Source organism: Haliotis rubra, unplaced genomic scaffold, assembly GCF_003918875.1.
Source record: "Haliotis rubra isolate DU_JTF1 unplaced genomic scaffold, ASM391887v1 Scf1187, whole genome shotgun sequence".
Taxonomy (NCBI): domain Eukaryota; kingdom Metazoa; phylum Mollusca; class Gastropoda; order Lepetellida; family Haliotidae; genus Haliotis; species Haliotis rubra.
Genome location: NW_025765100.1, coordinates 149,739 through 221,827, shown reverse-complemented (window position 1 = coordinate 221,827; position 72,089 = coordinate 149,739). Strand labels below are relative to the sequence as shown.

Below are 72,089 nucleotides of genomic sequence, written 5' to 3'. Positions count from 1 at the left end.
TAATGTCTTCGTACGGGGGGTGGGGTAGCCTAATGGTTAAAGCATTCGCTCTTCTTGCCATAGACCCAGGTTCGATTCCCCCGCCGTGATGTTGCTGGAATATTGCTAAAAGCGGCGTAAATCAATGCTCACTCACTATGTATTTGCCGACAAAGTGTGTTTTGTAAGGAATCCTGGAAGGGACATTGTCACGTTGTCGCCCCTCTCAAAAACAAGCAAAATGAGGAAAATTTAACCAAAGCGCGACAACGCGAAATTTCGGCCATTTGTCGCATTGTCGCATGTCGCGTTTTAGTCAAGTTTTAGGCTTTTTTTACACATCTTAGATAGGGCGACAATGCAACAACGCGACATATTTTGACCTTGAACAATATTTTTCTATTCCTCCAAAGGGCGACAATGCGAAATAGCGACAATTTTCAAGGTCAAAATATGTCGCGTTGTCGCATTGTCGCCCTATCTAACATGTGTGAAAAAGCCTAAACATTGACTAAAGCGCGACATGCGACATCGCGACAATGCGACAAATGGCCGAAATGTCGCGTTGTCGCGCTTTGGTTAATTTTGCCTCATTTTGCTTGTTTTTGAGAGGGCGACAATGTCCCTTCCAGGATTCCATAGTTTTCAGTGAAAATTATATAGCATGATGTAGCGACTTCAAAATTATCAATTTCACCATCAGTAAGCCAGTATGCTGTCGACCCTTCTGATACGTGCGTTTATTGTATAAAGTTTAGGGTGAGTGGACGAGAAGGCTCTTTACTCCGCATCCATCTATTGAATGGACCTGATATTTTCACTGAAACTTAATGACTCGGGAACTGAGCGCAACAATAGGAAGAGATAAATAAATGTTGTGTAACATGTTTACGCATTCCCGTACATACAATTTCCATCCTGTAATGCTGTTTCTTGGTATTCACTACACATCCCAGAGTGATGTACTGATGTAATTGTGGTCGTTAATATCAGCACAATAGTTGAGTGTGAGCCCCATCATTGGCGTCTCATACCACTGCAGCCTTCTTTGGTAATTCAAAAAACATGCAGCAACACGTTTACCGATGTCAATTAGCTTTCCTCTTCAAACTTTGTCATATTGCACTGCAATACGCAGTGTCGTTGAAACCTTGTTGACTGAGATACAGCAGGATTGTGACCAATCAATCAACTGTACAAAAAACGAACAGTTTATTCCTGTTTTCTTATCAGAATACGGTGTGTCAGCTGATGATTCATTTTTCAGAGACATGTCATAAGAATGTAAAACCATGGGACGAAGTCAGTTTTGGACAAGTTGATTAGAAAAAAGACAGTTGATACGATCAGCGGCTGCAGTTATTTATCTCACCGCCTTCTTGGGCTTGTAAAGGTGTTGTCCGTCATCTACATCCTCCTTGTCGGTAGAAGTATCTAAGTGTTTAACCGACACAATGCGAAATAAGTTTTCAGTCATTTTGTTGTGATGGGTTTGCTTTCCATTCACAGATACGTCTTTGGGACATCGACATCGCCTGCCTGGGATTGTGAAGGTGTTGTCGTCATCTACATCTTCCTGGGTCTGAACGCTACAGCACTCGGAGGAGCACTGGTTCCACTGGATTGGACAGACCACGATTTACATTCTCTTCGATGCTGCCTCTTGTGACTGGATTAATGGTTTGTGAAAAACTCATTCTGAGATGCAATAAAAGTCAATTCAGCGATACCACCATGAGTCCGTCTCACAATGAACCCGTGAAGATCCGGGTTAGAATTGATCTTCAGCAACCCATGCTTGTCATAAGAGGCGACTTACGGGATTAGGTGGTCAGGCTCGCTGATTTGGTTGACACATGTCATCGTATCCCCATTGGGTAGATCGATGCTTATAATGCTGATCACTGGATTGTCTGGTCCAGACCCGATTATTTACAAACCGCCGTCTTAGAGCTGGAATATTGCTGAATGCGGCATTGAACAACAAACCAACCAACAAATCTTCATGTGTCAATTGATCGATGACAGTAGATGTACATTTCAGTTGTATTCAATACTTATCAATGCCAAAGAGCCATACAAAATATACCCAGGTTTTCCCTATAGAATGTACATGTGTCTAGCTCACGATATAGTGGTAGATGATTCTACATCAGGGGCATACCATAAGGTGAGTGAGAGAGTGAATATTCGCAATATTCCAGCAATATCACGGTGGGGGACACCAAAAATGGGCTTCACACATTGTACCCATGTGGGGAATCGAACCTGTGTCTTCGACGTCACTAGGCTTCCCCACCGCCCCACATACTATTGGAAAATGTATGGCATAATTACTCACTACAAAGTGTCCTTTTTAGTTTTTTGTCAGAAATGGTCCCAGTCGTGGTAACTATTTTGGGCTGTCAAACCAACAATCCACAAAAAAAATCACCCAACTGTTTCTGTAAAGGCATGAGAGCAGATTCCAGCGATGAATCTATACAGTATACAATATTGTATCGTTCACTGGCCAGTTAATAAAGCAAACGAAGTTGTGGTAACATATGCAAAAAATAAACTTATTTAATAGGTATGATGTATGATTTGTGAAAACAGTAACGAATCAACTTCCTTTCCTACTCTTAACTACACAGTCTATATCTAAATGCTGTGACAAGCTTGGCTCTAAAGCACGGGGCAAAGGGAACCACATTATATCCTCACAGGTTTGCCGGCGAACAGATTCTAGTAAAACAAGTATGCTTGTAGTTAAAACAATCGATGTTTCAACGAGATACGTCTCGGGATGCTCGTCTTTAAATATTCACTGAACACGAGAGGTTTCAATTTTATTGTTTACTCAAATCCTCCCCAGAGCATCTCCTTCTTAAAGAAGGAAGTATGGTTGATTTCTGTAGTTACAGACCGACACGGAAACGGCATAACTTCCTTCAGTTCAGGACCGCCTCCGTGGTGTAGTGGTTAGAGCGTCCGCCCTGGAGAGCGGAAGGTCGCGGGTTCGATCCCCGACCGCGTCATACCAAAAGATGGTCCCTGCCTGGCGCTCGGCATTAATGGGTACAACAAGGACTGGTCGGCTCGGAGACAGTATAATGTGTCTGAGTGGGGTATTCATGCTTCACTGCGGCATGGTATCTCAGTGGGTTAGCACTATAAAACCAGCTTCAGTCCGGGCTAGTTCAAGCAGCCGCACATACACATACACACGCATGCACGTCGTCATATGAGCGAAATATTCTCAACTACGACGTTCAACCCAATTTCACCTCACCTCGCCTCACCTCACCTCACCTCACCTTCAGTTCAGCAGGGGCTACAGTGAAACATATCCTGTCTTCCTAGGGACGTTGTTATTCTGGCTGCTGCTTCACAGCAATACGTCGATATGCTCATATCACCAGATGTGGTTATAGTAGCCTTGCTTTGACGCAACTTCAATGTTATGACTAGAAATTATATGAAATACACAATGCCATTTTAAAAAGTGGTCAAATGTAACATATGACTTTGCGTGCTGGCGATTAGGTGACTGACTCCGAGGGTGTGGATTCGAATCCCGGATGGGACTCAACCCAAAAAGTACTAGAATCTGTATTTTACTAAGAAAGTGTAATCCCAAATATAACATATGTTAGAAATTATATGTATTTTTAATGTCACTAATCCAGTTATATGACTGTAATAGAATGTGAACAATTCTGACAGGGTTTACATTAAGATTGTCCTGAATATAAACAGGAATTCAGGATTAATGTAGTTTCACATCTATGTCTGTGATATTCTAGTTGTTTTTACTTTCCTTTATTGGCAGGTTTTATTATCTATCTTTTCGTATCATGACTGGGACTTTCTTCATGACGATATGGGTGAAATACGGAAGATGTGACCATAAATTTTAACTCTCGCGTTAACGAAAATGTCGTGCAAACATGCCTTGAGATGATGAAATGAGAGTGAAGGTGCATGTCAAATTGATTAAAATGTTATGTAATTAATATAAAATTGGTTTCGAGCGTGTAGTTCACTGTCTGGTGTGTCCACCATTATGGGTGATGCACCGTCATCATATGCCGTTTAATAACTTGTGTGGTGTTGTCCTTGATATTGCTTGTCTCTCATTCCAGCTGAGTGAGTGAGTGAGTGAGTGAGTATAGTTTTACGCCGCACTCAACAATATATTCCAGCTATATGGCAGCGGTCTATAAATAATCGAGTCCAGACAACCCAGTGATCAACAGCATGAGCATCGATCTACGCAATGGGGATACGATGACATGTGTCAACCAAGTCAGTTAGCCTGACCACCGATCCCGTTAGTCGCCTCTTACGACAAGCTTGGGTTACTGAAGATCAATTCTAAATCGGATCTTTACGGGTCATTCTACCTGAACAGTGTGTCGACATGCTTTGATCATGGAACCCTGTGATTCTCTCCGTTCGTTGGCATTCACACAACCGCAATCGATTTCACAGATATTACCAACAAATATACTTAATGATTGCCCTCAGACATGAGTTTGGACAGTCTGCAAATGATCGAATCTGGACCCGCCAAACCTGTGTTTGACATTTTGAGCATCAATCTGAGAAAATTATAAACACATTTATCAACATTTTATACTATATTCATATATATATATATAAATTAATTAATCAACACCAAGAACATTTCGTTTGTCTGAGATGATTCTGTTATTCTTCTTGTCTACGTTCCCAACGTGTCCGGAAGGGCAGAGCATATTCACGAAAAGACTATTTGAAAAAATCTGTGCCTTTTTCGATGATAAAAGGGCGTGGGACGTTGTTAATAATAATAATGATCCTGGCTCAATTATTCATAGTGAAACAGCTGGTGGAAAACAAAGAACAAACACAATGATCATACAATCGAAACTTGCTGATGGTGATGAACTCGTTGAAAGGTCCCTTTCTTGTCCTCATGATGGTGATGAACTCGATTAAAGGTCCCTTTCATGTCCCCATGATGGTGATGAGTTCGATAAAAGGTCCCTTTCATGTCCTCATGATGGTGATGAACTCGATGAAAGGTCCCTTTCTTGTCCCCATGATGGTGATGAACTCAATGAAAGGTCCCTTTCATGTCCTCATGATGGCGATGAGCTCGATGAAAGGTCCCTTTCATGACCTCATGATGGTGATGAACTCGATGAAAGGTCCCTTTCATGTCCTCATGATGGCGATGAACTCAATGAAAGGTCCCTTTCATGTCCTCATGATGGTGATGAACTCGATGAAAGGCCCCTTTCGTGTCCCCATGATGGTGATGAGCTCGATTAAAGGCCCCTTTCATGTCCTCATGATGGTGATGAACTCGATGAAAGGTCCCTTTCATGCCCACATGGTGATCTCATGTTTCACCTTCAAGAGTAATAGTTTCAATATAACAGACCACCAACTATTTTTTAAACAAGAATTAATCATACTTTAAAGATTCAATTTGTTAACAAAAGGCAGAGGGTGTGTTACAAAAGCAAGTGACCATGGCCACCAGTTACTGTTTTATCAATCCAGGGTTGGAAGGACATCCCACACATAGTATCCTTTTTGGTCCACGTGTGTTTGTGTATTCTGTTTGTGCACCGCAGATGACGTCACGCCACCATGTGGCGCTAAGTGCCCCGCTGAATACTTTGGTAACATTTTCCTTAGCATCATCAACCGGTAATTCACTTCCTTTTCGATGTGTTCGTTGTGCTGAATCGAGGGATTATACTTAGCATGAAACCCAGGTTCACCTTGATGTTTGTATAAACAGAATATCACCATGCAGACAATGCCTCCGAGAAGGTCTACTGCAATGAGAGCTGCTGAGGCTATACCCATTGGGAACATAGGTACACGGCTATGATCCTGGATTAAAGACAGCTGTATGTCCGTTTCACTGAAGGTCAATACCACGTTCAAGGTTCCAAGAACGAGGACGCCGGCGTAGCAGAAATACAGCATAGCACACTGGAAGACAAAAATAGAAGGATTTGACACAATACAATGCAAGACATTACAGCGAAGTAAGAATATTGTTTGATCATAATCTAGCATTTTCTACATATAGAGGCAAACACGAATGTGTTTTTATTCATTCTTACTGTAATATTTAATGTTTGAAATTGACAGGATGGTGAGTTTTGAGGGTGTTTTATGGAACTAGACTTCTATAAGAGAAGTAGAGGGAAAGAACTTATTAGAGTAATGGAATGTTTTACTATGAAAAAGTAACACTACAGATGTATATTTTCACAATTACGAATTATCCCAGTGGATTCATGGGGATCTGTGGGCTTCATATATCCAGGTCTTTGTTTTGTAATGTGAGGTTTAAACAGATAATACCATCTTGCTAGATACGTACATAATACCAAAGGAAATACAGGAACAGATGAAACAACAATAATTAACAGGCAACGGATCAGAAGTGGACCTGAACTTAGTAAGGTGCTGCAAAGGACTCTTTGCGCAACAAAGTCCTAACAATTAATCACTGTGAACAGTCACCCAGGATGGGACGTGGTTCCACATCAGAACTAACAGTGGAATACATAGGATCTCATCCTCTACAAAACAGGTGAAATCATGCAGCTTCCATAGGCAAGGTCATTTATTTTTATTTGTGGGGAAATAACTTTCTGCAAATAAGAAAAGGTGATTTCCTCTTGTTAGACTCCTTTCAGGTGTGCATTGGCTTCACCATAATGTGATGTGCTCATAAGTGGGAGTAAATGCAACTGCAGATTGAGGCTTAAGATAGCATCCGCGCGTCTCTTGCTGTCCTGAGCCCTGACCCAGCAGCCTCAGACACCTTTCTCTAATCAGTCAAATCAGACTTGCATTTTATAGCCAGTTACGACGTCACGCTATTTGTTATGGTGTGGACGGTTTGGGCTTAGTTGATCGTTGTTTAACACTGCACAACAATATCCCAGCTATATGGCGACGGTCTGTAAATAATCAAGTCTGGATCAGACATTACAGTGATCAACAGCATGAGCATCGATCTACGCAATTGGGATACGATGACATGTGTCAACCAAGTCAGCGAGCCTGACCACCCGACCCATTAGTCGACTCTTACGACAAGCATGGGTTGCTGAAGACCAATTCTAACCCGGATCTTCACGGGCTGGTGTGGACGGAACAAGAAGTGTCCTGACATAAATTGAACACCCCTATCTGAGTCTACTCACATGGAAGAAGGTTCATTTCAAACTATAAATTTGTGTTGATGAACAGTTTACTGTGTGCAGTATGGTGCCTGGCTCCGCTCGAATTCCACTCGAGGTCTCAAATCACAGACCCAATGATCTGTTCGCACAGTAACATCGCTGGTGAATGCCGTCAGTGTGGTAAATCTATACCACAGGCGTCACTTTAGCCTTGCTCCCGCATTCATCCCACGTGTCATGGTGTACATAAACATTAAGCCACGTTAAGCCCAAACTGAAGTCAGAGTCAAATAACCCAAGTTGATTGCCATGACATGATGACAGGCAGATGCATTAACGTCTTGTCACACTTTGTCATTATATCAAGTTCAGGGAAATGATCAGCGTTGAGATTCATGTCAGTAAACTGTAGATAAGAGTGCCATTGATCTTTCCTTATCAACTTTTCAATAGATAGAAACGACAAAACCACATCAATAAGAAGTGTCTGCTAAAAGCAGAGTCGATTTACAATTCTGACTATATCATGAGTATGTGTTCGTTTGACGCCGCATTCAGCAGTTCCTATAACAGCTGTGCGACGCGATCTGTGAACAGTCGACTCTGAACTAGACAATCCAGTGATTGACACTTGAATACATAGCGTGTGTTTATGAATCGCCAGGAAATAGTGATGATACCATGTGTTCGCGAAAAGTTGAGCTTATCCTGCCCCACCAGTGGCACCTGTCATACACATACATGCAAAGGCTTGTCAATTCTTTGCCTGAAAAAATCAAAATGGGGATTTGCTTGATTTTAGTCACAGATGCCTCAAATTTTGAAATATCCTCCACAGCTTTATTGAGTTGTGAAATCTAAGCCCCAAAGGCTGGCTATGTTGGACTGGTGTTGAAAGAAACACATCCACAATTAGGGGAACACATCTGGTGCCTATCCTACTTCTTATCTTAATGTGTTCCCCCTAAGTTCAGTGAAATGACCAGCAATGAAAGACATGTTAGCAAACAGAAGATGAGGGTGTCAGTTTTCTTTTCTTGTTCCACTGCCTACAGTCCTGCTCAAGGTACACAATAAGTTGTATCCGACTTTCGAAAACGTATTTGTTTTGCTCCAGCTCTATGAAATAATTAGCGAATTTTCTGACAATACAAAAACAAAGGAGGTAATTTCTCAGAATGATATTCACAGAAAGGAAATAACTATTTTATTTTATATCCTGTTGAGTTCTCATTATGTACGTCCAAGATCGACCCAAAGCCAATTTCTCCTATAAACCTTTTTGAGGTCAAAGCTTTCCGGTAGGTGTTACTCTCCGAGGACAGTAGAATAACAATGTTGTGTTGATTTTAAAACCGTTCAAACTTAAAGGCACAATGTCACACATTTTCGACAATATTTTGACCTATATTTTATATATTGGGGACATATGCACTCACGTTAACTTCCTATTGATGCAATAACAGACTTATTATCCCTTACGAATTGCCTAAAATCGGTAATTGAAACTTCGAGGCGAACAGCTTCCAAACAGATACCACTTGCCATATATGGAATGTAAACAATTGGTCCGTACAACGAAGACTGTCGCACGCGGTGTTGTCGGTGTTTGCCGAACTGGTTTCAATCACAAGTTGTGTGTAGGATATGTCTAAAGAGCGCTCCAAGGGACATAACACTATGGGGTTCGCTTGAAACAATATACGGCCGGTAGAGGGCTCGAGAGTCGATTTAATGCAACGTTGCATTAATTCATTCGAACTTTTTAATTTCATATTGTAATCTAAATACGTTATTATTTTTGTGGGGGTGGGGGTGGGGATAAATTATAATGATAGCGTCCCTGAAGGCTGATAGTAATTATTATTAAGAGAAATGCGTTATGTGTTCTTAGGGACGTGTGGTGTGACATTGTGCCTTTAATTATCGTACGTCCTCCTTACCTGCCACTTGCATAGCTGTGGTGAGGTGTATTTTCTGAACTTTGAAGCTCTCACGGAGATAAAGCACAGAATGATGGACCCGAATAACTTCTGCAAAAAATATAGACAACACAAGCATGTAAATGTCTAGATGCATAATGACGACAACACAAGATATAATATATGACACTACACATCCAGTAAGTATCTATGTGCAATCCCGAAAAAGCAGATGTCCAGCTTCCTATGGTTGGATAAAGAGTATGAACACGATAAGGACAAGCGTTATGGATAAACAACTTCTTTATTCAGGTGGTGACCCGTGAAGATCCAGGTTAGAATTGGTCTTCAGTAACCCATGATTGTCGTAAGAGGCGACTAACGGGATCGGGTGGTCAGGCTCGCTGACTTGGTGAACACACGTCATCGTATCCCAATTGTGTAGATCGATGCTCATGCTGTTGATCACTGGATTGTCTGATCCCGACTCGATTATTTACAGACCTTCGCCATATAGCTGGAATATTGCTGAGTGCGGCGTAAAACTAAACACATTCACTTATTCAGGTGGTGCGACATTTCGATAAAGATTCTTGTATCGTTGTCAGGTTTGTCCTTATCTGACTCTCCAACTTTTAAAAATGCCTCTCAAAGGAGTATGAACAAGTCCTACAATATAAAGGTCATATGCGCTATACGTGTACATCCATCTCAGTTAAGTATTCCAGTCTTCTTTAACGTCTCTTAAATGCCAGCAGACAGAAACGGCTTCTTCGTTGTCTGGTCACGTAACAAACGGTCCTCAGGAAAGCTTGGTCAGCTAGGGGTGAATAGTATCCTGCAGCAATAGACCCTGTGAGTCGTTAACGATGTAGGGCAATCGGGTCTGAGATTAGTCTTAAGGACGGTGTCCGGCACTATGGTATCTTGCCCGACATTTCTACGGTCAAAGAGCGTGCTGATGCTGTTGCATCTGTTTAAGAAGGTTGGAAACAATTACATTATCTAACTACCACCAGTGGATTTTGGCTGACACATTGGACTTGACTGAATCAGTTGTTTTCTCAACATACATACAAGTGGCGATAATAATTGTATTGAATAACGGTATCCAATACTCCCACGGAGACGGGCACGTTGTGATTGCCCTTGGGGGCAGCTCTGTTAAATGTCACCCTTGTCTGCATTGTAAACTGTTCACGGAAAAACGGAATTTTATTGCCAGTTCAAACTAAAACACACACACACACACACACACACATTACTTCATACATGTAATGCCATTACTTTTTTACATCACTCTCGATGTTTATAGAAGTTGACCTATTTCAACACGCTCTGAAAGGAAACAAGCTAATAGGATTGTGGATCAAGAAAACACATTTTAAATGTGTTAAACAATTTCTCTGTATTCAAGGTTTTAACCGCATCTGAAAACATGAAAACATTACAAAAGTATTGATTTTCCTCAAGGAATTTATAATATTGTTTGATGTCTAAACTAACAGAAGTCGATTTCTCTGTGTGTACGTACATTTCGCCCCACTGATAACGTTAACCCATTGAAAATTAACTATTTTTTTATAATAAAAAAAACCAAAACATCGACTCCAAATGGATCCCCAAACAATACTTAATCTTGAGGTTATGAGGCAATCTGGACTTGCAACATCAATCTTGAATTCACTTTTTAATGTATTCGCCGGAATATTGGCGATAAACAGCATGTAGGATAGAGCAGTGAAATAATTCACAAATTGTTACGGCTTCTACATCTGGAACAACATTATGAGATAAAGAGATGCATTTAAACAAAAGTGAAGACGACAATTGTATGGGTATTCAATACCAGATATGTCGAGTGCAAGAATGTTATGTCATATGAGACTTTTGGAACAATTCTCGCACAGCAATATCTCGGCTTTATTGATGTAAGTTGTTAAGAGTAAACCGGGATCAACTTAACATACCAACTAGAAGGACGCACTTGAACCATAATGTGATCACTTCTCACATCGGTAACTTAACGTGTTGTAAGCCTCCCTAAAGGTGTTACCAGAACATGGATTGCGGATCAATGTCAGTTCGCGAGAAACTTTCAACGTTCCCTGCTGGTCATTGGAAGAAATATTTCAAATCAATTCCTTCCTCATTCACTGTTGTAAAATTACATATCATGATATATCGACGAATTGTCACTTTCACCATCAATAAAGCAGTATGCTATCAACTGGTACATGTGCTATTGTATGAGGTTTAGGGTGAGTGGAAGAGAAGGCTTTACACACCGTATCCATGTATGGAATCGACCGGATAAGACCATATATAAAAATAGTCCTGTTTCTCATCACCGCCTGACCAAAAATTTGACCCGACCCTAAGATTTGTTTGAGATTTTACACTAGAGAAAATGCAACTTTGACACTCAAAATGAGCATGAAATTTTCACACGACTAGGTTTTGATTTTCTATCGGAGAAAAATGTGTAAGTTTCCTCAGAAATCAAGGGTTTTTGGACATTAAAATGTGAAAATAAAATCCACCCGCCCGACGCATATTTTTCGAAAAAGTGACGAGAAACAAGAAGATTTTTTATGTGGTCTAACCACTGAACTATTTACCGACTTTGGAACTGAGCGAGGACATTAGGAAGAGATAGGTAAGAACATTGATAATTAGAGATCCATTGCAGAATTCTGACACTATCATAAGTATATGTTTATGAAATATATCTGCATCCGCAACAGTAATAATTTCATTGAAATTATCATACTGGTTGGAACTAGTTGAACTATCGAATAAAAAACATATCATATAAAATATCATATAAAAAATTAAATGAGACGACAAAATACTCACTCTTCAGTTAGTATATATCTACTCATTTTCTCACAAACGTCGGCACATTTAATGTTATTTGTGAATTGATTTAATTCTACTAAAACATCTTGTTCATATATTTGCTGGTGGAGCTTTTCTTTTAATCCACATTATCAGTTTCATACCCTATCATGAACTAACATTAGATGAAATATGCATGTCTAGAGACCTATGTGCAATTGATCAATACACCCCAAGAAGTGATATGACCTCTTTATAAGAATACTACCACTTCAGGGAAGATTTACAATCACAGGAAAAACAACGTGCATACAAGTGGCGATAATAGTTGTATTGAATAACAGTATCAGTCTAGAAACCTATGTGCAATTGATCAATACACCCCAAGAAGTGATATGACCTCTTTATAAGAATACTACCACTTCAGGGAAGATTTACAATCACAGGAAAAACAACGTGCACGTAACGTTGCTTCAGCAGAACATTTTTGTGGATCTAATTTATATTCCACTCCATGGCGTGGTGTCTGTCATGGTTGGGATAGTTTTGGGAGACAGTTCATGCAGCCATTCATGTGTTGAAAAGTCACTGAAACATCTGATGGTGCTTTTCTTTTAGCCAACATTACCAATGTCATACCCTATCATTAACTAACATTAGTTGAAATGAACAATTATAGTAATGGACTCCAGTGACGACCGTGGCGGATGTGAATCGAACTTCTTCATTTGACAAATTGACAACAACACCCCAGGGGTTCACTCGTCAACCATTGTTGTTTGAAGTCCGGGTAACATTTCTGAGATGGAATATCGCGGTGAAATAATGTTTCACAGCTGGTTAGTGAAGATGAAACGGTCGATGATACAGACAAATGTGTGGAGCTGCTCTTCTTAAGAGGCAGGGTGAAAGGGTAAACGTTATCAGATGAAAAAATATGAATCGGCATTGTGAGATTTGCTTGGGCTATATTCTACCCTACGTCCTCACAATTCATTGACAATGGCCGCACCATTCATGGTGATAAGTTATTTTTACTTGTTTATGCATTTGTAAACATATTTCTGCGGACTTAAAATGGCATCAATGTATCCAATGAAAATGTACAAATCAGCATTGTGGGGTTTCTTGGGATATATTCTGGTGTACGTCTGCACAATTCATGATGAAGTTATTTTTTACTGTTTACGCATTTGTTGACTTAAACGCTTCGAAGGAGACAACTTTCACCAACTGCTTACTCTGGATGTGGTTATTGTGAGAGACAACTTTCACCAACTGCTGTAATCAACAGGGGAAATGTGGCACTTTTGACAAAACAAATACACGTCATTGTGAGATAGTTGGTTTGCCGGTTTTACGTTTACAATATGGCGGCGGTCTGTAAATAATGGAGTCTCGACCAGACAACGCAGTGATCGACAGCATGAGCATCAATCTACGCAATGGGGATATGATGAAATGTCTCAACCAAGCCAGCGAGCCCGACCACCCGATCCCGTTAGTCGCTTCTTATGACAAGCATGTGTTGCTGAAAACCACTGTGAGACAGACTCCTGGTGATCGCACTTAACTGATTTATCATTTAAACGTTGAACACTTTTTTCATCTCAGAATGAATTTTGTACAAACCATTACTCCAGTCATAAGAGGCAGCCCCGTAGAAAATGTAAATCGTGGTCTGTCCAAAGCCAGGGCAACAAGTGTTCCTCCCAGTGCTGTAGTGATCAGCCCCAGGAGGATGTAGATGACAGACAACACCTTCATAATCCCAAGAAGGCGATGTCGATGTCCCAAAGACGTATCTGTGAATGGAAAGAAGAACACCCCATCACAACGATGGTGCAGCCGGAAAAACGTATTTCGCATTATTTCGGTAAAACACTTATATACATCCAGGGGCAGTGGGGTAGCCTTGGTGGGTAAAGCATTCGCGTGTCACGCTATCGACCCAGGTTAGATTCTCCGCATGGGTACAATTTAATGTGTGAAGCCCATTTCTGGTGTTCACCACCGTGGTATTGCTGGAATATTGTTAAAGCAGTTTAAAACCATACTCAGTCACCCACTCACTTCCAGTTATATGAGGGCACAGAGACTAGAGAGATTTGTGAGCAAATTATTGTCACCAGATCTTTATGAGTTTGTTCTGAGTGAGTATGAACTTTCGCTGCAGAATCCGATGGGGGTAACATGTTCCAGCAACTATAAAATCATGACATCGCTGGACTCTAGAAAACTGACGTGGTTGTTAATACTTTAAAGGCGCTAGTTCAGGTACTCTACAGTTTGTTTGTTTAGGGGGTTTTTTTTGTTAATAATCCAGACTGGACCAGACAATCCAGTGATCAACATCATGAGCATCGATCTACGCAACGAGATAGGATGTCATGTGTCAACCACATCAGCGAGAGTACTAGTGACCGCCCTATTAGTCGCCTCTCACGACAACCATGAGTTGCTTAAGATCAGTTCTAACCCGGCCCTTCACGGGTACATTGTAGGTACTCCACTGAGGCCAGTGAGAATTGTTTTCGATGACCTGAGTGAGTGAGTTTAGGTTTACGCCAATTTTAGCAACATTCCAGCAATATCACGTCGGGGAGACCAGAAATGGACTTCACATATTGTACACATGAGGGGAATCGAACCCAAGTCTTCGACGTGACGAGCGAACGCTTGAACCACTAGGCTAGGCTACCGGACTAATGGGTCCTGACACTGCTGTAGATACACGCTGCATGTCAAATTGACATTCCTTGACCACCAGGTCACATTGGTACAGTGAGTGAGTGAGTTTAGTTTAACGCCGCACTCAGCAATAGTCCAGCTATATGGCGGCGGTCTGTAAATATTCGAGTCTGGACCAGACAATCCAGTGATCAACAGCATGAGCATTGATATGCGCAATTGGGAACCGATAACATGTGTCAACCAAGTTAGCGAGCTTGACAACCCGATTTCGTTAGTCGCCTCTTACGACAATCATGGGTTACTGAAGACCAATTCTAAGCCGGATCTTGGTACAGACAATATCAGTCAACAAAAACATCAAACTGACATCATCAGACAAAATATATAGTAGCATTTGAGGCTGGATAATAACCAGCGTACGTCGAAGGAGAAAACGTTAAAAGAAATGATATTTTTGTGTTGGGAATATATATACAATTCATAGCAGTGCTTTTGGATACTTTCAGGACGTTGAGATTCATCACCAGCAGACATAGATAATGAAAAACCTTCCACATTTCGAGAAAGAAATATCAGCCTGATATTACCTCAGATGAAATATGCATGTCTAGAGACCTATGTGCAATTGATCAATACACCCCTGGAAGTGAAATGACCTCTTGTGATACCGACACTATAGGGAAGATTTACAATCATAGGAAAAACAACGTGCATGTAACGTTTCTTCAGCAGAACATTTTTGTGGATCTATATTCCACTGCAGCGAGTTGTGTCTTTCATGATTGACTCGGATAGTTTTCGGACATAGTATGTAAAGCTACGTATGCGTTTAAGAGATACAAGTGTTCACTGAAACATCATGACCGTTTCGCATATGGATATTTTTGTATTCCTATTCTCATAAGTGAGTGAGTGAGTTATTATTTAACGTCGCATATTCTCATAAGGCTCACATGATGTGTTGAGAGGGAGTGAGCGAGTGAATCGGGCTACATCACGACGGGGGACACCAGAAATGGGCTTCACATGTTGCACACATGTGCGGAATCGAACCAAGGCCATATCTACTGCTGTTTTATAAACATAATTTGTATGTCATTTCTATTTTGGCTACCATTGCTAACTCCAGCGACTGAAGGGATGATGCAAATCAAGCTACAGGGTCCATGCAGATAGCAAAAGTATCGTAATTCCCCATGGTCCCTGGTATGGTGATGCACCTTCAGATCTATAGCCCGTTTATATACGGTATTGTCTTGAAGAGTGATACCATTGTCGACAGGTGTTATAATCGTACCTTAGTTAAAATGTGTGTGTGTGTGTGTCTCTGTGTGTGTGTGTGTGTGTGTCTGTGTGTGTGTGTGTGTGTGTGTGTGTGTGTGTGTGTGTGTGTGTGTGTGTGTGTGTGTGTGTGTGTGTGTGTGTGCGATTTACTAACAGTATGGCTGAAATATTTATGGCTATAAATCTCCACTTCTTCACTGACACCTTTGACGTGACGAGCGAACGCTTTAACCACGAGGCCACCCACACCACCCCTGACATGTCAAGGTACGGTATCAAGATCCCAAATTGTTTGTATAACATTGTTATGCATTGTCGTCGATAAAATATACACCCTGTAAGCATGTTTCTTGGTATTCATAACACTGTATTTGATTCCTGTTTTGAAGTCACTGTGCTCGTTCATATCAACACGGGGCGGTGGGATAGCCTAGTGGTTAAGGCGTTCGCTCGTCACGCCAAAGACCGGGTTCGATTCTCCGCATGGGTACAATGTGTGAAGCCCATTTATGGCGTCCTCCGCAGTGATATTGCTGGAATATTGCTAAAAGCGGCATAAAGTCAAAACTCACTCACTCACTCGTGGCATTCAAAACACAGTCCTGTTTTGAAGTCACGGTAGTCGTTCATATCAACACAATAGTTGAGTATAACCCCCTCCCTGGCGTCAAGTACGACTACAGCCTTCGTACTGCCTGGTAATTACAGAAGCATGCAGTATCATGTTTACCCATGCTAATTTGATTCCTACTTTTAACCTTGTCATATTGCACTGCATGTTATAATGGAACCGTCTACTGTAAACCTAGTTGCCTGAGATTCTGCATGATCGTAATCCATCAATGTCCCTTAAACTGTGCAATAAATACGAATATTTTATAGATAAGGTGGGTCATGTGAAGTATTGTGTTTCAAATAATGCAATGTAAAACCATGCTGCGACGTCGTCATGGGTAATTAATAGATTCCGATTTAAAAAGACAGTTTCATCATCGATGAAGTATTTGGATCAATAACAGTTGCAACCAATATTGATTAACACATATATAGCTGTACATAAAAGACCCGGGGCGGTGAGGTAGCCTAGTGGTTAAAGCGTTGGCTCGTCACGCGGAAGGCCCGGGTTCGATTAACCACATGGGTACATTGTGTGAAGCCCATTTCTGGTATCCCCCGCCGTGATGTTGCCGGAATATTGCTAAAAGCGGCGTAAAACCAAACTCACTCCCTCACTCACTCACATAACAAACCCATGTTGGATTTTCGGTACAGAACATTTGAGAGGCATGTTAGAAGTTAGGACGTACAATATTGAACACTGTTTATGAGTAGCAACATATTTATTTAAATAAAAGAAGTTGTTATCCATAAAGTTTGTTCAATATTGTACGCACATACTTAATACATACTCCTGGGATCAAATACCCCAGCACCTTGATGTTTTATATGTCCATTTATATTAATATCATTATTGTGTTTGCATGATTATTTTGACTCACGTGGCGCACCATACATTGATTTTAGATATGCAGGTGCTACGATCAAGGACGAGCATCACGTGTAATATGCAAACCCGTCATTAAGCAAATATTCAATTTCAGTAAACTGTTCTTACTATTCCATATATGTAATTTTGTTTGAATCCGCATCGTTGACAAACCATCAACTAAAGTATGACATAACTTCACATAATAAAGTGGTCTTAGGTATTACTGTTTTGACCTTATCATTTGTGCATTTCATATTGTCGTGGTGGGTAGCCTAGTGGTTAAAGCGTTTGCTTGTCACGCCGAAGATCGGGTTCGATTCCTTACATGGGTATATTGTGTGAAGCCCATTTCTGGTGCCCCAGCCGTGATGCTGCTGGAATATTGCTAAAAACGGCGTAAAACCATACACACTCACTCACTCTTACTGTAATAGTCATGGTTATGGTAACAAATCAACAAATCTAATGAATCAATTAATATAAACAGGTCACCTAAGGAACCACGCACCTATTTCCCCAAAGGGAACAAGAGCAAATTCTGGCTATGTCTCGATAATGTTTGTGTCGTTCACTGAAAAGAAAGGTTGTTTGGTTGTTTGTTATTTGTCTTCAGCAGCCCATGCTGGTCGTTAGATGCGACTAACGGGATCGCGTGGTCCAGTTCGCTGACTTGGTTGGTAGAAAGAAGCGACAAAACCCTTTCCACATTCATAAGAAATCTCTGTCAAAAGCAGAGTCGATTGTACAACTGTGACTATATCAAGAGCAGATATATGATACATGTCACCGTGTCCCAATTGCGTAGATCGAGGCTCATAATATCAATCACAGGATTGTCTGGTCCAGACTTGATTACTTACAAACCGCCGACATATAGCTAGAATATTGTTGAGTTTGCCTTTAAACAATAAACAAATAAACAAACTTACTTTATCTGCTGTTCAGTGAATCGCGCAACGATCATTGAAACATCGCCTGAACTTAAATACACGAGATATTTCTTTACACTTTGATACCGTAGTCATTTACGTTCTAGAAGATCATACTCACTTTTGTTAAAATGGACATCGTTATGAAGCAAGCTGACAACCTGGTATCCATGCTTAGATGAAGGCTTCATCCCGACAGCTTCGCGCAAGCGAGATCACATTACAGACTGACAGACTTGCAGCTTAGAAAAATCAATGACATTCTAGACGCACAAATACGCATGCGTGCTGTAAAAACAATCAATGCTTGAATAAGATCGTCACGGGTTTGTGCGTTTCAATCCCATAAAATATTCATGACAATTTCAATGTGACGAAAAGTAAGATCGGTAACCAGGAAGAGGGAACAATCAGCTGAATCACCTGGAGGAACATCAGCGGTACATTGCCGAGATGTGGAACATCCATGTAACCACAACAACCTGGTTGTCAATGTTTACTGAAACAGCCTCAGTACCATTTCCATTTTAAGATGAAATTTGTTCCATTTTCTGTCTTTGCAGACTGGCGTGGAAATGAAAGCATCAATTCTATGAATTGAGCAGGGCTCAGTAATCCATAATTCCAATTACAGTTGTCGCACATGGGAGCAATACATCCTGCCTCTCTGGCTTTTCTCAAGGGACGCTTGTGATTCTGGCTGCTGTTTATGATTGCATAATATGTTTGAGTTGCTGTTATCATCACCCTGTGATTATAGCCTTTTAAAGAAATGTATACAAATTGGGCACAAGTGCAAATAGTTTCCTAACAGTATTCATTTTTTGCATTGAGAAATATTCACGCTTTTTGACAGTGGTGTGTAAATAATCGAACCTCGAACCAACAATCCATCCATTTATATCATGAGTATTGATCTGTCCAGTTGGGATGCATGCATGCCAGTGAGACTGACCAGCCGATCCCGTTAGTTTCTCACGACTGACGGAACGGTGGGGTAGACTAGTTGTTAAAGCTTTGGCCTGTCACGCCGAAGACCCGGGTTCGATTCCTCATATGGGTATAATGTGTGAAGCCCATTTCTAGTGTCCCCAGCCGTGATATTGCTGGGATATTGCTAAAGCGGCGTTAAAACCATACTCACTCACTCACTCATGACTGGCAGGTGGTTGCTGGAGACAAATCCTGGCATCGATCGTCACAGCGCTCGCATTATCCTTCTACACGTACGCTATGATACAGAAACTCCTTTCAACAATACAGGATAATATCATTATTTGGCAAATTAGAACCATGGTTTGTTTGTTTGTTTGTTTGTTTGTTTGTGTTATTTGTTATTTGCTATCTTTGTTTTAGCCTGGTTTAATGTTCACATTTGCATATATGCTCCGCAGTAATTTTCCCATTTTGCGACTGACACCATGCTTATCTAAGAGATTCCATAGTTTGTTCCTGTTTATTGAATCGAATTTTTGTCCCTTCCATGTGTCAGAAAGGGATCGACAGTGATTTTTGAGTGAGTGAGTGAGTATGGTTTTACGCCGCTTTTAGCAATTTTACAGCAATATCACGGTGGAGGACACCAGTGGCTAAAGCGTTCACTCGTCACGCCGAAGACCCGAGTTCGATTCCCCACATGTGTACAATTAATGTATTTCTGGTGTTTCTCGACGTGCAATTGCTTAAATAGTGCTTACAACGGCGCAAAACTCACTCAATCACTCACTCCTTCAATTAACCCCATTTGTCACTGAGCAGGAAATATTATTGATTGCTGAGGACTTAAAGAGTCTATGACGGAAAAGAGCCGGATGCTGTTTAATATGTGCGGAAGTTCTAGATAAACCTGTATTTCCTTTTGTTTGTTATTCATCCCAACACTATTCCAGTAGACCCACATCAGCGAGCCATGACACACCAATATTCAGGGCACCGAGTCTTGACCTATTTATAGTGTCCATGATGGAAAAGACGCCAGATACTGCTCAATATGTACACACGTTCTAGATAAACCTGTATTTCCTGTTTGATTGCTGACAGTATTCAATTTTTTATTTGAGAAATATTCACGTTTTTTGACAGTGGTGTATAAATATTCAAATATGGACTAAATAATCCAGCCAGTTATACCATGAGTATTGATCTTACCAGTTGGGATGCATGCATCTACTAAGTCCCGTTAGACTCTTAGATCAACATGTGTTTGCCCGTTAGAAATTCTTACTGGGTCAATATGTGTTTGCTGCCGATGTGACGTTCTATCCTGGATCTTCACAGCGCTCCCAAGAGCCAGATACTGCTGAATATGTGTGGACCTTAAGTGGACCTTAGAATGGCATTCTAGAAGTCGGGGGGCGGTGGGGTAGCCTAGTGGTTATAGCGTTGGCTCGTCACGCCGAAGACCCGGGTTCGAGTCCCTACATGGGTACATTGTGTGAAGCCCATTTCTGGTGTCCCCCGCCGTGATGTTGCTGGAATATTGCTAAAAGTGGCGTAAAACCAAACTCAGTCAGTCAGTCTAGAAGTTCGGTGGTATAGAGATGACACAACTTTATGGATGATCAACTTCTTTATTTTAACAATGGAGACCTTTCGGTATAGCTTCTTATACCGTTTTCAAGCATATGGGGAACGAACGAACGAATTTGCAAGTTTTACGTCGGCTTCTGGCTGTTTATTCAGGTGAAATGATGTGTTAGTTGTCAGTTTATATACAGGATACATGTACATATGATAATGAGATAACAATAACAAAGGTTGGATAACAAAGCATCAAAGAAAGTTACATGATGAGCTGCGATAACATGATGATGAGCTAAAATAACATAAATGAGATGAGTGGGATAACCATGACAATTAGTGACTGTAAGTTAATTAGGCAGAAGCCAAGGAGGTGGGGGATTAATTAGTGGGAAACAAGGGGTGAGGGATGTGAGTTAGGCAGGTAAATGAAAAGCCAGAGCAGGTTTTGTGGATTAGGTGGTTATAAGCTGATGGGATGAAATAGCCATGATCCCCATTAATTGGGGGGTTATACCGGCGTATTTGTATTTATATAAACGTACATTTCGTTTTTGTTTGTTATTCATCCCAACACTATTTAAAGTAGACCCAGGCAGTGTTTGTCCTTAACCCTGAAACGCTGCAGGCCCTAAGGACCCAGAACCAGACAAAGTTGTGGGTCCTGATCAGAATGTGTAGGCCCTATTTTTTTAATATGGAAATAATACTCTTGGTTATTGGGGATGAAACAAGTGTCGACCATAAGGACCTACAGAAAACAAAAGCTGTGGGTCCGAATGGTTTTCAGTCGGCTCCGGGCCGACGTTAATTTCGAACGCTGGACCCACGTCGGCGAGCCATGACATATTCAGGGCACAGAGCCTAGGCCGAAAGAGTCTATGATAGAAAAGAGCAGGATACTGATTAATGTGTGCGGATGTTCTAGATAAACGTGTATTTCCTGTTTGATTGTTATTGATCTCAGCACCATTCCAATAACGTATTGTCACCCACGTCGGAGAGGCACGACAGACCATTATTCAGGGCACGGAGTCTGACCCCATGCAGTAACAGTTTCCCAGGAACCACACGTCACTGAGGTTTAATTCCAGTCTTGCAATTGGATTCCCAATGGTGTTGACACGGTTGCTAATGAATCAAGTTTTTTTCCTTGCCGATGCGTTCAGTTGGAGGTCAATGTAGAGAAACTGTTGATAAGTCTTCTAATTCACTGGCATCAGAGCATCTTCTCACGGTTGTCTAATCCAGTAAAATACTTTAAAAACGTGTACTATATCAAAAGAACGATCAGTTTCAGTACCTTGGATTTACTCTATACTTATTACGCTGATAACTCGTTTTCGTTTTGAATTCGTTTTCCTTCGATCGTATTTAAACTCACTGTATCATTTGGGTAAATGTCGCAAAATGTGCAAAGCTGTTTGTTCAAATAGTGTAAATTCTAGACGTAATGTTTTTTGTGATCTTCACAAAGACAAGTTAATAGTATGCCCTGTACAGAGGGGGTTGATGGTTTGGGCTTCCCACAGCGATATCAATGTTTTAACATTCCTATGTGGCATGACGCTTAACATGGCATGATTGGGACTGATTCCTGATCCACGTAGGCATTTGGGGAAACCTTTGTCAGCAGGCTACGGATTCGATTTTAAATGTAGACATTTTAGTTTTCCCATTGATTTACTTAATCGGATTTCAAACCTCTCTAGTTACGGCACGATCAACCAAAGCTTTCAGAGCTTCATGTTTCCCCATGGTAACAGACAACCAGATTTGAGACATCTTTATTTACGGCACGAGTGAAGGAGGTACCAAAGGCCTCATGTCTGATTCAAGTATGAGGACAACTAAGACGAACAATAGTTCCGATTGCGAAACATTAAACCCAGCGCTAATATTGTTTCGAAGTGTTTAAACACCTTGTCGTTTCTCAACGTTGCGGCATCCAACACTGAAAAGGGCACATTTGTTCTGTGATGTTTTCGTTTGTTTGAATCGACATTTACCAATCGAGGAGCCAAATGACAGACACAGGGTTCTTTCAGAAAGCTGACATCTGATTGGCTCAATAAAACACACATCCTTCACTTAACCTATTACCCATGGCAATATGCAATCAGATTTTAGGCACATTAATTTACGGCCCGAGTGAAGGAGGTACGAAGGGCCTCATGTCTGATTCAAGTATGAAGACAACCAAGATGACCGATAGTTCCGATTGCGAAACAATACAACCCACGCTGATATAGTCTTGAAATGTTTACACATCTTGTTGTTTATCAATGTTATGATATCCACACTCAAAAGGATACATTTGTGTTCTGTGATATTTTCCTTTTGTTTAAATCGAAATTTTCCAATCATGGTGCCAAATGACAGACAGGGGATTGTTTTAAACTTCTGACATCTGTTTGGCTCAAGAAACCACACATTCTTCACCTATTCTCCATGGTAACAGACATCCAGATTTGAGACATTTTAATTTACGGCCCGGGTGAAGGAGGTATCAAGGGCCTCATGTCAGATTCAAGTTGGAGGACAAGCAAGACGAACGACAGTTCCGATTGTGAAACAATATAACCCACGCTGATATATTGGTTTTGAAGCGTTTAAACACCTTGTCATTTCTTAACGTTGTGGCATCCAATACTGTTTTATGGGACGTTTTCCATTTTTCATAGCATAGGTTAAGACAGATTGTTTCAGAACATATATGTGAATACCAGTTGCACTAGATTTGGTTTGGTTAATTCCGAAATATTCCAGCAATATCACATCGATTCTACGTGACCAGTGATTGATATTATGAGAAATAGCTCATGACGTCAGGGAAGATGTGACACAATCTTCACAGTCAACAAGCATGGCCATTTGAGCCATCTAGATGTATCTTGCGAGAAGCAATTTGTTTTAAATATTTTGAGCCAACCTTACTCTCGAGTCACCATGAGGTAATTCAGAACAATGATTTCACCAATAGGTAGAAGTAGCCAAATCCAATCGATGTAAATACTATTTCCTCTCTCTCTAATTATATACCAAGCTGGGCACACAAAATACATACTCACGAATTGTCAGAAGCCATCAACAACCCATTAAAATATGAATTTGGTAATTGCTATACATCATATCTTGGCACCACCAAGAGTCGCAACTTCGCTAACCCAAAGCTAAACCCTCATCCACTTTGCAGCCTACCCGTGAAGGTCCGGGTTAGAATATTGGCCTCCAGTAACCCATGCTTGTCTCCACCCGTGAAGGTCCGGGTTAGAATATTGGCCTTCAGTAACCCATGCTTGTCGTACCCCGTGAAGGTCCGGGTTAGAATCCTGGCCTTCAGTAACCCATGCTTGTCGTACCCCGTGAAGGTCCGGGATAGAATATTGGCCTTCAGTAACCCATGCTTGTCTCCACCCGTGAAGGTCCGGGTTAGAATATTGGCCTTCAGTAACCCATGCTTGTCTCCACCCGTGAAGGTCAGGGTTAGAATATTGGCCTTCAGTAACCCATGCTTGTCTCCACCCGTGAAGGTCCGGGTTAGAATATTGGCCTTCAGTAACCCATGCTTGTCTCCACCGGTGAAGGTCCGGGTTAGAATATTGGCCTTCAGTAACCCATGATTGTCGTAAGAGGCGACTAACGGGATCGGGTGGTCAGGCTCGCTGACTTGGTTGACACATGTCATCGGTTCCCAATTGCGTAGATCGATGCGCATGCTGTTGATCACTGGATTGTCTGGTCCAGACTCGATTATTTACAGACCGCCGCCATATATCTGGAATATTTTGCTGAGTGCGGCGTAAACCTAAACTCACTCACTCACTCACTCACTTTGCAACCTTTCCTGCCAAACACCGGAATGCGATTGTCTACATATTTGATCTATTCATTCGTTGCGTTTTAATATTCCTGGTGTTGTACTGAGATGAAATTACATCGTTCATTTTGGGTTGGGTTTTCACGTTAATCACTTAGAAAAAAACATGTTTGTGGCGGTCTAAAAAACTGACGCTATGAACCCGTCTTCCCCAAGCATGAACACAAATTGTACCGGGAGAAAGCATTAATGTAATTTCCAATAAATTTGCTAATTACTATCATCCAGCTGAACTTCCTGAAAGGAGTAGCTATATGAAGTGAATCGCAAGACGCAGCTCGAGATTGTTGTTGTCTTTGCCGATATGATGCTGTCGTGCCAAGGTTGGCATGAATGGTTCCCTGTGTTTACAGAGTAGATGATAAACGTCATAGCCCAACATGGTTCCTTGTGTTTACAGAGTAGATGATAAACGTCATAGCTCAACATGGTTCCCTGTGTTTACAGAGTAGATGATAAACGTCATAGCCCAACATGGTTCCTTGTGTTTACAGAGTAGATGATAAACGTCATAGCTCAACATGGTTCCCTGTGTTTACAGAGTAGATGATAAACGTCATAGCTCAACATGGTTCCCTGTGTTTACAGAGTAGATGATAAACGTCATAGCCCAACATGGTTCCTTGTGTTTACAGAGTAGATGATAAACGTCATAGCTCAACATGGTTCCCTGTGTTTACAGAGTAGATGATAAACGTCATAGCCCAACATGGTTCCCTGTGTTTACAGAGTAGATGATAAACGTCATAGCTCAACATGGTTCCCTGTGTTTACAGAGTAGATGATAAACGTCATAGCTCAACATGGTTCCCTGTGTTTACAGAGTAGATGATAAACGTCATAGCTCAACATGGTTCCCTGTGTTTACAGAGTAGATGATAAACGTCATAGCTCAACATGGTTCCTTGTGTTTACAGAGTAGATGATAAACGTCATAGCCCAACATGGTTCCCTGTGTTTACAGAGTAGATGATAAACGTCATAGCCCAACATGGTCAACATGGTTCCCTGTGTTTACAGAGTAGATGATAAACGTCATAGCTCAACATGGTTCCCTGTGTTTACAGAGTAGATGATAAACGTCATAGCTCAACATGGTTCCTTGTGTTTACAGAGTAGATGATAAACGTCATAGCCCAACATGGTTCCCTGTGTGTTTACAGAGTAGATGATAAACGTCATAGCTCAACATGGTTCCCTGTGTTTACAGAGTAGATGATAAACGTCATAGCTCAACATGGTTCCTTGTGTTTACAGAGTAGATGATAAACGTCATAGCTCAACATGGTTCCCTGTGTTTACAGAGTAGATGATAAACGTCATAGCTCAACATGGTTCCTTGTGTTTACAGAGTAGATGATAAACGTCATAGCTCAACATGGTTCCCTGTGTTTACAGAGTAGATGATAAACGTCATAGCTCAACATGGTTCCCTGTGTATACAGAGTAGATGATAAACGTCATAGCCCAACATGGTTCCCTGTGTATACAGAGTAGATGATAAACGTCATAGCCCAACATGGTTCAACATGGTTCCCTGTGTATACAGAGTAGATGATAAACGTCATAGCCCAACATGGTTCCCTGTGTATACAGAGTAGATGATAAACGTCATAGCTCAACATGGTTCCCTGTGTTTACAGAGTAGATGATAAACGTCATAGCCCAACATGGTTCCCTGTGTTTACAGAGTAGATGATAAACGTCATAGCTCAACATGGTTCCTTGTGTTTTACATGGTCATAGCTCCATGGTTCCCTGTGTTTACAGAGTAGATGATAAACGTCATAGCTCAACATGGTAGATGATTTACAGAGTAGATGATAAACGTCATAGCTCAACATGGTTCCCTGTGTTTACAGAGTAGATGATAAACGTCATAGCTCAACATGGTTCCTTGTGTTTACAGAGTAGATGATAAACGTTTACAGAGTAGATGATAAACGTCATAGCCCAACAACGATATTAAAGATTGCTTGTTTGTTTGATGGCCTGTTTGCTCGTTTGCTCTCTCGTTCGTACATTTAACGTCGTACTCACCAATATTCCAACTATTTGACGGAGGCGTGTACAAATATTCCAGTCTGGATCAGGCAATCCAGTGGTTAATATCATGAGCATTGATCTGCGCATTTGGGACAGGGTGGCATGCACCAAGCATATCAGCAAACCTGACTACCCTTCTCTTACAAGTATGGGTTGTTGAAGACTAATTGTAACCCGGATCTAAAAAAATTCAAATACTACATATTACTTACTAGCATGTACAAATCAGTGCGGTAGAATCACACAATACATATTTTATTCCTAACATACTTACAATGCAAAAGACACTCATTTAATGTTTTCTATTGAAAAATATTATTCGCAGTATAATTGCTAAAAATATGAATTCTTGGATTTTTGAAGCGATGATAATAATGTGATGGTATATGAACAAATGTCATAGGAATAACTTACAATATCAACAAACAGACCACATTTGTACTCTGCGTGTTTTATTGAGTGACATTCAAATAATGCAAGAATTTCAATGTGATACAATGGACGTAGGTGTTTGCATCAGTAGTACAAGACTTATAACATGACAGAGGCTCGGTCACACTGACAATATAGATTGAAACTAACGAGAGAAAATACATACGACGCTGCAACAATTGTTATATCTTACGGTCACTACGTGCACGCCTTCTTTAACACATATTACGAGGAATCAGATATCAAAGCTTGAATTAATTGTTGGGTGATCGATCTATCGTAATGGGGCTCCTTTCACGAAGGAAGCTTTACTAAGGTTAACCTTAACTCCCATTCTGTAACATTGCACTAAGGTCACCTTAGTGACTTACGATCACCTTAGTGCTTTGTGAAATGAGGCCCTGGATCAGTCAACTGAAAGGTATATCTCGTAGCAAGTTTGAGTTGAGGAGCCCATCTTGATCCTTATGCAATAGTCTCCACTTGGAACCGTTGACAGGTTGACTTCAAACTTAGTGGTTGGAAGTGTGTAGTTTCCCTGAAATACAAATGGAAATAAAAACGAAACTGGATGTGATATGTAACGAAAAGGAGACAAAACCCATTCCATAATGAGAAGAGATCAGTATACGGGGGCGCGGTGGGCGAACTGGCTAAAGCGCCAGGCTAGTGATCCAGTGAGCTTGAGGTGCCGGGATCGAGCCCACCTGTGACCGGGTGTAAAAACCTTGGAGTCAACTTTGTGTGCAGACTCTTTCAGTGTTGTCACAACCCCTAGTGTACGGTACACAACCCTGTGCACTTAAAAGAACCCTCGAATCCGTTGGTATATGACCAGATGGTGGCCACATGAATACGTGCAAACACCCAGTTGCGGGTACGACAACGTGCAGTAAACATGGACAACGTGCTGTGACTATGTGTCCCAGTCCACCCAGCTGTAAATGGGTACCTCGTAAGGATGGGAATGCCACACTTACTCGGTGCGCCTAGTGGCTGCAAGAGTTGTATGATTCCCAGGGAGTTGAGATTGACATCCAGTGAACGAGGGGAAAAACTAAGCGCCTGTCTGTCTGTCTGTCTGTCTGTAGTATACTGTACGATTTCGTAAATCTGCATGTATCGAATCCCATTTCTGGTCTCCCCCGCCGTGATATTGCTGGAATATTGCTAAAGCGACGTTAAACCATGCTCACTCACTGAGAGTAGCTGCCTGGGTCAGGACATCAAATTGAACTGTCTAAATAATCACGAAATGGGTTTCCTGTTGGTGTTGTCTCTAGCCTCGTGGTTAGAGAGTTCGCTCACGCCGAAGACCCTGGCTGATATTAGTGCAATTTGTGAACCTATTGTTGATGCTCCCCGCCCGACTCCAATGTAACAGTTTATAGAAATATACTTTTATACTTCACTGTACACAGTTGTTGGGTTGTTAAGAATATGTTGAAAATGTAAACAACACTTACAGCTGGGAAGGGACACTTGCAGGGTATTTTGTTTCTTCTGAAAGCTTGTGGACACGGGATTCGTTCCAGCAACCCACAGAAGTCTCTGTAGCTACATGAACCCATGTTGTGCATGCATGGTGCTTCTATCCACATGCCCAGGACCTTCTTCCACAGGGTTACGTCAGTCTGGGGAGAAAACAACATGTAAGGCATTCTATTTTCACCCATATCAATTCTTTCAACATACGGTCGCCTAGTGGTGGAAGCTTTCGCCCGTCAGGCCGAAGACCCGGGTTCGATTCCCCACTTGGGTACAATGTTTTCTGGTGTCCCCCGTCGTGATATTGCTGGGATATTGCTAAAAGCAGCGTAAATCTAAAGTCACTCACTCACACTTCTTTTGATATACGAGGCGTCAATAGAACAGCGTGTCAGTAAGCTCTGAACGAGGATTTTTAATTTAAGTCACCGACACAGTAGCTTTTCTGTTTGTTTTCTGCATTAGATTTATCTTCGGTAAGTAATAAATTTGGATCTTAGAAAAGAAATACAGTTCGCTCTACCACCATGTATAGTGTAATATAGCACACTTTCACCCTGAACTATTATAGTTTAAGCACGATGACGCTTACGTCCGAGTGCTTTAACGTTATAATAGTTCAGGGCGAAAGTGTGCTTTATTACACTATACATGGTGGTTGAGCGAACTGTATTTCTTAAAAATAGCTAATATACTGCCGAAGTGACTCACTGTAAAACTGGATCGTGGTATCTCAGTGGGCTCACACAGTGAAAGTGGAGTACTACAAGGAGCCACACACTAACCTACCTTTTAATGTATAATTTTATATACGTGCAAACATATCATTAAAATCGTTTTCGCCGCAACCTTGTTCTATCTGAGAGTAAGAGGGGCCATTATGAATAGCGGCGAAGAAGTGATTTGACAGGGTTTATGTATCTATCTTGCACATGGAACGACATGGGAGTATTTCTAATACTCCTTTCATTCACGAATGCGGACATAATACCTTTATGGGTGACTCGGCTCTTTGCAGGTTCACAACCTTGAAAGCAACTTGTATTTCCCCCGGAAGTTCGATGGGGTCGGGAGATATCTCTAGGTCCAGTAGTCTTGCTGTTTCTGTTGAAGGATCTCCACAGTCTTTGTAGGAGAAAGAGGTTAGCTTTGAACTCAGACTGATGCCCTGTAAATACAATGGAGTGAAGTATGTACTATAAATAAATTATACGCCAAACAAAGATCTTTAGAAACTAAAACAAAATAATGCGATATAGAAAAAAATCACAAAGACATCAGTTCAACAAGGAAGACACAGCACTGAAGTGAACTCAACAAGGAAGACACGTCACTGAAGTGAAATCAACAAGGACGACACGTCACTGAAGTGAAATCAACAAGGAAGACACGTCACTGAAGTGAAATCAACAAGGACGACACGTCACTGAAGTGAAATCAACAAGGAAGACACGTCACTGAAGTGAAATCAACAAGGACGACACGTCACTGAAGTGAAATCAACAAGGACGACACGTCACTGAAGTGAAATCAACAAGGACGACACGTCACTGAAGTGAAATCAACAAGGAAGACACGTCACTGAAGTGAAATCAACAAGGACGACACGTCACTGAAGTGAAATCAACAAGGAAGACACGTCACTGAAGTGAAATCAACAAGGACGACACGTCACTGAAGTGAAATCAACAAGGACGACACGTCACTGAAGTGAAATCAACAAGGACGACACGTCACTGAAGTGAAATCAACAAGGACGACACGTCACTGAAGTGAAATCAACAAGGACGACACGTCACTGAAGTGAAATCAACAAGAAAGACACCTCACTGAAGTGAAATCAACAAGGACGACACTTCACTGAAGTCAACTCAACAAGAAAGACACTTCATGGCAGGGTTCCTTATTGTTTTCATATTTTCCCCCACAGCGCTATTCAATTGAGTGAGTGAGTGAGTATGGTTTTGCGCCGCTTTTAGCAATATTCCAGCAATATCACGGCGGGGGACAAGAGAAATGGGCTTCACACATTGTACCCATGTGGGGAATCGAACCCGGGCCTTCGGCGTAACGAGCGAACACTTTAACCCACCAGGCTACCCCACCGCCCCAAGCGCTATTCAAAGCTGGCGATAAAAACATTAAATATTAAAAAAAAACACTTGAATTTTCCTGTGTTCCTAATTTTGTTTGTCTCAGTATATTTTGAATCATACACTGTTTCAAACTGAATATCAAACAGGAGCATGTAAAGCTTACAAGCTTTCTTTTTGGTCATTTCTACAGATAGCTAGAATAAGGCAGAGACGTTCATGTTAGAGTGCACATGGGCATTTTGTTTCACATTATTGAGAACAATACGGAAGCTTGATGGAGACGAAAATCCACCAGAAGCTTTAAGGCTACACTATACCAAATAAAAATCAGTTGTTAAACAAGCAGTATAGGTTTAATTATGTTGCAGCTGAGTCTTGGTGGTTTTGTGTATGAATTTAATGCTTTTCAATGAATATCCATCTAGTAATTAATACCGACAAAGATTTTTTGTCTTTTTTAACACGATGGCTTTTGCTGAAATTGGTCTGCTGAATTTGTCTTCAACAACCCATGTTTGTTTCAAGAGGTGACTAACGGAATCGGATGGTCAGCCTGATGACTTGGTTGACACATGTCACCGTACCCCAATGGCGTAGATCGATGTTCATGCTGTTGGTCACTGGATTGTCTGGTCCAGACCCGATTATTTACAAACTGGCCCATATAACTGGAATATTGCTGAGGTCAGCGTTTAAACAACAAACAAACAAACCATCAAACAAATCATACTTTATGTACTGTTCAGTGAATCATACAAAGATTCTCGATATATAACCAGAACTTAACTGCACTTTGATTCTGTAATCAGCCAAGCACACTCCGGCGTCTAACAACAAACAAGCCAAACAAATCTTCCTGGTATCACCAACAGGGAAAATATTTCCAGGTTTTATATCACAAGCGTCTGTGACGTGCAATAACCTAACGCCTCAAACAAGCCAAACAAATCTTCCTGGTATCACCAACAGGGAAATATTTACAGGTTTTATCACAAGTGTCTGTGACGTGGTTTTTAGGTATATTTTCTTGACTGTATTTCATGAGTAATATTACTTGTATCAGGGTAGCGAAATTATATTGACGGTTCAAGTGACCAGTGCCTCTCAATATATGTGAGAATATACTTTAAGACAGAAGTTTCTCAAACAAGGAAATAAAACTGGATTTAAATGGTGTACATCTCTGGTTCCTTGTTCATTTTACTTCAGTGCTGTGACTTCCTTGTTGAATTTATATGTTTTAGATTTATATAAACGCTTTGATTGCCGTACAATATATTTATAATCATGCTGCGTAATAGTTTAAATCAATTTTGGAAACTAATGATAGATTAAGGGTATCATTGAGCTACTGTATTCATCATGTTAGTTTATGTAACGATACTAAACTTTAGTCGCTGAACTGCTGGAACACTGAGCTAGGGTAACACTGAACAGGAAAGCTAGTACGTCTCGTATTTTATGGAGGGGCGGTGGGTAGCCTAGTGGTTAAAGCTTTCGCTCGTCATGCCGAAGTCCCAGGTTCGATTCCCAACATGGTACAATGTGTGAAGCCCATTTCTGGTGTCTCCCGTGGTCATATTGCTGGAATATTGCTAAATGCGGACGTAAAACCTTACTCACTCACTTACTCCTTATGTTATCGAAGTATTCATAATAATTGCCATGGGCCACGTACGTATAATGAACCAGTCTCTCGATCTCATCGATCATACTCATCTTCAGTCTTTACCGTTAGCTATCATCATCCTAAGGGATCATTAACACATGAAACCTGTGAAGATCCGGGTTAGAATTGATCTTCAGTAACCCATGCTTGTCGAAAGAGGCGACTAACGGGATTGGGTGGTCAGGCTCGCTGACTTGGTTGACACATGTCATTGTATCCCATCGTAGATCGATGCTCATGCTTTTGATCACAGGATTATCTGGTCCTGGCTCGCTTACTTACAAACTGCCGCCTTATAGCTGGAAACTTGCTGAGTGCAGCGCTAAACAACAACCAAACCCAAAAATAAACACAATTGCGTAAATCGACACACATGCTGGTGATCACTGGATGGCTATGTCCAGACTCGATGAAGCAAACTAAACGCATACTCATGGCACAGGAACTGAAGGTCTACCCTCTAGTAATCAAAAGATGAACATTACTCACATATTTGTGGAAATATGAGTCTGGTTGGTACCTCTCTGGTGTCCGACGCCGCATCAAAATATCCAGGATGTCGTTGACATCTTTTGCATTTTCATCGTAGGACTTGAACTTAAATACGCCAGAACCACCAGCTCCCCAAGTAAGACACAACAGAGTAAAGATGTTAACAGCCTTCATGTTGTATGCATTAAAAACCTCTGGTGTGTCCCTCTGCAAACCACGCTTCTGGGTCTTCAGCGTGACTTCAGCGTGACCGCGTGACACGCGGTATGTACCCAGCCAAATACTTCCTGGTATCCCAAACAGGGAAGTAATATTGAGGTTTCGTGTAACCAGTGCCCGTTTTGTTTGTTTGTTGTTTAACGCCTCACTAGCGATTAGATTCCCCTGTTGATATGCTTGGTGTCAGGAGTACAATAATGTGGCCCTGTCCATAGAGCTCAGGTCACAAGTCAGTTGAAGTAAAGCAACGTTGGGCGCGGAGAGTCTTTGGATGGGTGACCGTGTGTGGCAGCTTGGCTCCTGAGAGTTTCTAGGAGTTCAGTCCTGTCCCACAACTAAGCACATGTGATACATGTGGTCTCACCTTAAGCAAGTGGGTTTGTTCAAAATTGCCTCTGTTCATCCAGCAGAAAACGGGAATCAGGTGGAATAAGTCATGTGACTATCAACCTTCTAGCAAATAACAGGCAGCTTGGGTTATCCGGGATAATAGCAATCGGATTATATTTGTTAGCGCTATGAGCATTCACTTTGTGAATGGAGTTTAGCGCATTATAAATGAACTTATTATTATTATCATTATCATTAATAATACTCTGGAAATCTGATGAATTTCTCTGTGTCTTCATCGTATGTTTTATAGGGTTACATTTCATACCCTTGTGTTTTGGTGTTTGCTGTGTGGTAACCAATACCTACAAGAAACATATCCTTTGTGTTGCCGTGATGTGCATCATGCTATGAGGTGTGTATCGTAATTCCATGCCTTTGGCCTTGATCTGTCACTGCTTTGTGTCTATATCTCTGCCGTAATGAAGAAATAAATCGTAATGTAATGTCATTCCTTTGTTTTAATGTCGTAACGTGTAAAGTAATTGTTTTGGCTTTCTTGGACTATGATTGCTTTGGCTTCACACACTTTCATGTAAAGTAATGCCATTGCTTTGGCTTCAGATCTTCACTATGATGCACACTTCATGTAAAGTAATGCTATTGTTTTGGCTTCAGATCTTCACTATGATGCACACTTCATGTAAAGTAATGCCATTGCTTTGGCTTCAGATCTTCACTATGATGCACACTTCATGTAAAGTAATGCCATTGCTTTGGCTTCAGATCTTTACTATGATGCACACTTCATGTAAAGTAATGCCATTGCTTTGGCTTCAGATCTTTACTATGATGCACACTTCACGTAAAGTAATGCCATTGCTTTGGCTTCAGTCATGAATATTCCAGCTAGACGGCGGCGTTCCGTAAATAATCGAGTCTGGACCGACAATCCAGCCATCAACGCCATGAGCATCGACCTACGCAACTGGGATACGACGACATATGCCAACCAAGCAACGAGCACCTGATCCTGTTTGTCGCCTCTCACAACGAGAAGGGTTGCTGAAGTCCTATTCCAACCCGCAAACGTGAAAGATATACATCGTTCTTAAATTGCCAAAAACTTGTGATCGATACTTCTTTAACTTGATCTCCTTCCTTCACTTCGCGAAAGTAAAACAAATCATTTTGTAACAGCACACTGTATAAAGGCAACGATACATTTAGGTCAGGTTTACACAATTGATCAGGATGTGTTGACACGGGTCAAAGGCGAGAGATAAAGACGGCTCTTACCGGACGTGAAAGATTAGATTACAGGATATTAAACTAGTACCACCCAGATAATGTTGCAAAGGTTATGACGCTGGCTTGACATTGCATCACATGACTGCTCATATAAGAGGGAAATATTTGTCGCAGTAAACAGTAACAATAAAGGGAAATATTTGTCGCAGTACCGAACAGTAAAGGGAAACATCACGTTATCGAAACAAGTTGTGTATGACGTGAATTGTTTATGTTACCGACTGAATGTTTGTTTACCAGAGTGAGTTTAGTTTTACGCCGCTTTTAGTAATATTCAAGCAATATCAGGACGGAGGACACCAAAAATGGGCTTCACACATTGTACCCACAATATTCCATACTGTTTAAAGGTACTGTTTACACATGAACTGATGTATTGTAAAACAAATTCGTAACGTTAAACAGATTATTGTCATGAGTTCGATGATGAAACTCAGTGAAAATTGGCGAATTCTTAACAAAACTTTACACCAAACGCAGATGTTCATGTGCACAATACTTGCACGTGCTTTTCAGCAATGATATGCATGATCCTCGTGCATTTCATCTGCAAAAGGTTTGGAGTTGGTTACCCCAAGTTAGAGGAGAAAATCATCTTCGATGTAACCATATATAGTGAGCGCTTTAAGTGAGCCTAAACTTTTGATGGGTAGTATATTTACGTTTGTTTATGGAAAATAATCCAAACAGACAGTTGTGTACTTTCTTTTCGACGTCAGTTTACATTTAAAGATCGAACAAGCAGATCGTAAAATCCATCCACAGTTGGACTGACTGTACCGCAGTAACCAGAAAATATGATCCAGGTCACGCGACTTGCAGCTCCCAGTGGATAGATGTCATGAAAGCCGCAACATGTAGGAGCCCGCGTGGATTGACGTCAGCTGAACACTAACGTGGGCACCCCCACAAGGAGTACTGTTGGCGAAACCTACATCTGGTATGAGGAATACTGACGCCACAGACCATCATGTAATACATGTGTTATTCAACTTTAGTAATTTGTAAATTAGTACGGACTTTGACACAACTTCAATTCTTTCTCCCATTGCTTCTGTCGCAATTTAATTTGAAGAGTTGAATGGGTAAGGTTTTAAACCTACTTCATGCAATATCACGGCTGGAGACGATCAGGAATGGCCTTACAATTATACCCAAGGGGGAATATAATGTTTTCACATTTTCATTTTTTCTGATGAATTAAAGAATAGGATAACGTTTTCAGTTAAAAGATCAATATAATTTAAAACGTGATGTAAGGGAACTGGTTGACATGTTAACGTTTGATGTTTGATAACAAAAAATACATCCAGTTGTACATGATTGACATCTTAAACGTCCATAAGTTCCTTGTACCAGTATTAGCATTACGCATTGTTGTGGGTGAGTGAGTGAGTTTAGTTTTACGGCGCACGCAGCAATATTCCAGCTATATGGCGGCGGTCTGTAAATTATCGAGTCTGGACCAGACAATCCAGTGATCAACAGCATGAGCATCGATCTGCGCAATTGGGAATCGATGATATGTGTCAACCAAGTCAGCGAGCCTGACCACCCAACTCCGTTAGTCGCCTCTTACGACAAGCATGGGTTACTGAAGATCAATTCTACCCCGGATCTTCACAGGTTTAAGCATTATAGCCACACGAATTTTTAAACTTCGCGAAGTGTAATACAGACATGCAATGGAATGCAATAGCTGCAAAATAATTATCTTATCACAACCATTTAAGTAAAAATCACCATTGATGTGTTACTGCAGAGTATAATTAAGTACAAATTTACAAATATACTAAAAAATGGCAGAATCGACAATAGCCTGGTTACCACTTCAGATCAACATAGTTTAGTTAACAGAGGGACACGTGTGTACAGTATCATAACACCAGCGGTAGCTCGTGACAAAGTATTACTGATGACCTTGACCCTTGAGTGAAGGTCAACTTATCACGTTACACGCTAACACTATTAACCCTAACTGCACATTGTCTACATACGAGAGCTCACGATCAGGGTGCATCAGAGATAGGTTATTTAGCCAGGTAGTTAAGGTGATTGTTAAGAAACATGAAGACTTTTACAATCATTTCACTGCTCTGTGCCCTGTCGGGGGTGTTTGGTTACCATGTGACGAAGTTCCAGTCTTATGATGAAAATACCAAAGATGCGTACGACATCATGGACGTCCTGATGCGTAATCGGACACCAGAGAGATACCTACCACAGTCGTATTTCCAGAAATATGTGAGTTGTGTAATGTGTGAAACGTATTGTTATTTATTAAATATGAATTTATAAATGCAAAACAATTTTACAATGATCTATACTAAAAGCAAGCACAGTGTACCACCACTATAAAATAGTGATGATACCAAGCTGTTGAGTGAGTGCGTGAGTGAGTGAGTGAGTGAGTGAGTTGCAGTATTCCAGTCCCACAGGTGCCGCACGTCAAAAACACACGCGAAGGCATGTCAAATGTTTTGCTTATATTACAAGACCTGGGGTTGCAATTATTATTGTAACGACACATCCGATGGTGATAAAATGATGAAACCTGCACATTGTTCTTCAGGAGTACTTGTATATGTTGAACCACTAACCATTCCAGACTGCATATCAAATCACATCATTTGTAAGTAGTACTTGTAGTACTATCGTTAATCTCACCTCGCGGCATTGTCAAATGTTGACTGACATCCTTTTAGTTGACCAATTTATCAAATCTGAATTATTCATAAATGTCTCATTTCCCGGTGATTAATGAGATGATGAAGTAGCATAATGCTTAAAGCGTTTGAGGGTAGTGCAGTAGTCCAACGGTTGAAGTGTTCGCTCATCACGTTCCATTCTCTACATGGGTACAATGTGTAAAGCCCATTTCTGGTGTGCCCCGCCGTGATATAGCTTGGGTAGTGCTAACAGGGCGAAAAACCCATACTCACTCATGTAAACCGTTTGGTCGTCTTGAAATCTATTTCCCACGTAGGTGTGTGAAGAGTATGGAGTCGTGCGTTTTTTAATGTTGATAACAAGACGTAAAGTAGGTAACTGACAAGTCCATAGGTCCATAAATCCGGAACAGTGGGGTGGTCTTGTGGTGAAAGCGTTTGCTCGTCACGCCGAAGACCCGGGTTCTATTCCCCACATGGGTACAATGTGTGAAGTCCATTTTCCGGTGTCTTACGCCGTGATATGGCTGGATTATTGCTGGAATATTGCTAAATACAGTGTAAAACCATACTCACTCACTCATTGTTCCATTTGAAGCAATCACTGGTCCTTCCTATAAAACATGGTTCTTGTAGCATATACTGTTATAAATGTAATATGTATAACCCCATGCACTAAACCAGAATGACTGAAATTCGAGTATCATCTGCGTATAAAAGCTTCACCATTATTTCACTCTGCATATTGTGGTTTTAGGGCGGTGGTCGCAGTTCACGGCTGACAGCTTTCTCTTATAAAGACTGCGGTGACCCCACAACGGAAACATTCAAACTTCTTGCTCTACAAATTACTCCTGACCCAATTGTACTTCCGGGTACTGTGCAAGTGGCCTTCAACCTGCAGAACCTGGACACAGCTCAGTCACCCATTCAGGTATGCCACTGTGTGTGTGCGTGTATACGTGCGTGCGTACGTGTATGTGTGTGTGTGTGCCCGCACTCAGCAATATGCCAGCTGCGGGGGCTTGTAATTATTCTCTAGGGGCCAAATTAGCGTCCTATCCCGTAGGTGAAAGAGGAACACGTTACCGCACAGTCGTCACCAATTCGTGTTATACCGCGACAAGCCGAATAGCGACTCGAGTCTTCTTGGAGCATTCGTCACCACTCGCCCCCTTTCCATAACCTCCAAGAAGACACGACCGCCTCCGTGGTGTAGTGGTTAGAGCGTCCGCCCAGAGAGCGGAAGGTCGCGGGTTCGATCCCCGACCGCTTCATTCCAAAAGACGTTAAAATATGGTACTTGTTGGTCCCTGCCTAGCGCTCGGCATAAATGGGTACAACAAGGACTGGTCGGCTCGGAGTCAGTATAATGTGTCTGAGTGGGGTATTCATGCTTCACTGCGGCATGGTATCTCAGTGGGATAGCACTATAAAACCAGCTTCAGTCTGGGCTAGTACAAGCAGCCGCACATACACATACACACGCATGCACGTCGTCATATGAGCGAAATATTCTCAAGCACGACGTTAAACCCAATTTCACCTCACCTCACGTCCAAGAAGACACGAGTCGCTATTCGGCTTGTCCCGGAATAACACGAGTTGGTCACGAATATTCTTGGAGGTTATACGGGAAGGGGCGAGTGATTATGATTGTCTACAGCACCCACGAATAGACCGATCCAGGCCCGGCCGATAAGCACCGCCCACTTCGAATTCGTTTTTGACGTTAGGGGGGGACAACCACTGACTAATCACAATGGCGTCACCGCCGGCGAAACGTACGTGATTGCGAATGTTGTTGATGAATTCTGTTTGTGGTACTTTGGTGTCCGTCGTTTGTGAATGATATTTAAAGAGGCAAGTTATACGTATGTGATTTTTATCATATTTTAGCTGGCAGATTGCAAATGAGTGAAAATGAGTTACATGCCCGATGAAAAATCGTCCAGCTGCTGAGAGTAGGACTTAAGCGTATTTTCTTTCGAATCAATTAATGTTTTGGCAATTCACCTCTGTCTAAGATATTAGCAGGGGAAGGGTAATTGAATTTTGTTGTTTGGGGTTTTTGCAACAATTCCCATCATAATTTTATAAAACCGTGAACACAACCACATGTTCATGTTGCAGAACGTTTCGGTATCTATAAATAGATTGTCAACACTGTTTGAGTTGTTCAAATTTAGTTAAATCAATAATCTGACAACATGTGTTTCTTTCATTTAATGAATTAAAAGAATGGTAAATAAAAAGCAGAATATATTTCCCGTCTACTACTTCGTGCACCTTATTTGTCTGTATATAATTAATGTAAACAAATCAATCACAGCAGAACCTATTTGATCTTATTTGGAAATCTGGAAAAGGTATTTGGGTAAACAGTGTGTTTCCATGGACGTATCTGGACATACCCAGAAGCAAATATTCAACAGCTGATATGCAGCAGTTCTCAGTAAAGTTTCCCTCTTCAAAACCTGTACACCATCCTAAAGTGACACTGAATATAAGGAAATCCATTTTTTATTCATCCTTTCCAATTTATTTTTCCATATGTACTTTGTTGTGGAATCCTAATTTACATACAAACTTCCACAATACTGGACTTCATGAACTGCCAGCGTTTATGTACAGGTATGTCACAGCACCAGAACACAAAGAAAATCCAACATACAGTCTGCACCTGGACACCTGGACACCTGTACACCCATCTTCCAGAAATAGGAAACCTGTGATGCAAAATCTTGGAACAGAGGATCCATAGTTATCCGAACAATTAACTAGCATTGAAATAGAATGTTACACATAATACAAATGTATTGTTTTTCATCAGCGAAGTTTAACTGCTCACTACTGGTGTAAATAAGGTGCAAAGAATATATCCTATGTTCAAAGCTTTTTGTCAATACAATTACATTAACTGACTTTAATGATAATCTTTGTTTTATTAGAGACCATATCCCTAGAGGACATAACACTGATTTTGATCTATTTCCTTTTCTGAGATACTTACTAGTGTCATAAAAATTATAGTAAAGTTGATTCAAAATTTGGTAAAAGTCAAACAAAGGTTTAGGAAAACACACATGAAAATGTCTTGAAGCCTTCACCTCCTACAAACCAGTGTGCAGTTTAATATGAAGCTCATTTTCCAAATAACCATCAACAAACCTTGAACAATTTGTCCAAAACCAACATCTTAATAAACACTAGCTTTGGATCAGCCTTCAAATATTAGTAACCTCCTAAAAAAACTGATTATTATAAGAATTACATCAAATCTGGGTTAAATATATGTTTCAATATTTATTCCGTTACATGAAAAGTCAGCTGAGGTTTCTGTAAGTTAATCTGTTCCAGGACTGGATAATGCCTGACCAGGGTTTGACCAAAACGTAGCCTTTGCTTTTTCAAATTCTCTGGATGTTGAAATAACTTTAATGAGTTATGATACCAGCAATGACTTTCAGAATTATCTTATTAGTAAATATATTATTTTTTAAAAACATCTAAAAGCAGAAACTAAATTAATACCAAGTGATTGTCCTGCCATGATATGTATAGTGTTTGTTTGCATAGTTCTGCCTTCAAATCATATGAATCTGGTAGGACAATCAATTAAATAATTATTTATAATTCATTAGATTATTATTTATTATATCATCCTTCCACGTTTACTAAAAAAGCAAGATTCTTAAAACGTGCCTTCCTATCATTTCCAGTGAATTAATCAAAATGACAGTTGTAATATTACTCCTAAAATGTACCAATATATGTGAATAATTTATGTTGTAACAAAACTTACAATAATGTTCTCATAATTAAGATATACACTATATTTCACTCCGTCCAATACTCCAGTAATTCTCTATTCTTCTCACATAGTTTTCGTATCGATCAACATGGAGGAAGGTAATTCAGTTCAAAGTCCTATGCATCTCTTTATAAAAATTCTGAAATATTTAAAGCATGGTTTTATAGGCACTCGTATGAATTAATTTTGATACTTGGATATTGCATAATAGGCAATTGCTGACACTGACAATATTTCCGTTTGAATAAAAAACATTACTCCTCGAATATTTTGCTCTGTTAACAAGATACTGTAGGCCTTCAGATTGGGCTTTTGAAACTGAAAACATCCTAAAATGTATGACAAATTTAAGAATATCTGAGAGCGAAGGGGACAATATCCGCCACATTGTTCTTTCATGTAACCAGTTTTGCTATTTCGGTCGGCCCTAACCGAAATCAGATCGCTGTCAGATTTGTTTACATTGTGTCACGAATTTCTTGCCTGTCTCATTTGAGCTTTATGGCGTACCAACTCAATGCCAGTATTGACTAAAAACGTTAAGCAAAAACAATTTTGTAGTTACAAGAATTGTCCATGTTTATAACACTCGCAAAGTCTTAAACTGCAATTTGTTGTCATCAATTGGTAATGATTTTGCACATGTGCAAAAGTGTGGAAATTCGTGCAAAATCTCATCTGCAGGCAGACGTAGGTTTCGTGAACGTTGGTGCAGACATTTAACTGATCGTTAGGTCTATCGCGCTCCTTGATCCGCCTCATTTTATTTTGTCTTGACCGTAATGGTTTTGTTAAAGGTACACATCAAATCGCAGCAATATGTAATAGATATAGCGAGTGTAAATGGCATAGTTCGAAGCACAACGCTTCGTAGGCATCGTTTGACCCCGGAAATAAGTCTGACAAATCCACACAGCGCCTGGCCTGCTAATTGGCCAAAATTGACGCATGCGCCAGTTTTGATTGACAGACTGGATCGGTCTATTCCCCATCGGCTCATTGGATATGTACTGCTTGAGACAACTGTGACGTCACAAACAATTTACGTCACAGAATTCTCTGCTACTGAAGCATGTCATTAACACATTTGACAATCAAGATACTGGTTTTTCCCTTGTGTCGACTTTTGATGTGTCGAACTCACCGTAGTCACGAAGAAAAAGCTTGATCTCTGCGTATTCCGTATTTTAGTAATCATTTTAAGGTTCTGTCGATCCACCGATAACTGAAAGTATTTACGTATGTTTGCGTGTGTATGTATATATCGAGACGCTCGGTAATATGCACTAAGCCTTCAAACGTAAGAAACAATATGTGGATGTCCTTGGACGTCAGAGGTGTTGACCGAATGACGCCATAGTTTTGTTGTGAATGAATGAGTTTCGTCTAACGTCTCTCTGATCACTGTTTCAGTTATATAGCAGCGTCTGTTGGAGTAGGACGGATTTGTTTGTTAAGTTTGTTGTTTAACGACGCACACAGCACTATTTGGTCTTTATATCGGCGGTCTGTAAATAATGGAGTTTGGACCAGACAATCCAGTCATCAACATTATGACCATTCATCCAAGCAATTGGGATACGATGACATGTGTCAACCAAGTCAGCGAGCCTGACCACCCGCCCCCGTTAGTTGCCTGTTACGACAAGCATGGGTTGCTGAAGACCAATTCTAAGGCCACACATTTTATATTACTTAGGTTACGGATCCGCCGACCGTAAATTTTGCTAAAGTGGGGGAAAAGAATCAAATTTTTCCATTTTCCACATCCGCCGATACATAAAATCCAAATAAATAATTTTAAAATCTACTTTATTGAAATGTTAAATATTGAAACAAATAAAATCGACGAATTAAGGTTACCGAGTGAAAATGCTGGGTGTTTATAAACCCTATTATAGTAGGAAATGAGAACACCTGAATGGCTGATGGCATATTCTTACAGCCAACTTGTGGTGAAAGCCTTAAGGAAAAAACTCTGAAATAGCATTTTATTGTTTTTACCACCTACCGACAGGAATATTGCTGTAAAAAAACCGTAAACCATGTAATAAAAAAAGTGTGGCCTAACCCGGATCTTCACTGGTTGAACTAGATAGAGCCTTCCCAGAATGTTCACCCGTCTGTATTGAGTGACGCAAACATTGTTCTTATGTAGGCTGACGTAACCATAAAGAAGAAGATTCTGTCCATATGGGTGGAAATTCCTTGCATTGAAAATGTGGGATCCTGCAGTTACTCAGACATCTGTGAGATTCTGGCGCCAGCCCAGTGTCCAGAAGCCTTCACGGAGAACAACATTCCCTGCAAGTGCCCGTTTCCAGCGGTGAGTCTACTGTGTGAATATGTCATAAAACGCCCATCAAACATTCCAACTCGTGTCCTGCCATTCACTTCCTACAGAGGTTACTTGTCATATCTTCCTACAAACCTCTGTTCTAATACGGCCATATTTCCCGGTTCTTGTAAAATCCCCTAGCGGCAACAGATCGCAACACGAATTATCTCCCTTCTTTCTATCCAATCAGAACACGTGTTACATCGACTTAGATTCAACTTGACTAACACAAGCAAATGTGGGGCCACAAATATCCCCCATCTGCCGGGGACTTGTGTTGATGTTACACACAAGACGTTTAATGGCTAGCTTGTCCGTTGTCAACGAGGGCGATGGAGACGCCACTGATCCGCCATAACATGACTGAGTTCTGTCTAGAAGAAACGTTTGCGCATCGCGCAGGGGAAGAAGTTTAGTTTTCTCGAAGCATACGGAAATTACCGAGGCCTTGCGAATGATCACTTTTGAAACAACGTCGCTGATTGCACAACTAAATCTGATTGCCTCCAATCACGAGTCTTGAACGCTCACACCATGAAAGGGCCGTATTAGAACAGAGGTTACGTAGGAAGATATGACAGGAGTAGAATGGTGTCCTGCTAACACCTACAGGTTTATCTACTCACCCGTGCCTGCTGCTAACACAAATGACCACTTACAGATTCACTTGTCCCTTGACCTGGCTAAAACAACTAATCATTTCCGTGTCCACCAGTTACATTGTCATGCTGCAGGAAATAGCCTGCACTACCGAGCTTGCTGTTAACAAATATAATTACCCACCTGTCCAACAAATCCCATAGCCTGCTGCTAACAAATATGATCACTAGTTACTTTGGCATGCTGCTAAACTCGCTGGTCACTACAAAGCCTGTTGTAAACAATAAATACAATCATCTACCTGTCCAAAGAATTCCCTATATCTGCGGCAAACAATTATGATCACTAACATTTCCACTGGTGTGAGATACGAACTGATATGATGCATGCAGTATTGCCAATAATACCCTATCACATATATCACTATCGAATATCGATTTTTCTGTTTGATAGATAGAATCAAACATGGATAAATACTTTCTTTCCTGACAGTTTATGTGTGGATATGAAATGAATAAAGGATAAACATCTGTATGATATTAACAGTTGTCAGGACAAAAGGCGGATACTATATCACTATCGCCGTTCTGATTTCTTAATTTAAAGATAGCTTTATTAAAGGCGAAGAGGAACAGTTTCATAAGAAGAGCCAACGTCTTAATTGCAATGGATGCTAACACTGTTATCAAGCATTTGATACACAACATGATGATGATTGATGATGATGATGATGATGATTGACGATGATGTGATGGTGGTGGTGATGATGATTGACGATGATGAAGTGATGATGATGATGATTGATGATGGTTGATGATGATTGTTGATGATGATGATGATGGATTGATGATGTGATGATGATGATTGATGACGATGATGATGCGATGATGATGATTGACGATGATGACGATGTGATGAGGATTGATTGATGATGCTTCATGATGATTGACGATGATGATGATTGACGACGATGATGATGTGACGATGATGATGATGCGATGAGGATGAGGATTGATTGATGATGCTTCATGATGATTGACGATGATGATGCAATGATGATGATTGATGATGATGATGATTGACGACGATGATGATGTGACGATGATGATGATATGATGAGGATGATGATTGATTGATGATGCTTCATGGTGATTAAGGATGATGATTGATGATAATGTGATGATGATGATGATTGACGATGGTGATGATGATTGATTGATGATGCTTCATGATGATTGACGATGATGATGCGATGATGATTGATGATGATGATTGACGACGATGATGCGACGACGATGATGATGTGATGATGATAAAGACTGATTGACGATGATGATGAAGTGATGATGATTGACTGACGGTGATGATGATGATGAGTGAGTGATAATTGATAATGATGATGATGATGATGATGATGATGATGATGATGATTTGACGTGCGCTTTCCGACAATATATACAAGAGGAATATTAGAAGTTATACAGTTGACTTGGCTGATGTATAGAGTGATGACACTGCTAATAGTTGCAATAATAGATCATGGTTATGAAGCCATATCTAGTGGGACAAAGTGCAGTGGCCACTTAATCTTGATTGGTCTTCATTAGCCCTTATATTTTCTCCTTGTCCATCACTTCCTTGATAACGGTGATAGCATCTACACCGAAACGTCGCATCTCTTGCGAAAGTGAAAGTGTCTCTCCTTAAACAATTGTTCCTGTTCAATGCCAACGTTCCTGTTCCTGTTCAAAGATTTATCCAAGGCATCAATCAAAATGTCTAGGCATATTGCTGTTTTATTTCTAACGATTACCAATAACATTATTCTTTATTAGACCACATGTCCTTTATTTCGTCCAAATGTTACCAGATGCATGCTTGGAATCGTGCATCTGTTTAATTCCAAGCATTTGACACAGCACCGACTGATATCAAGGACAGACTTCTTCAACGTTTAATGAAGTGAAAGATTTAATCTCCTATCTCTTCATTTCTGTTGTGGTCTATGAAACATAAAAAGGAATATAATTTGTCCTAATGAACTAATACGGTGATGAGAAATTTAACCACCATCAAATTGTACCATCAGTCTCCAGCAATAACTATTATCTGGAAATTTTGGAAAGTTATGCTTAGGAACACTTCGTTACTGAAGGTTTACTATGAGGCGATGATATTTTGTGTGTTGTTCTGTGTAAATATCATCCACAAAGGTATTTAATCTTCTTGCAAAATAAAGGCTTGAAGTAGAATACACAATGCCATTTATTGATGGCAATATTGTTGTGACATGCTGTATTAACAGCTTTCGGCCGTGGGAACGGCGCCGATTTACCCTTATCAGGGTAGACTGTGGTCTTGACTACCACTTGTCCGACTTCCTTTTTTGTGGAAGCGGCGGTGGCTGAGTGGGTTAGATGGCTGACTTTGTGTGCTGGCGATTAGGTGCCTGACTCTGAGGGTATGGGTTCGAAATCGGGATGGGACTCGACCCAATAACAGTACCAGAATCTGTACTTTATTGAGAAAGTGTAATCCCAAATATAACATGTGTTAGGCTTGACGTTGGCTATCAGTATGTCTGCATTCAACTGGACACCTCCATTTCAGGGAAACTACACACTCCCCAGTACCCAGTTTGAGATCAACTTATCGAGCCTTCCAACCGGAGACTACTCAGGACAGATTGACCTCAAAATGGGCTCGGCCTCTATTGCCTGCTACGAAGTAGAGATTACACTTGGTTAAATCGAAATGTAGCAAATGGTTGCCAAATCAGGATAATAAAGTTTGGTTTATTGCTCATTATTCTTCGGTACTTTGTTTGTAAACATGTTTTGTGTCATTGGATGTCCCGCTCGGGATCAAGCTGATCTGAACTTTAATATGTCGAAAGTACGGGTGTCTTCTTTATTCGTCATTTTTTGTTGTGTCGAACATCGGATAACACGAAGTATTAAAGTATGTTCCTTTAACTTCGACATATCGGTGTTTGTTTTCGACTTTTGCTGAGACAGATATTGTACTAAGCTGTATGGTCCTATTTAACTGTCTTGTTGGAAATAAGAAGGGCGATAAAATGCATTCTGTCTTGCCATGCGCAGGTATTAACTCCCCTGACACTATCACTTAAAGTCCGTTTGACAGTTTCATTTGAGACCGGTGAATTGCTCACTGACACAAACTCCAATAATTGCAACGAAACCAAATTTTGCACAGTCACATGAAATCCACAGACCAACTCTGATGATTTGTCTGATAATTTTGGACACACGAATAAAACATTTGTTTAACAAACAATCATTATTTTGTTGTCACTTGACACTATTTTTACGAGGGGGTACAACTTGCTGGTAGATCACCCAGGTAATCAACACGCGTGTGCAGTGAAATTTCAATTTCAAACGCTCAACTCGCACACCTGGCTGTTCTACCAGCAAGTGGTACCCCCTCGTAAAAAATAGCGAAAAAGTGCCAACAAAATAATGATCGCTTGTTAAAAAACTTTTGTATTCGAGCAAATCATCGGTCTCAAATGAAATCAAATGGACTGTACACGGCTATTTGCCGAATAAAGTCCGTTTGCATTCATCACCACTCGCCTATTTCCGTAACCTCCAAGAAGCCCACGAGTTGATCACGAACGGTGCGTTTGCTGCAAAATCGTACCAGTTAAATGGCAAATAAACATACATGCCAACAGATCGTCTTATATGGCATGAAAGTTAGCCATTTGTCCACACCAAATCGTCACTATAATTTCAGACATGAGCATGAAGAAGAGAAAAAATGTCGTTTATTTACAGACTGCCGTCATACAGGAGGAATATTGCTGAGTGGGGTGTTACACAACGAGCAAAGAAATCGAAAGAGGAAATGGTCATATCAGAATATTAGAGTCAATAATCTGTGTGTTGGATGGGGCGCCTTTGTTGAATTGCAGTATGGTATCTCTGAGTCAAGACTAGTACAAGTAGATACGCACGCACACGCACACACGCGCGCACGCACAGACGCTATATCCCCAGTGACAAGCGTCACAAAACATGAAAAGGCACGTCAAGTGTTAATCTGGACAAACACGTTCACAAGTCGAAGAAGTAATTTCATTTCAAAACTTACAACGGGAAATACACCTCCAACCCACCCCCAAAACAATGTCTCACGTGGATCAAGTTTGTGATTTCGTACAGTTGATTTTTTCATATGACTAAGAAATGGAATAAAATAAACAAGATAACACATATATTCTAAAACCCTGTGTTATAGGCCGAGCACAAAGATGATATTGCTTCAAGTATGGTCAAGTTTTAAAATGAACGGGATACGACTCCAAGAGTTACCGCCCTTGAATGAATTTAAAGGCTAAAGATGCTGATAGCTGCACCATATATTAAAGTTGAACCTTAGCAACCCGAAGTTGTTTTGTAAATTTGTTGCCTCACACTACAGTTGGCAATATTCTACACACATAACTGCCGTCTTCAAATGTTCAAGTCGTGGCAAGATGAGTGAATTATGATCAACGTCTGACGTCGTTGGATACATCGCACTCACCTATAACACAGAATACAACATCGAGAGCAGTTTTTTCCCTAAAAGCATTTACAACTTTTTAAATGGCATTGTGTAATCATAGCTTTCGGCTGTGGGAGCCTTGCCAATCTACACTTATCAGAAGGGTACACAAAGTCCGCAGTCAAGACCAGTTATCCGACTTCGTTGAAGTCGCGGTGGCTGAGCGGGTTAGGCGGCTAACATTGAGTGCTGGCGATTAGGTGCCTGACTCTGAGGGTGTGGGTTCGAATCCCGGATAGGACTCAACCCAAAAATCCTAGAATTTGTACTTCACTAAGAAAGTGTAATCCCAATTCTAAGATGCCTAGCGGTTAGAACAATCGAAAAAAACAAACATTATCAGACAATAAAGGTATAGTTTTGTGATGACGTAACAATTGAATGACGTTTTCCCGTCACTGCGCCATTCTAGTGTGCCCCCTCGTAATCGAACCATTTTACATTACGTCACCATGTAAGCGACGTCACGATGCATGTCAGTTGTCATCGCCTCGTACGGCCTCCTACAGTAAACTACTCCGTTGCATCCCGTTTAATGGTTTACAGTTGCTTCACGCAGCTAACATCACTGGAGGAAACATTACGTTTATGTTTTACGACAGTTAAAATGTCTCAATTCGACTGACATGTTTTCAGCGACACGATAACGTTCGCAATGTTTACATTCCCACAATGCAATCGTGGAATGTCGCTTGACTACTCATAGCTTCGTCTGGATGTACTGTTCTAAACTTGCGTTGGTAGTAGAAATGCGACGTTCATATTGCCCCATATGGTTTACGTTAATGACAGATGTAATTAAAATAATTCAGAGAAGAGATTTAATCCTAACGTAAACCGTCATCAAACTTTTCTCAATTGTTTTTTTCTGGTAACGTTCGTTTTTGGTTGTTGTTGTTGTTTTGTTTTTGTTTGGGGGAGAGAGAGACACATCCATAGGTCACCGACACCGTCGTAAATTAATCGTAATTATCCTTAGAAAGTATGTATATGTATTTGGCATCTTAGAAAAGAATGCAGTTCGCTCTACCACCATGTATAGTGTAATACAGCACACTTTCGCCCTGACATATTATAACGTTAAAGCACTCGGACGCAAGCGTCCTCGTACTTTAACTATACTAGTTCAGGGCGAAAGAGTGCTTTATTACACCGTACAATCATGGTGGTAGAGCGAACTGTATTTCTTAAATATAACATATGTTACATTTGAAAATAATGGCATTGTGTAATCAAAGCATTTACAGCCTGATATCTTAATTTATGATCTTATTGCACGTCAGATATTCATCCTGACGATGGGACATTAACACACTCGTTCTGTCGATACCATTACAGGCATCCTCTACAGCGAGTGAATAGGATTTTACGCCGCTTTTATCGATATTCTAGCAATATCACGGCGGGGACACCACAAATGGGCTTCTAACATTGTACCCATGAGGAGAATCGAACCCAGGTCTTCGGCGTGACGAGCGAACGTTTTTACCACTAGGCTACCACACAGCCCTTCCATTCCATTCCTCTCAGTAAACTAAAGTATCGGCACAGTTGACGGATTGAATTGTTAACACAATCTCCGGCTTTTAATGTAGTGACCTTAATGCGCACAAATATGAAAGATTTATATCTCCGACATCATCTTGCTCTTGTGGCCACAACTATGAAGACTCTGCTCATTACTTCTTCTCATGTACTCTTTACAACGATATACGTCAAATTATGTATTTTTATACTAAAGGATTTGAACTAAAATCAATTTTGTTTGTAAACGAAAACTGTTCCGCTTTAGTAAACAAAGAACTTTTCCTTTCAGTGCACTCGTTTAAAAATGTAACAGGCAGATTTGATCAATATAATTTGTTTACATGACATATTCTGTGAAAGATTGGCATTATTTCTCGTTTTTGCAACATTTATATATCATTTACATTGTACATTCATCATGACATGTTTACTCTTCCTTCCACTGTATCCCGGGGCGGTATTCATATAAGATTATGCTTGTTTCCCAATCCGGTTCCTTTCATTGGAAATAAATATGATTAAATCACAATTGTTAACACATCCGTTTTACTGAAATGTAAATACACTCGTCAAACAGAAACACATCCAGTAAAGTATTGACACACCCTTTGGGCTGAAGTATTAAGTCATACATCAATTAATTCCGTTAGACTACATGTTTAGGTGAGGTGAAATGGGGTTTAACGTCGTACTTAAGATTTCGCTCATATGACGACTAAGCTGGTTTTATAGTGCTAGGTCACTGAGATACCATGCCGCAGTTAAGAATGAATACCCCACTCAGACACATTACACTGACTCCGAGCCGACCAGTCCTTGTTGTACCCATTAATGCTGAGCGCCATGCAGGGACGAACAAGTACCATATTTTAACGTCTGTTGGTATGACGCGACCGGGGATCGAACCCGGGACCTTCCGCTCTCCGGGCGGACTGATATTTAGGACAGTGTATGAGAAATAAGAATGCAAACTATAAAAATGTATCAACATGATTATGACATTTCAAAATATAGCAAACTAGAATGACTCGGTATGTAAACATAATATTGGTGACATGTTCCATTAGTACACGAGATGAGTAAATCCATTCTATGAGGTGTCTACACTAATGTGTTTAATTCGAGATGCTTTGAGATAAGGTTAAAATATGAATCCTCACAATGACTTCATGAAAACATATCCCACTTCTAACACCAAGTTTGGAATCAATGTTTATTTCTGTAAATGTACAACGTCACTGCAAAAGAATACAAATTTGTAGTTTATAAATATATCAAAAACAATTTAAAAGGGTACAAAATGAAATTAAAAATATCTATATTATATATTATGATGAAAACATATTATGTACCTAACAAGTTATATCACATCATGATATTACTGATCAACTCAATTCAAGTTGAAATTGAAATTGAATTGAATTGACTACTGGTGACAAGTGCGTGATGTTTAAGACAGTGTATGAGAAATAATTAAACAAACTATTAAAATGTATCAACATGGTTATAACATTTCAAAATATAACAAACTTGAATGACTCGGTATGTAAACATAATTAATGTTGGTTAGAAGTTCAGTTAGTACATGAGATGAGTAAATCAATTCTCTGTGGTGTATGCACTATTGTGTTTGATTCGACACGTTTTGTGACAAGGTGAAAATATGACTTTCCGCATGTACCTTTATGTTCCAAAGGTTGGGCAAGGGTCATAAGTTGTCATTTGAATATCCAATATAAAACTACGGATAATGTCCTTATATAGAGATAAATACATGATCCTGTTATGATAATTAGATTACTATAAGGCACCGGGTGCTGATACAGGGTCCTTACATAGTGGTAAATACTTGATCCTGTTATGATAATTAGATCACTATAAGACACCGGGTGCCGATACAGAGTCCTTATATAGTGGTAAATACATGGCCCTGTTATGTTAATTAGATTACTATAAGACACCGGGAGCTGATATAGGGTCCTTATATATACTAAGTGGTAAATACGTGATCCTGTTATGATAATTAGATTACTATAAGACACCGGGTGCTGATACAGGGTCCTTACATAGACTAAGTGGTAAATACATGACCCTGTTATGATAATTAGATCACTATAAGACACCGGGTGCTGATACAGGGTCCTTACATAGTGGTAAATACGTGATCCTGTTATGATAATTAGATTACTATAAGACACCGGGTGCTGGTACAGGGTCCTTACATAGTGGTAAATACGTGATCCTGTTATGATAATTAGATCACTATAAGACACAGGGTGCTGATACAGGGTCCTTACATAGTGGTAAATACATTATCCTGTTATGATAATTAGATTACTATAAGACACCGGGTGCTGATATAGGGTCCTTATATAGATTAAGTGGTAAATACGTGATCCTGTTATGATAATTAAATCACTATAAGACACCGGGTGCTGATACAGGGTCCTTACATAGTGGTAAATACGTGATCCTGTTATGATAATTTGATCACTATAAGACACCGGGTGCTGATACAGAGTCCTTACATAGTGGTAAATACATGACCCTGTTATGATAATTAGATTACTATAAGACACCGGGTGCTGATACAGGGTCCTTACAAAGACATAGTGGTAAATACATGATCCTGTTATGATAATTAGATCACTATAAGACACCGGGTGCTGATACAGGGTCCTTACATAGTGGTAAATACATGGCCCTGTTATGATAATTAGATTACTATAAGACACCGGGTGCTGATACAGGGTCCATACATAGTGGTAAATACGTGATCTTGTTATGATAATTAGATCACTATAAGACACCGGGTGCTGATACAGGGTCCTTACAAAGTGGTAAATACGTGATCCTGTTATGATAATTAGATTACTATAAGACACCGGGTGCTTATACAGGGTCCTTACATAGTGGTAAATACGTGATAATGTTATGATAATAAGATTACTATCAGACACCGGGTGCTGATATAGGGTCCTTATATAGACAAAGTGGTAAATACGTGATCCTGTTATGATAATTAGATCACTATAAGACACCGGGTGCTGATACAGGATCCTTACATAGTGGTAAATACGTGATCCTGTTATGATAATTAGATCACTCTAAGACACCGGGTGCTGATACAGAGCCCTTACATATTGGTAAATACATGGCCCTGTTATGATAATTAGATTACTATAAGACGCCGGGTGCTGATACAGGGTCCTTACATAGTGGTAAATACGTGATCCTGTTATGATAATTAGATCACTATAAGACACCGGGTGCCGATACAGGGTCCATACATAGTGGTAAATACGTGATCTTGTTATGATAATTAGATCACTATAAGACACCGGGTGCTGATACAGGGTCCTTACAAAGTGGTAAATACGTGATCCTGTTATGATAATTAGATTACTCTAAGACACCGGGCGCTGATATAGGGTCCTTACATAGTGGTAAATACGTGATCCTGTTATAATTAGATCACTATAAGACACCGGGTGCTGATATAGGGTCCTTATATAGACTAAGTGATAAATACATGATCCTGTTATGATAATTAGATTACTATAAGACACCGGGCGCTGATACAGGGTCCTTACATAGTGGTAAATACGTGATCCTGTTATGATAATTAGATTACTATAAGACACCGGGCGCTGATACAGGGTCCTTACATAGTGGTATATACGTGATCCTGTTATGATAATTAGATTACTATAAGACACCGGGTGCTGGTACAGGGTCCTTACATAGTGGTAAATACGTGATCCTGTTATGATAATTAGATCACTATAAGACACCGGGTGCTGATACAGAGTCCTTACATAGTGGTAAATACATGACCCTGTTATGATAATTAGATCACCATGAGACACCGGGTGCAGATACAGGGTCCTTACATAGTGGTAAATACATGATCCTGTTATGATAATTAAATTACTATAAGACACCGGGTGCTGATATAGGGTCCTTATATAGACTAAGTGGGAAATATGTGATCCTGTTATGATAATCAGATCACTTTAAGACACCGGGGGCTGATACAGGGTCCTTACATAGTGGTACATACGTGATCCTGTTATGATAATTAGATCACTATAAGACACCGGGTGCTGATACAGGGTCCTTACATAGTGGTAAATACGTGATAATGTTATGATAATAAAATTACTCAAAGACACCAGTTGCTGATGCAGGGTCCTTACATAGTGGTAAATACGTGATCCTGTTATGATAATTAGATTACTATAAGACACCGGGTGCTGATACAGGGTCCTTACAAAGACTTAGTGGTAAATACGAGATCCTGTTATGATAATTAGATTACTATCAGACATCGGGTGCTGATATAGGGTTCTGTTATCACAACTAGCCCAATATATCAGTCCGGGTGCTCTTACTGACGTCCTGTTATCAAAAGTAGCACAAAATAAAACTCCGGATGCTCTTACCGGCGTACTGTTATCACAATTAGCCCAATATATAGGCCTGGATGCTCTTACCGGCGTACTGTTATCACAACCAGCTTAATATAAAACACCGGATCCTCTAAGACAATAACAAAAATGTTCCTTTCACAATAACAATAATTATTTACAGGGTCTGCATTGCCTGAAAAACGTTACTATAGTTACTGGAGCTCACCTGATATGCAGTCAGTAGCATAACATGTCCATAAAGACAGACCCTGAGTTAATCGAAATATAATCTCATTATGTGAAAACACATATATGCAAAATGAGCTAAACTACGGAAGCCTTCAGGGACATTTCTATTCAAGATATTAACTTGAAATTTCAACTGCTCTTGAACGTTTAAGATCATTTTCTTGAAATTTCAACTAAATATCTATCTTGTAATTTCAACTTAGTATCTTGACATTTCAAGAACAAAATAAAAGCATGGCCCTAAAAGGCTTCCCTATTAAATTAAACATTCTTTTGTGACAATCCAAGAGTATGAACAAATTACGGTCACAATTGAAAATATTAAAACATACATTTGTGTTGAAACTCAATAAATACCATAGTTAAAATCATTTTGAATACAAAATGCCGAGTAATTATGCGCATAGATATTTCAATGTGGCTGATATATTCCGTGAAGATGAAAGGTTGCTATTCTAACAGACGGAAGTGCTTGTAGCTCTGTTTATATATTGTTGGAGAACATAACACCAAGGTTCTTGACTTGATTGACTGGATGAACAGTACCTGCTCCTACTCTCAGTAGTGGGAACTTTCTGTATTTGTGCCTTGGCTCCAATAACCATGTATTCCATTTTGTCATCATCTAATTTCAAAAGTTTTTAGTCATCCATCCTCTTATGTCACTGATGCAGGGCTTTCTTTCTTTTTCTCTTCTTTGATTGTCTTACTCCCTCTGACACCCGTGCCTTTGGTTTCAAATAATACATATCACCAAGTCTTGTGGCGAATGTTCGTGACAGGGATTTTGGTCCTTGAATTGTGCCATCCACAAATCCACCAGCAGCCTTCTTTATTTTCCTCTTCCTCTCCTTCAGTGGGTAAAGAAACTCCCGCCACATGATCACGTTCATTAATGGAAGTATCCTGAAAGGAATTATTTTGTTTTCTTGAAAGATGCTAAGTTGAAATTTCTAAATACATATTAAGCATTATTGATTGCATTATATTATTATAGGATATATATAGTGCACACATCCACGCAACTTGCAGATGCTCAAGGTGCTGGAGTGTTTCCTTGATCGACGGATGTTGTTGTTTTTTCTGGCATTCTTTTAACCAACTCAACTCCCTGGGGAGTATTCAACTCGTGCAGCCTGTTAGGTGCAACGAGTTATCACACAGCCTCATCCTCACAAGGTACCCATTTGCAGCTGGGTGAACTGGGACACATAGTAACAGTAGTTTGTCCAATGATACTGCACGTTACTATACCCGCAACTAAGTGCCTGCGCGTGTTCGTGTGTCCACCATCTGGTCACCTACCGTCGGAAGAGTGGGTTCTTTTAAGTGCACAGGGCTGTGTACTACACACTAGGGGTTGTGACCACACTGAAAGAGCCTGCACGTAATGTTAGCTCCAAGGTTTGCACACCCCGTCACAAGTGGGGATCGATCTAGGCACCTTCGCTTTCTAGCGCGGCGCCTTAGACGCCGAAATTTCAGCTTAGTATCTTGAAACTTCAAGAAAAAAACAACGAAAAAGGCATGGCCCTAAAAGGCTTCCGTAGTTAAGCGTTGATTGCCAAGTTGGAACTAATGCACTGGTAAACCTGGAAACAGTCCGTAATAAAACTCGGTGTGAAACCAACAAAGCAATGTGATATAGTTAACAATCTATTCTAAAATTAACTTGGTTTGCAAATCAATACCAATATGTTATAGTGATTGTACAAAATAGACCTTTCTTAATGTTCTCTGCGTCTGACTGAGGCTGACTGATTGACTGATTGTTGGTTTACGCCGCACTCAGCAATATTCCAGCTATATTGCGGCGGTCTGTAAATAATCGAGTCTGGACCAGATAATCCAGTGATCAACAGCATGAGCATCATACTACGCAACTGGAATACGATGACATGTGTCAACCAAGTCAGCGAGCCTGACCACCCAACCCCATTAGTCGCCTCTTACGACAAGCATGGGTTGCTGAAGATCAATTCTAACCCAGATGTCCACGGGTTCTCTGCATCAGAACACAATGAGAAGGCCTATAGGGTTGTACTACATTCCAGAATTCTGTCTAAATGTAGCACACGTCTCAAACAAGAGCGGATAAAGCTTTTTAAAAAAGGAGGGCAGAAAGGGTGTGCACAATTCGTTTTTACCAGTTTTCACGAGAGCACAACCACCACCACCCTCTGGATCCGCCTATGCTCAAACTAGAGCACACTACTGCCCCCCTACTGAATATCAACAGGTACACTTGGGGCATTGATACATAATGAATAACACATAACAATAGTCACGTAATGTCTTTAATTATAAATCTTTGTGTTACTGTCCATCGTTGACAGGTTTTTCGTACCTTCTCAACGCTTTATTTATGCTCTGCGAAAACAAACAGAACACTGGAAAAAAACGCAAATATTTCCAAATATAAATCTATCATGCATTCATCGGGACAGATTGTACAATAAAAAAATCGAAAAAGTTGGGGAAATACAAAAAACGCAACCACGTGAGGGGATGGCGGCCAAACACACCAACTTGTAATGAACGTGCAACAGGAATTGTTGGGCTATATGTAATAGGTTTTCATTTGTATGCCATCACAAATATACAGCAAGTGAAAAGTGAAAACATGTGATGATTGACAGAAGTTCAACGATACAAGCATGTCTGCTTTCTACATTGCCAGGTTTTTCCACCTATCGTCAAGCACCATTACAAGACTATGGGGCCGCTATCAGACATCGTGGTGAACGTTATGCTCGAAACTGCCACAGGAAGGGGACAGGTTTAGTTGAGAGAGCATAATGACGTGGGTCGATGTTTTCCATACCAGTAGAACATACATGGTACTCGTCTATGGCAACAATCATTCGTGACCAACTCGTGTTATTCCGGGGCAAGCCAAATAGCGACTCGAGTCTTCTTGGAGGTCATTCGTCACCACTCGCCCCTTCCGTAACCTCCAAGAATATTCGGCTTGTCCCGGAATAACACGAGTTGGTCACGAATGCGGCACAACGTTCGGTGGGTGCCAAATCTGCACAATTCATTATGATCTGTTGATTATTTCTGTAATACATACCGTATACATCTGAAAACAGCTTTTGCCTTCCTTTTGTGCATAGTATATTAACTATAACTTGTTATAGCCATTAAAGCCGAAAAAAAGCTGATGTGACTTTAAACTTTGAGTGACTGACTCCTATCTTTACAGTACAACCAGAAATTATTGAGAATTTAAAGATTGTAATTTTTTTATTTTTTTCACTCATTACTCACGTATTAAATGTGAATATTAGCAGAACATAACTCCAGATTCAAAGACAGGTGAACTGTTAGTATTTTGTCAAGTCACCATGGGCAGCAATGCAGGCTTCAGTGCGGCGGGGCATACTACTGATCAAAGAAGTTAGAAAGTCTCGGCCCATGCTGTCTCAGTATCGGACCAGCTCTTCTTTCATTTCAGCAATATTTGTCAGATTTTTCTTATTGACACTTTCCTTCATAAGTCCCCAAACATTTTCTATTGGATTTATGTCAGGGCTATAGCTTGGCCAATCTAATAATGTCATATTTTGGGTCCGAAACCAGGCCTGTGAATGCTTTGAACGATGTTTTGGGTCGTTGTCCTGATGGAAAATCCAAAAATGTCCATAGAACACGTGAGCAGATGGAAGTAAATGTCCCTCGAGAATATCTGTGTACCGCTCACTGTTCACATTCCCTTCAAATACACAGAGGGGCGTTGCCTCTAACACAGATATGCCACCCCACACGTTAAATTTCGGACTGTACTTTGGGCGCTGATACAAAGGTTTTTCAGTTTGTTTGGTCCAGAACTTTCATCTGAGAAAATCACATTGTCCCAGTTAACGTTTCTATGCTGTAAGCACCAGTTCAACCTTCGCTCCTTTTGTTCAGGTTTCATGATCGGTGATGGAATTCCTCGACTTTTCTGCCAACCCATTGCATGCAGCTCAGTTCTAATTGTCTCCTTACAGACAGCCACAGTTCCTCTATCAATCATATCCAGCCTTAAGTTTTCTAAACTCCTTCGTTTGTTTTTAGAAACAAGAATATCAAGCCGCCTCCTGTCACCGATAGTCAATTTTCTGGGCCTACCTGCGCCTCCCTGGTGCTCAATGCCATATCCATTTGCAATATGTTTCAAAACACGATAAACAGTGGACAAAGGGATGCCTGTTCTACTTGAAATCACTTTAGCTGATCTGATGTCCTTGTTATAATACTCTAAAATCTACTTCCTCTTCTCTACCTTATCCATACTGAGGATCACTGAAAATGTCGTCTGCTAGCAAGTAAACAAAGGGGGATAACTGTTCACAAACTAATGAAAAAGGATTAACGGAGTTATCTCTCTTGAATGAAACCAAGCACTTGATTGCTGGTCAAGGTTGTTTATACTAGAAATCCAATTAAACATATTCCTAAAATTCTCAATAATTTCTGGTCATTCTATAAAAAGTATGACTGAACAAGGGAGATACTTCTACAGACTTCGGTGCAGATACTAAGAGGTTATCAAGTAAGTGATCCATAACTCGCTAGATAACTGCTAACTGTCGGTCCAACTTGGTAGGTTTACGTGGAACGGATTTCAGTACAGGTACGTTGTGTGCTCGTTGCTATATTTAGACTGGGAGTAAAACATTTGGAGGCCGCTGGAGGAGACGGAACAACCAAACATTGTAGACTGACGTACAAAAGAAAGTACACACCATGTGGCGGATTATTTTTTTAACACCAACGTCGACATTTTGAAAAAGTATGTTGGTTGTGACTTACAAGACAGACATTGTGTAGGTGTTGCCAACACACCACAAATATTGTATCCAACTGTGACGTCTGATTGCTGAGGGCAATAACTATGCATTCGCCATTTGACATTCGTTGGGGTGGGGGTAGGAAGGAATACACAACATGAGAAATTGTTAGCTAAAGAACACATTTCTTGAAGCTTTGAAAATAATATGTGGGCTCATAGTCTTAAGTTATAATATTTTAGACAGTATGCCCGCCCTCTCCATTTCCGGCTACCTGCAGCCACCAACCGAGTCCCATAACCCCCTTCCCTCCCAGAGTATGGAACCGTTGGTCCCTCAGATAATGCTCCGAACCAACCTGATTTCGTTTGGATACTTGTTATATCCCTGCACAGGAGCCCCTCCTTGACTGTCATCGGCATGTGTATAATTCTCATCTGACTCATATGTCGGTGAATTTGATAGTTGTCTCAGTTTGGACACTGCTCGAGACAATGCATCCTGGAGCTGTTCGTAAACGGTGCGAAAGTCCTTAGAAATGCATCGAACAAGAAGTTTATGTGGTAGTGAACCCTCCTTTGGCTTGATTTTTTGTACATATATCTTTTCTCGTTTCAACTTCATCAATACAAATCTTTCTCCGTCAGTCAGGATATTAACAATAGGTACTTCAATCATATCCACGTGGATATGACGACCCTTCTTATACGCCCATTGCTGCAGGACAACCAGCTGAATAACTGCCTGGGCGTAGGCATTCTCGTCGAAGGAGCCCGCGCATTTAACTTCGATGGCTCCTACAGGAATATCATCAAATTTCAAAATGTAATCAAGCCTGCATGATGGCATGCAGTCCATATTAATCGTCTCTTCGGCGTTCATCGTCAATCCAAGCTGTTCCAACAGGGGACTGATCATTACGAAGATGACGTGCTTAACATCCGCTTCAGTCATACTTCGGGTACTTTTGTTACGAGTAATCCTGCGGATGCTGTTCTTGTAACCGTCCTTTGCCTGTAACAAGGTCTCTTCTAAACTGGATTGGTCCTCTTTGCTATGGTCACGAGACCAGCGAAACACATGTCTCCTGAAGTCGATGTGTTTACACATCATTGGCAGGGTCCAACAACTGACACTCGTTGATCTATCGTTCACTGTCATTTTCTCACTCATGGATCGCTTTTGCTTTGCTTCTTTATTTTGAAGAGTTGTGGTAGACCCCTCTTTGATATCTTTCCGGTGTACTTCCGAGGGACAGCTATCCATCGTCTGAACAGAAAGTATGATTGGAAACAGAGATCAACTCCTGGCTCTACCAAGACCCGTTTCACATTGCACTATGTCTGAATCTATTCACGACGGAACTCCGGGAAGAAATGGGAAGGAACATCAGCTTTTCTGTAGATATGATGTGACATGTGAACATAGGTTTTCATAAGAGAACATAAGTCGTTCAAACCCTGTGAAATACTGCGCAGTATCTGTCATTGATAGGGAAATCCAAATCTATTTATACACCACGTTGCGTAATGCGCCGATTTGGGTGAACATCATCACAAATTTCTATGCCTATTATATTTGAACTGCAAATGTAACTTGGCAGCAATGAGTAAATTGGTAAATTGCCCGCAAGGACTGTTTTTTAAACCATGGCTATTAATAAACACATTGGTCTTTTTTAATGCTGTTAACTCGCCTTAGTGATAGCCTAGTTTATGGCTGATATAGGTCAGTATTGATACGCACGTTTGTAAAAGAGATATCTTGTTTATTGTTGAACACCATACTCCGAAATGTTCAGTCTGAGAAAAACTCAATTATTGGCCAAACAATCCTGGGACCGGCATTATGCGCATCAACAATCAAGGCAATTAGCCGGGATACGATGATATGCCTCGACCAAAACAACGAACTTGACGACCGGATTGTTCCAATCGTCAATGCGACAAATATTGGCGCTACGGTCCCAGGTGTGCAAGCGCAGCATACAAGGGGAAAAACCTGTCTGACTGGTCTGCTCCAGATAGCCTGTGACAGCCGACCTCGTCAAGCAAAACTTATTTTTTTCTTCGGAATGTGTGAACATATCACTGAAAATTACAATGTAATTTTGGTTCACAGAAAAGTCATTGTGACGTACGAGGAACACATAGAATACAGAGCCCATGCAGTTTTATTCAATTTTCAACAAATATTTGCAACATGACGTATTTAGCAATTCGTGACTTTTCCAAACTTTTACCACAAACATTGAACGTGCCTTCGTGGGAGGTCGTAACAAAATTTTACCCGTGAAGATCCCGGTTAGAATTTGTCTTCAGTAACCCATTTTTGTCGTAAGAGGCGACAAACGAGATTGGGTGGATAAGCTCACTAACTTGGTTGACACATGCCATCGTATCCCAGTTGCATAAATCGATGCTCATCTCGATTATTTACAGACCACCGCCATACAGCTGGAATATTGCTGACAAACAAGGGTTAATGAAGATTAATTCTACCCCAGATCTGGTGTAACACACTATGACAGTTATCAGTGTAAAACACTGTATATAACTTCAGGTGATGGTTGACATGGCCGATGAAGAATATCAATCAGAAAAAGGTTGGTAAACATCATGTTGACATGAATAAACATGTTTATCATCCAAACCTGTGTTCCACAGGAGATATTGCTTGTGTGAGATCAAAGTACATTATGGACAATGCCCTGACATAATCAAATTTATTACCTACGAGTGAGTGAGTGAGTTTAGTTTTACGCCGCACTCAGCAATATCCCAGCTATATGGCGGCGGTCTGTAAATAATCGAGTCTGGACCAGACAATACAGTGATCAACAGCATGAGCATCGATCAACCAAGTCAGCGAAACTGACCACCCGATCCCGTTAGTCGCCTCTTACGACAAGCATAGTCGCCTTTTATGGCAAGCACATGGGTTGCTGAAGACCTATTCTACCCCGGATCTTATATTACCTACGAGGGCGAACATATCGGGGTTCACATTTTTCATACGATGCCCTAGGGCAAAATATCACTTTGTCATGGTGACGTGACGTCATGAACAATGCTATGACGTCACGTTTCTTCTATGACGTTGCGGTCTACATTCGGCATCGACGGGTAGCCAGCCTTTGTTTGAAAGTAGATTTGGGTTGTTTTTCCTCAATTTCACAACTTCGGTAATAAACAGAATATAATATTCGTGCCCATATAATACTATGTTTACGAGACTTGTGCAAAACTATGGCTCTCGCTCGGGAAATACCAACATTTAGGCACTCGTGTCGGAAACATAGTATGACATGTGCACTCATATAATATCCTCTATACATTACCCACAATGCTATGACGTTGAAATCCTGACATAACAATATGACGTCATATACGTGATGACGTCACAATGCGATGACGTCGTTGCACAGCAAGTCAAATGGCTGTACAGATAGTCTACCTGTTCAGAGACGTACATTTTCCATTCTACCATGAATCAAGAAAATACTAGATTCTGATTGGTTGTTCAGAAAAATCAGACGGCATCAATTGCGGATTGACGCTCATCTGATTGTAAGGCCGCTTCACCACGCACTGACAAATCTTATTGTGAGAACTACTTCCGTTTGACCACAATGATGGCGGATCATAACAACAACTCCATGGATTTTGACGCTGACTTTCGAATATTCCACATAGGCAATTGGAAATTTTTGCATTAAAAATGCGTTAGATTACAGAATACCGGATACCTATCCGCCATTTTTATTTTGATTGCGCCTTTATTTTTGCGCACTTCCATTTTGTTTCCTTAGCAACGGCACGCGATGAATGAAGGCTGTGTTGAAGCAGCGTTCAATATTAAACATTAAATATTAAACAATATTAAAGCTAAAAAAAGGTAAGATAATGGGGGTAAAGGGGGTACCCCCCTTTATTTAAAAGCCTTACCTACCTTACCTTACCAATCAAAAATCACTTACCATCAGAGTGTTCCCACACTGTAGAGTTCCTTTTCCCAGCATGCATTTGAATAAAATTTCAACACACGATTACTTTTTACTCTGTTTACGTCAGTGAACGCTGTTAAAATCCCCAGTTTAGGTTTCCTAAACCGGAAGTAAGGTGAGGAATTCGATTTTAACCTTATTTTTTACCTTAAATTCGTATTTTTATTGGATCGCTCGCAGGCTCGCGCTCTCTGTTTCTTCTATATATAGGAGCCTCACGCGCACAATAGAATGTATATAATTAGGTATCCGGTATTCTGTAAGTGTACCCCGAGACACCCATGGAACTGTAGGAGGTGACAGCAATAATCTTATATCATATGAAGCATTGAAAACTCACCAGCAATTCCTTTGAAAACAGCTATTGAAAAGCAGGGGTGGTCAGTCAGTCTAGATTGGAAACGAAAATCTCCATACAATCGTTTTAATTGCCTAAAATGTATGAAAATGTGTTGTCAACAAGCAACGAGGTGTGGAACACCTGTGTTACTATTTTTGGGAGGGAAAACCCCTTCGCGTCACAGGTCACGTGATTCAAAATGGCCCCGCTCATATGTGAGCGATCGACTGAGATGTTTGATGGCTTGTAAAGATATATTTTTGTATATTTTGATAACGAAAATAGGGCGCACGTGTAGTTATAAGCACAAAGAAGTAATTCACATAAGTTTTTCGTGCGCAAAAATCGTAACGAGTGCGCGAAAGTGCGACAAAGGATTTCCACCATTGCGGCCTATGGAGGTGCTGCATAGCGTTCATGTCAGTGAACGCTATGTATGTTCATGTCAGTGAACGCTATGTATCTTAGCTAGATTTCGCAGTGTCTTCCGCAGAGCGAGGAAGTTCGATTTTAAATGGTTCATGGTAGAATGGAGATAACCCTAGTGTGTGCGTTCGGTTCCAATTGAAATTTAGTCGCCATCAATTCAGTAAAGCATGTCTCTGATTTTCAAACACACTAGGTTTATCTCCTAATTGAAGACAAATGAGCGATTTTTAATGATAAATAGAATCTCGCCCTCGTGTCTTTTGATATTAAATATATATCAACACTCGTTGATAAAAGTAAAACTATCCTCAGCAAGCCTCCGGTATTTGTAACTTTATCAACTCGTGTTGATATAATTGCCGTCGGTTTTAAACTAAATTTGCCTATGTTGAATTCCAATGAATCCCGGAAATTGAACAAACCAAACTATTTATCGATATTGTAAAGCAATTTGTAGTGAGAAGCCTTATTCCAAGGAGCTCTTTGAATGTAGCCTCTCGTGGTCAGGTTCGCTGTCGCCCCAGATACGAGAAACGACAAAAGAAGGGTTACGCTATTATCTAATGAGGGAGATAGGTTACATCATGTTCGAAATGAATAACTGTCAATATAATACACAAAACTAAATGTATTCAGTCCTTGTTAAAATTAAACTTGATGAGTAACATTACAATCTCAATTACTGCAATACCACTGGAATTGCAATGACCATGAAAGAATTCCATGTTATGCTACCATCTCAACCTCATGTAATCTTACGTAGACTGGTCCAATCAAGGATGACCACAATGATTTGATCGTGTAAAGTTAGGCCTACTGTCGATTAACGAAGCTGACATTTATGGTAGAATTGTGTATGCCCTGAAACATTCCCATCACGGATACAATTGAAGAACTTTGCAAGTGTGAAAAGGGCCAAGATGATGAAACAGTGGCAACGGCACGAGAATCGACGCGTTGGCGATCAGACCCCTGCAAAATGGCCGAGTGGGACCTCTTCTGTACACTGCTGGATTCGGTGCAGTATGATTATAAACTTTCAACTCGATTCCGGCATGGGATAGCAGAATGACGGCTGTTGCGCGAAGGCAGTGATTTGTGTATGTGTGTGGCAACTTGGCATTTTTAGGGCTCCTTTGCCTTTAGGCAGGAGACCTATTGTAATCGTTCGTGTTTTAATTAGGGCTCCTTTGCCTTTAGGCAGGAGACCTATTGTAATCGTTAATGTTTTTATTATTATTATTATTATTTATTATTCCGCCGGATTTTGTACCAGAGCTACAGAGAGCACCGCTGGACAGATTCGCTTGAAAAAATTCGTCCAGATGCCCACCGAGGGGTACATATCGCGCTTTAAAATCTCTAGGCTGTAGGCCCAATAGCAAAGGGCAGATAATTCAAAATTAATTCAAAAATTTCAAATGCAAATGCAAATATCTCCAAAACTAATGCTCCAATGTGTGCCAATGTTCTTGAGCAGATGCGCAATCAAAATGCCTACAATTTCGCCTGGACGGCTCAAGTCGCTAAAATGCACCGTTTGGACGCTATTTGGGATTGAAGTTTTTGGTGATGTTTTTCAGCAAAATCCTGACTGCATACCTCCCAAAATGTGCTGCACTGAAACTACAAGGGCTACGGCTTTCAAACCTTGCATACTTTGTGTCTATGCATGTTTCTACACAGTAGCATCGTCAAATGTGCCTATGTTTATATGATGGCCGCCATATTGGGCGCTACTTTTGGGCAAAAGTTGTCTTCAAAAACTTTCACGGGCTACTTGGCTGTTCTGTGCCAAACGAAACTTACCACACACAACACTTTAAACGATTGTTCTGAAGTGGCCTTTGGTTGTTGAACATTTTCTGTTCTTGGTCCTATGTCAAAAGTCACGTGATGCGGCGGCCATATTGGATTGAAGATGTTTCTCGGAAATGTGCAGAGTTTGTTGGGTAGGCATTTTTCGCAAGCCATAACTCTGAATGTATGAACTGCAGAACGCTGTAAATGTGCAGATATACAACATATACCTCAAATATTAATGCCCATAAGCTATGTTGCGATATCTTGATTAGCTACGGATATCTAGATGTTTGCTTCTGTTGTTTATTTTGTACTAAAATGTATTTTCAAAAAATCGCAGCATCATTACTTTCGCAACTATGCAGCTAGAATCTGGCAGTGCGTAGTAACTAAGTGTGTTGAACATTTTTTGTTCTTGGGTGCATGTCAAAATGTGTATTGCTTGGCGGCCATATTGGATTTCGTCAGATTCTGATGATACTACATTCTAAACAGCATAGCTGCTCAAGTTCTGCACAGAAGGCAGTGAAACTTGGCAGTATGCATCAACAGAAGATGCTTAACATTTCGTGTTCTTACATGCATATCAAAAATTTGATCGTTTGTCGGCCATATGGCATTGAAAATTGCACAACTGCAGGGAAAAGGGAAAAAAACTGTTTGAGACGTGCCCCAAATGAAAGAAAAAGAGTACCAAACAAACTCACCCACAACTCCAGGCTGAACACGCTAAATATGACGCAAACAGACTTTCAACAACGTACCAGTCATCATAGATAATACTTACATTCAGAAACCCAAAGTTTGGACAGATTGAATAAAATGGGAACTACTTTATATCACCGACGGCCCAGGGATACATTGCCGAATGTATCATAAGTTTCATCGACATTTTACAGCACGAGCACGGCAGATTACCCGTGCAAAACATGCGACAGTCTGAAGGAAGGCGCAAGGACGATATCTCCTAAGAGAGACTACCACTGCAAAGCGTGGTCCACGTGCAGATATGGGAGATGATGTCGATTTCAATTGACAATGACGAGAGCTGAGCTAGCGCTACACAAAATTAAAACTACACTGCAGTGGAGGTCTTTAGGCAGTTTTGTAGATTGTCAGTGATTGAACGTTCCGGGTCAGGGTACCCAAGTTACAGCTGTGGTCTTGGGGGTAACTCTGGTCTAGCTGAAGTAAGCGCTAGTAAAATCGGCTCCTGAAGTATTTCTCATTACTGACAATGATACGATCCATATCAGCTATAACCTTTACTGCTTTCGACATCAGGTACCAAATGTTTAGAAATGATCCAAGCCAAGGAGCCGTCAATGTTGCCTGCAACTTTAATTATTATTATTATTATTTATTCTTCCGCCGTATTTTGTACCAGAGCTACAGAGAGCACCGCTGGACAGAATGCCTTGAAAAAATTCACCCAGATGCCCACCGAGGTGTACATATCGCGCTTTAAAATCTCTAGGCTGTAGGCCCAATAGCAAAGGGCAGATAATTCAAAATTAATTCAAAAATTTCAAATGCAAATGCAAATATCTCCAAAACTAATGCTCCAATGTTTGCCAAAGTTCTGGAGCAGATGCGCAATCAAAATGCCTACAATTTCGCCTGGACGGCTCAAGTCGCTAAAATGCACCGTTTGGACGCTATTTGGGATTGAAGTTTTGGTGATGTTTTTCAGCAAAATCCTGACTGCATACCTCCCAAAATGTGCTGCACTAAAACTACAAGGGCTACGGCTTTCAAACGTTGCATACTTTGTGTCTATGCATGTTTCTACACAGTAGCATCGTCAAATGTGCCTATGTTTATATGATGGCCGCCATATTGGACGCTACTTTTGGGCAAAAGTTGTCTTCAAAAACTTTCACGGGCTTCTTTGCCATTTTGTGCCAAACCAAACTTAGCACATACAACATTTTAAGCGCTTGTTCTGAAGTGGCCGTTGGTTGTTGAACATTTTCTGTTCTTGGTCCTATGTCAAAAGTCACGTGATGCGGCGGCCATATTGGATTGAAGATGTTTCTCGGAAATGTGCAGATTTTGTAGGGTAGGCATTTTTCGCAAGCCATAACTCTGAACGTATGAACTGCAGAACGCTGTAAATGTGCAGATATACAACATATACCTCAAATTATTAATGCCCATAAGCTATGTTGCGATATCTTGATTAGTTACGGATATCTAGATGTTTGCTTCTGTTGTTTATTTTGTACTAAAATGTATTTTCAAAAAATCGCAGCAACATTACTATTTCACCTATGCAGCTAGCATCTGGCAGTACGTAGTAACTTGGTATGTTGAACATTTTTTGTTCTTGGGTTCATGTCAAAATGTGCATTGCTTGGCGGCCATATTGGATTTCGTCAGATTCTGATGATACTACATTATAAACAGCATAGCTGCTCGAGTTCTGCACAGAAGGCAGTAAAACCTGGCAGTATGCATCAACATAAGATGCTTAACATTTCGTGTTCTTACATGCATGTACAAAATTGGATCGTTTGTCGGCCATATGGCATTGAAAATTGCACAAATGCATTATGTGTCGTACAATCAAAATGCCTACCATTTCGCCTGGACGGCTCGGTGCGTCTGATAGCTGAAGGCCTGACGATTCCAGAACACTAATTGTTTTGAACGTAGACCCAAGGACAACGGAGCTACAGCCTGTCAAAGAGCGAACTATTTCTTCTCCGGAACTTCTTAAAAGTACATGACCCCGCGCCGACCAGGGGTCAAGTTTTCCTGTCCGCGGAGCTCATGTTTTCCAGCTTTAAACACCCGTAACTCGGAAACCAACCTTCCGATTTCCACCAAAATTTGGCTGTGCATTTATGCCGCCAGTGTCAGTTGTGTGTACCAGTTGCAGCAACATAGCTTCAAAGACAACGGAGGGACAAATAATATTCTATTTTCCTCACCACAGTTGCTAATCTTGATTGGTTCTCTACTGTGGGCTATGAAAATTGCCAGTGTATGTGTATATGGTTTGCTGATCATTTTTTATTCTAAGGTACATGTTAAAAATATCACCGTTTCGTGGTTAGAGGGAGCCGTCAAAATCCTACAAATCCACTCACTCGCTCGCCGACTTTGTGATGTCTGGAATGTGTCATAACTTTCTCGGAGATTTACGACACGGCAGATTGCCCGTGCAAAACATGCGACAGTCTGAAGGAAAGCGCAGGGACGATATCTGCTATAAAGAGACTACCACTGCAAAGCGTGGTCCACGTGCGGATATGGGAGACGATGGCAATTTCAATTGATTAATGACGAGAGCTTAGCGCTACACAACATTAAAATACACTGCAGTAGAGGTGCTTTTAGCTGGAAATTGTATCTACACTCACCCGAAAATAAACGTGCAATTACCCATACCATACAACACAATCCTTCGTTTCTAACCCTGAAAACATAAGAATTCAAAGTTTACCACTGAAGTATTTTTCATTACTGACAATGATATGATCCATATCAGCTATAACCTTTACTGCTTTCGACATCAGGTACCAAATGTTTAGAAATTATCCAAGCCAAGGAGCCCTCAAGGTTGCCCGCAACTTTAATTGGATATGTTTTTTATCATTTGTGACAGTGAATTTTTGCCAACGCATCGTGAATGAAGTGAGGTGTACCCAACAGAATCGCGGATATCGACGACAGATTTCGGATGTTGAAAGAACGATTCATTATTGGGATTCATGTGGGATTTGTACAATTTAAAGGATGAAACCGGACACAAAAGGTAAGATTTCAACATTTTTAATTGTTTTGATATGCTTGGGCTTGTGTCAGTGGGATTTCCCAGACTGCATTAGTACCTTTTCATTATTACCGATTAGTATTTATTTTTTGCTATTTTAGTATATCATGATATTATCATTCAGTGTTAGATCAGATATAAATCATGTTGAAAGCTGTTTTTGAGAAAAAATAACTTTTATGCCTTTGATAATTCTGTTTAGAAGCCGTGTGACGGTCTAGCGAAAGGGAGGTAACTAACATGTAACTTCCTTTTGGTTTGTTTACAAAATGTTAAACGGTGCACACCTCTGAAGAAAATTGTGTTTCTCTCAGTTGCTTTCGATAATGACCCATCAATTATTTCCCTCAGACGCTCGGTGTACAAGATGGAGCCGTGTCAGCGTTAGCGCTGGAATTTCGAAGTGGAAACGTCCGGAGTGCTGGGATATGTGTATTTTGGAAGATCAATATCTAGAAACAAGTATCATTAACTTATTCTTTGGCTGAATAATAATCTTTAAACTTTGAATATTGTACCAAATTAAATACTCGAATGCTTGAAATTTGCGGAGGAGTTCATTTGTGAATAAACATCATTGAAGGATATTATTTTATGGCTCTTTAATCACTTTACTATTATCTGATCACATATGATTATGTGCCATGTGATTGTATACACTTCATCATCTTTTGAATGTAATTCTTCCAAGAATTTGTCGTCTTCAAAGATTGAATCAAAATCCCTGAGAAAGAATTTGAGGTGGTAATGTTCCTCAATTATGAAAATTCATGCAGCGAAAATAGTACGGTATTAGTGCCAACGTATTATTGTGCGGTTATTAGGCCATCATTTTCAGGTATGTCGAACAATATTCGACAAGGTGATAACTAATCCAGATTGAGGAAAGCACTCACTATTGGTTTACAATTCGGTAGACACTTGTGTGAGATTCTCTATTCATCGCACCAAAATCGACCAAACGTCATGGCGTCAATTTTTAAAGAAAATTACTGAGCATGTCCGAGAAAGTTATATGTATAAACACTTTCGTGTTTGACCAGGGCTCCAGATAAGATGCGTATCTGCGTAAAATACGCATGAATAATTCAGAAATACACTTAAAAAGTCAAATCAATAAGTGAACGATACTTCCTCAGAATACAAGTCAGATTTTGTTTACATGTGTGAACCAAACCTGTCAAAATATTGTAGCGAAGATTGTCCATTTTTGCGAATGATCTCCTTTAATATTTCTAATTCACGTTCGGGGCACGCTTTGTTGAAAAGCTAGCCCTTAAACAGCATTTCTGTGACGTTTCCAGCCAATATCAGTAGTATGGGTTCGAATCCCGGATGGGCTCAACCCAACAAAAGTACTAGAATTTGTACTTTATTAAGAAAGTGTAATCCCTAATATAACATGTTATAAATATCAGCAATAATACAGCTTTAGGGCTACTGTAGATTACGTGATGGCCCTAAACCAGCGTAGGAAAAACATTTAATGCGTAAAAGCTGAACGCGCATTGTCATTTATTTCCTGTCTGCAGTAAGAATGATTAACCAAAAGAAACTCCTAGAGTTTGTTTGAAAGGAAAACTGTTTTAAATAGCAAGGAAAGGTAATAAAACCATGCAATCAGTGAAATACTCCTCCTTTTATTCCCATTTGGCATTTTACTCCTCAATTTTAATTTTGAGGAGTGAAATACCCGTGAGTCTAAATAATTATCTGGAGCCCTGCTGTTTGTATGAAAAAGATACGTCTTCTAACATCACAAAACACCCAACACAAACGTTTCATATTTCCTCAACTGGGCACCACACTCATACTGAGGCGTGAGCTTTTAGCAATATTCCAGCAATATCACGATGGGGACACCAGAAATCGACTTCACACTCATACTGAGGAATGCTAGGTATTAAAAAAGATATCGATTTTAACCAATCAAAAGCATTCTTCAATATCATGGCAGAAA

The 72,089-nt window shown here is 40.4% G+C and overlaps 4 protein-coding genes across 4 annotated transcripts; 1 reads left to right on the top strand and 3 right to left on the bottom strand.

The window, feature by feature from the left end:
• Positions 1 to 4,583: 4,583 nt before the first annotated feature.
• Positions 4,584 to 18,749, bottom strand: LOC124260185. Its single transcript, XM_046694448.1, has 4 exons — positions 18,444 to 18,749; positions 13,559 to 13,731; positions 9,107 to 9,196; positions 4,584 to 5,955 (listed from the first exon to the last, which is right to left on the bottom strand). The coding sequence occupies exons 1-4, from the start codon at positions 18,511 to 18,513 to the stop codon at positions 5,506 to 5,508; spliced, it is 783 nt and encodes a 260-aa protein (XP_046550404.1). The 5' UTR covers positions 18,514 to 18,749; the 3' UTR covers positions 4,584 to 5,505.
• Positions 18,750 to 27,203: 8,454 nt separating this feature from the next.
• Positions 27,204 to 33,224, bottom strand: LOC124260119 (ganglioside GM2 activator-like). The gene is made up of 4 exons (XM_046694365.1): positions 32,943 to 33,224; positions 29,680 to 29,856; positions 28,667 to 28,834; positions 27,204 to 27,738 (listed from the first exon to the last, which is right to left on the bottom strand). The coding sequence occupies exons 1-4, from the start codon at positions 33,117 to 33,119 to the stop codon at positions 27,607 to 27,609; spliced, it is 654 nt and encodes a 217-aa protein (XP_046550321.1). The 5' UTR covers positions 33,120 to 33,224; the 3' UTR covers positions 27,204 to 27,606.
• Positions 33,225 to 36,751: 3,527 nt separating this feature from the next.
• On the top strand, positions 36,752 to 47,031 carry LOC124260094 (ganglioside GM2 activator-like). Its single transcript, XM_046694346.1, has 4 exons — positions 36,752 to 37,049; positions 38,232 to 38,408; positions 43,447 to 43,614; positions 46,837 to 47,031. Exons 1-4 carry the CDS (start codon positions 36,873 to 36,875, stop codon positions 46,972 to 46,974), a joined length of 660 nt encoding a protein of 219 aa, XP_046550302.1. The 5' UTR covers positions 36,752 to 36,872; the 3' UTR covers positions 46,975 to 47,031.
• Positions 47,032 to 55,246: 8,215 nt separating this feature from the next.
• LOC124260083 lies at positions 55,247 to 61,179 on the bottom strand. Its single transcript, XM_046694335.1, has 2 exons — positions 60,129 to 61,179; positions 55,247 to 55,898 (listed from the first exon to the last, which is right to left on the bottom strand). The coding sequence occupies exons 1-2, from the start codon at positions 61,034 to 61,036 to the stop codon at positions 55,655 to 55,657; spliced, it is 1,152 nt and encodes a 383-aa protein (XP_046550291.1). The 5' UTR covers positions 61,037 to 61,179; the 3' UTR covers positions 55,247 to 55,654.
• Between the last annotated feature and the right edge of the window lie 10,910 nt (positions 61,180 to 72,089).

Excerpts from the sequence above, each read along its gene's own strand:
- LOC124260094 (XM_046694346.1), top strand. The coding sequence starts at position 36,873 with ATGAAGACTTTTACAATCATTTCACTGCTCTGTGCCCTGTCGGGGGTG. Across the intron at positions 37,050-38,231 it reads AGTCGTATTTCCAGAAATAT|GGCGGTGGTCGCAGTTCACG; the intron begins GTGAGTTGTGTA and ends TTGTGGTTTTAG. Across the intron at positions 38,409-43,446 it reads CAGCTCAGTCACCCATTCAG|GCTGACGTAACCATAAAGAA; the intron begins GTATGCCACTGT and ends GTTCTTATGTAG.
- LOC124260119 (XM_046694365.1), bottom strand. The coding sequence starts at position 33,119 with ATGAAGGCTGTTAACATCTTTACTCTGTTGTGTCTTACTTGGGGAGCT. Across the intron at positions 29,857-32,942 it reads ACTCATATTTCCACAAATAT|GGCATCAGTCTGAGTTCAAA; the intron begins GTGAGTAATGTT and ends TTGTATTTACAG. Across the intron at positions 28,835-29,679 it reads GAGCCGAGTCACCCATAAAG|ACTGACGTAACCCTGTGGAA; the intron begins GTATTATGTCCG and ends TTTTCTCCCCAG.
- LOC124260185 (XM_046694448.1), bottom strand. The coding sequence starts at position 18,513 with ATGAAGCCTTCATCTAAGCATGGATACCAGGTTGTCAGCTTGCTTCAT. Across the intron at positions 13,732-18,443 it reads CGATGTCCATTTTAACAAAA|ATACGTCTTTGGGACATCGA; the intron begins GTGAGTATGATC and ends TTCCATTCACAG. Across the intron at positions 9,197-13,558 it reads CTCTTATGACTGGAGTAATG|AAGTTATTCGGGTCCATCAT; the intron begins GTTTGTACAAAA and ends TATTTTTTGCAG.
- LOC124260083 (XM_046694335.1), bottom strand. The coding sequence starts at position 61,036 with ATGGATAGCTGTCCCTCGGAAGTACACCGGAAAGATATCAAAGAGGGG. Across the intron at positions 55,899-60,128 it reads AAGTATCCAAACGAAATCAG|GATACTTCCATTAATGAACG; the intron begins GTTGGTTCGGAG and ends AATTCCTTTCAG.